A 72,089-nucleotide genomic window follows, 5' to 3' on the forward strand; every position below is an offset into this window, starting at 1 on the left:
CAAATCAGCCTGCTAGACTTGCTGTTTGACATGAAGGTGCAAAATTTAGAAGGTGTGCATTCTTAATAATAATAATAATGGATTGGATTTATATAGAGCTTTTCAAGGCACCCAAAGCGCTTTACAATACCACTATTCATTCACTCTCACATTCACACACTGGTGGAGGCAAGCTACGGTTGTAGCCACAGCTGCCCTGGGGCAGACTGACAGAAGCGAGGCTGCCATATCGCGCCATCGGCCCCTCTGGCCAACACCAGTAGGCAAGTAGGGTAAAGTGTCTTGCCCAAGGACACAACGACCAGGACAGAGAGCCCAGGGATCGAACCGGCAACCTTCCGGTTACAGATACGCTTCCCAACCCCCTGAGCCATGGTCGCCTTCTTAGATCTACTCATCTCTCCCTTTTCTGCTGTAGGTTTGCTGACACATTCATGTGTGTCTCTCCAGCATAAGCCAGCTAACCATAGCAGCTCCCCTTCCTGTCAGGAGCCCTCTTTAATCTGAATTGACATTATGAGACCTTTGCTGAACAAAAAGCTGGACCTCACTTCAAATCTTCGTATAGCTAATCTCACCTTCTGATTTGACCATCTGTCTCTTAAAACTGTTTTAAGGTGATGAAACTGTCAGAAACTGTCACGGCCTGGGGGTTCAGCTGGTCGCTGATCAGCTGTCTCCCCCTCTTTTTCTCTAGTCCTCTCTCTCTCTCTCTTCTCCGCTTTCTCGCCAGGGCTGAACTCATTATGGGTTCACGCCCTTGGCCCACGGCCTCGGAGGAAGAAACACCTGTGCCTTATCAGTGTGGTATTTAAGAGGGGAAGCAATGGCTGTTCTTCGCTGGATCGTTGCGAGAATCGCGTCAGTGAAAGTCGAGCGCCCCAGCAAGTATTTTCCCATGCAGTGTATGTGTTCAGCATTTAACAAGCGTCTCTTTGTGTACAGATTCCCTGGACTGTTCCCCGGGTGTGCGAGTGGATTCGTGTCTGGATTGTGTGGAGTGAGACGAGTGTGTTCCCCTGGATTTTCCCCGGAGCCCTGCCCCCCTCACCTTTTGTACATAGCACTGCCTCATATCTGTGTATATACTCTCTTTGGACATTGTTCTGCAATAAATTTCCTTGTGTGCATCATCCCCGGAGTCCAGCGCGTGAGTCCACCCCGTACGTCGTGACAGAATCACAACAATGGGGAAAAAAGAAATTCAAATTAAATTCAAAGTGCAAAGAGAAAATTTGAAACAGAAAACAAACTCAGTTCTCCTGTGTTTAAGATGTTTTGTCAGCCCGTACATCCACCCCAACCTCCTCCCTAAGCAGACTTTGTGGTTCTATAACCCCTAGTTTTTCCTTCTCCCAGTTTCTATAGGCACTAATAAATCTAACAGTTGGTCCAGTGAACCCAGGATTAATATTATTGAAGGACAAGGTAAGAAGAAAAGGTGGCCAAACTTAAAATTGCCAATGCGGCAGATTTACCAAGCAAAGAAATTGCATAAAATTGCAGCAAAATAGTGTGTTAGCACAATCACCAAATAGTACTTATAGGTTTGCTTAGTTTTACAGGGGATTTACAAAAGTTGTGCTCTTTTCCAAACACAGGTGCAATCAGTTCATTTCAACATCAAGTGCAAAAAATAAGAATTGCTTTTTTTCTGTGGTAAAGATTGGTGCAATCAGCAGCAAACTGCGTGTCGCAAACATTAGTAAATCTTTTTGCGGGCTTCATTTAAATATTCTCCTCCCTGCAGTTTTGTGCTGTCACTTCATTCTCTTTGTAAATACCCACAGTATTTTTTTACACCAAACACCATCGGTGCAACGTGTTGGTAAATCTGTCCCGTAGTCAGTCAAGTAGTCTGCTAACACCTGCTGTGCAGAGATACTGGTAGACTTGACCTGAGGTGTCAGCCATTCTATGTTGGGCCATGAGCTAAATCAAGTATTTGTTCTCTGTGCCACTTGGTGTGTTTCACTGCCTATGTAGTCGATATGTTTGAGTTTGTTGCAGGACCTTGTGTTTTATGCAGTCAGACTTTCTAACCACATACTGTATGGGATAAAAGTTCCAGGCTTTCCATTCTTTTTTTCTGCCAAAAGCTCTGGAAGCTTTAACTTCTCTTAGCATGGTGTAGTCTAATCTCCAGCTTGCAATCTCCTAGCTGGCTGTCATCGAGTAGCGAATAATCATCAGTCTGAATCGTTTAATGTAAACACCAATATTCAATGCTCCATGCATGCAACCTGCAAGAGGGTGAGAGGGGCAGAGAGGGAAAGAGCAGCCACCAGGAATATCAGGACTTAAGGCTGCATGAGTTACAGCTCAGCACGGCTCAGCGAGTGAGTTACTGTTATGCAAGAGCTCAGTCAGCCCAGCTGGAGATCAGGGAGAGAGAGAGAGAGAGAGCAGCAGCAGTCCGAGTGAGAGCACAAGCAAGTAAGCCGAGAGACGGCGAAGAGCAGGCTGGAGAGAAAACAGCAGCAAGTGAGCAGAGAGCAGGCAGATTACAGCTGGATCTACTACACATGCATACACGAACACACTTATATACACGCTGTCACGATCCTTTCTTCTGTCTCATGCCTCTATGCAGAGCAGCAGCATCATGAGAGGACACACAGAGGGAGTTTACCTCTCTTCACCAAGGGAGTAAGGAAAAGAAGAGAGGAGAGGAGAAGACTGAAGAAAGCAAGACAGAGAAAAAAGGAAAGAAAGAAGAAAACTTTCCTCTACAGGATCTTTCCTCCACGTTTTGAGACTTACCATGAGGCTCTGAATTCTCTTCCTCTCTCATAGCTCTTCTTCAGTAGCTGAACCCATGTCTCTAAAAGTGGCAGCCACCAGTAAAAGTGCCAGCACCCACCTCTTGATGCTGCTGTGCCCCCTGCTCTGTGCTCTGGTCCCTGCTGGAGGCTCCACACTGAGCCCCGAGGACTCGCGGAGCACTGCTGCCACGTTGCTGCCAGAGGACTTGACCGGCACAACAATACAACTCCAGCCAGACCTGCAGACTGAAGCCCAGACACCAACAGAGGCACAGACAGAAGCACAGACAGAGGCTCTGACAGATATGCAGACCCAGGGTGTCACCAGCAATTATACAGGTTGGTCTAATGCCTTACTTTTACTTTTACTTTTACTGTTTTCACTGCTTCAATATTTCAGTGTTCATGAGGGGCAAATGGTCATTCTTGCTTATTAGCAAAACATTTTGAGGAGGATGACTGAGTACATTCATACAAATAAGACAAGCAGCAACAACAAACAGTGTATTAAAAAGTCAATTTAGTCTTTTTTTAAAGTCTAACCCTTTACACATAATCCAGGAAAATTGCAAAAACTGTGAAAAAAGGACCACAATAACAACATAACACAGTATGCATAAAAATCCAGGTAAATGGGGTATTTACAAAAACACTACAAAAAAATTTTTGCATATCTACCTCCTCTCCAGTCAACCTCACTATGGTTTTATCTGGTTCCTTACCTGAACTCAACCTAAGCACAAAAACCACAACAACAGCAACAAAAATTCTCTAAGATCATTTTATTTAAGCAACACTGCATTTTATCTACAAAAGTGTCTTTGAAAGTACCTAAAAGTCCAGTGGACTTGTGTTTTATGCAGTGCTTTACTTGTGTTTTATCCTTTGCTTAAAGCTGGTTTGAAATTTTCAGCTTGAGCACCCATAGAAAAAAAGCAACTTACTCGCTCTGAAAGCTTCCACTTTGTCTTTCAGTTCACTCACAAGAAAGATGTAAAAAAACAGAAAGAAACCAAAACAAAATAGAACAGGCATGTTATCACTCTGGCTGTTATAGTGGATGAGTGTGCCTCTCAGTCATTTGGACTGTTTATGAAGGCCTGCCTTTACTTTTGATTTATAGTAAATCCTTCTGTTTGCAGTTAAGTAAGCTTGCAGTTTTGTAATCGTGCGAACATTTGGCAGCACAAGTACATGCAAGGACACACGTGTAAAAGGAGCAAGACCCCCGTACAGAACAGAGCAGGCTTCAGTCACAAGAAATCTGACAATAAGTCAGATAAACAATACATAAGCTGTGAAAGATGCGGCTTGCAGATTTGCAGCAAATGTTGGCAGGATAAAACAGCCTAAACCTCTCATGTCTAAATTATCATCAGTGACAACTGTAACCAATCAGGATAAGTTGTTCTCCCCAGTTAAGAAAATAATCATTGTCACATACATCAAAAACTACTGTTTCTTTCAATGAAAGTCTGTTATTGCTTTCTCCAAAACGTAGAACGGGTTAGGGTTAACAGCTATGATGGCTTAAGTCTCAGAGGATTACCACAGCCACTATGAGATTTGTTAATTGGATGCGTGGTAGTGTACCAGCTGAGCCATTAGCAGTTGTGGGCTGACATTAAGATTGGCAGATCTGCCCGGATTGTTTGGGGTGGACTTTGTGGCCTGCTGCAACTAACAGTGTGCTCAGTTTGATTATTAGCATGAGCTGGTATACAATAAGCAGATAGTACCCTCTTGTTTTGTGCAGGAAGCTGAAACTATTGTGTTTTTAGGGTCTAGTAGGTGCTTCCAAAACACGAGGCGTTTTGAGTGACACAATTTATATATAAGTCATTTAAATGCAATCCAGTTAGCCACGTAAATGGCAGCTCTAACGTTAGCGCTCACATTTACCAAATAAAAGACAGAAAAATGAACCAGCAGTAAAAACCTGACTTTATTAAACCTATGTGTAACAGAGGAAATACAATGTGATTTTGACTTGGCAGACCTAAATATAAAAATGTATAACAGTCATTTTTTTCAACTTGTTAGGCATCCATCACACTATGGAGCAATTTAGAGAGAAAAAACAAACAAGCTCAAACAGCATTAGAAGGAAATAAAAGGCTACAGCAAGAGATGCTGTTGGATTACATCACTGCAGAGCTCATATGAGCAACGTGGAAAGCAAACAGAGGAAAAAAATGGTAGCTTCCATGGGATCCCTGAAATGTTTGGTGTGAAACAACTTTAATATTATCAGTAAACGCAAATCCGTAAATGTAAGCAACAACTCTGTCATGCAAAGAGGAAACAAAGCCATTCAAAAAATAAATGCTGCTGTCTCCTGTCAGCTTTATATACAGTACTACAGTCTTATGAGATAAGTGGAAAAGTTTCATGTCCTGTGATTCTACTTGGAACTCATGGATGCCACAGCTTCTGTGGTAAAAAGGAGGTGAGGTCTAATAGTGCACCGAGCATGAGCAACACACATCTGCGAAGGCACTATCAATGAGTAGCAGACAATATGTTGCCATCCATTTTCAGGAAAAGGCTTGCCTATTTGAGCAAGATAATATCAAACCATAGTATGCACGTATTCCAAAAATATTATTTTAAATAAAAGAAAAAAAACCACAAAATACCAAGTTTCAACATTTCATATACGATGTAGTTGGATTATGATTTGGCAGACAGCTACACTTGCAGCATGTTTAAGTACAAACTGAGGGTTTCCATGTCTGGCTCTCTGATGCCTCTTTGGCAGCGGTCCCCAACCTTTTTTGCGCCACGGACCGGTTTATGCCCGACAATATTTTCTTTAAGGTGTCGCGGATAAATACAGCAAAATAAAACTAGTACCGGTACCCAAAAAAAGAAGATTTATTCATAACACATGTGAAAAGACCCAGGAAAACCGATAAAAACGATAACAAAATAACGCTAAAAACCCTGAAAACCATACATTACACACCCGAGCCTCAACTCTCGCGGCCCGGTACAGAAGTGTAAGTGGGTGCTGTGTGAGGCGGCAGGTGATGCAGTTAAAGAAAGTTCATTATGTCCACGCTGGAGCAGCTCAGCCTGAAGAGAAAGCTGCAGCGCCACTCGCATGATTTCATCTCTACTGGAGCATGAGCTGCCTTTATCTTTTCCTCCTCTCCCACTGCCCATCTAGGCTATTCCTCTTTGCTTTTCTGTCTATAAGTCTCTCCGTTTCACCAATCCCTGTCTCCTCTGTTTCTCAGTTAATTGCTTTTTTTTATCCTCTGTCACTTGGTTTCTTTCTTCATCTCATCTCATTTCCCTTCTTTATTCTATTATCATTTGTATTTTTTCTTTTACTTTTTCCCACTGTCTCTCTCTCTTTTTGGTTTTCCACCATTTATTCTTACGTCCTCGCCCACCCTCCTCTCAGTCACACTGCCCATATCCTCACGTGTACACACAAACAGCCTACAGCAGATGACAAAATGCAAAGCTCACGTGGCTAATACACACATAATTCACTTTCTCTCTCTCTCTCACACACACACACACACACTAGAAATGGACGCACTCAGCCCAAACGACAGCAATCTTCTTAAAGGTTTAGAGAATAAACAACACAGTTGCTCATTTCACAACTGCAGCAATCTGTCTGACCAAGCAGGAATAAGCACTTCATGCTTTAATAACACACACACACACATACAGGTAATCAGCTGGCCTGCCACACTGCACCACATGGAGGGTTTTCACTTGACCAGAGGTTTTATGCAAGAGAGTGCCCAAAAATTTTAAATCCTAAACGTGTGATTAATGTTAACTCTCCTAAAAGCAACATGTGAGTGGTAGCTATGTTTATGACAAAATCAAATCCTAATCAGCTAGCTTTAAGAGATAAAAGCTGCTCTCCAGATTCTGTTTACTTACCCCCATCACTTTAAAGCTGTTTGATTTTTTACTTTAGGACCAGATTACAGCAGCAATGCAGTGTTTATGTTTAGTCATTATAGGTGTTTTAGTTTTGGCTTTGTAAGTATAAAGCCACTGTCAGGTGACAAAAATTAATTCAGTTAAATATAGGAGATGCAGAGCACTTTGATTCAGCAGCCAAATTAAAGGCAATGAACAAAGTCAAATAATAAAGTAAAAAGTAAAAAAAAATGTCTAGCATGATAAAGCATATAGTCGGTTCACCATGTGGATGTCACCCATTTCCTCTCCAAAGCGTGGTAGACAGCATGCAGAAGTTCCAGTACCAGTAGGGGGAGAAAATTTATTTAAAGCCAAAAAGTCATCCTTCTACTCCAGCTAGGCAGCTAACATGTAAAGTCTGTTTAAACACTTTCCCATAATTCTTTTCATGTAGGCTTGAAATGAAATATCTCCCTCTGCTGTTACTGCAACTTATCACACGTGGCCATTCGGCTAATATCACCCATTAGTCCTTGATATTTAGCTAACCATTTGTTCATTGCTTTTAACAAGTAATTCAGCGATCTGTAAATCTATTTCTCTAACCTAATTCTGCAGTTTTTACATTACATTTGGCTAACTAAATGTAACACATTTAGCTAACTCAATTTACTTTTCAGTAAACTGATCTATTTGTCCATTGCTTTTAGCTTGTTTAGGCAAGTGTTTCCCAACCACTGAGGCACGGCACATAGGTGTGCCATGAGAAATTATCAGGTATGCTGTGGAAGATTATCTAACCAACGATCAGCGTAACAGGCAGAACAACATTTTCTTCCACTGAAGGGCAGTACAACTACCTGCCCTAATTAAATGGGTTGCCGACTGCCAGTAAAACAGAAGGAGAGGAAGAACAAATCACATGATGTGAGCCGATGCAGCGTGTATTAGCAATAGATAAATATTTGAAAAGAAAAAGTAGTCAGTCTGACCTGGGTCCTGGAGAAAATTCTGACCCAAATGAAGGCCCTAGCATTAGTAGTGGTCAGAAGAACGCAAAAAAGGTATACTGGGGACAAACTAAGCCAATTCCCCTACGCCTGGTGTGTGGGGGGAAATGGTGAAAATGGTTTTTGTGACATTTCTGTTTGGTGGTGTGCTGTGTGATTTTTCTAAGGTGAAATATGTGCCGTGGCTCCAAACGGTTGGAAAAACTGGTTTGGACCGTTTAACATTCACTTTGAGCAGTTTCATTGAGCCTTTAATGCATTATTTACAGCTGTTTCCACCACTTTTCAATTACTTTTGAGCTGTTACGATCAGCTAACAGCTTTAACCATTCAACACTACATGACTATAAACTAACCAGCCATGTCAGGAACTCTTTTATTTATTTACTGCCTTTAAGCATGTAGACATGTTCAAGTAATCATGCTGAATTTCAAACTGAGTATCAGAATGGAGAAGAAGGTGATTTAAGTGACTTTGAATTGGTGATTGCTGGAGCCAGACGGTGTGAATATTCGAGAAACTGCTGACATACAACCACCTCTAGGGTTTACAGACAACGGTTGAAAACATTTTCCAGTAAGCAGGCAGTTCTCTGGGTGAAAATCCCTCATAACAACCAAGAGCATCTCTGAATGCGTAACCTATCAAAACTGAAGCAGATTAGCAGCAGCAGCAGAAGACCACACTGGGTGTCCATCCTCTAATGACCACAGTGTACCCATCTTCTTATGGCTGCTTCCAGCAGGATGTCCCAAAGATCAAACCACATCAGTTCACTGTACTGTAATAATATGCTTTAAAAAATCTGCATCTATTATAAGCAAGGTCAATTCTTTTATTTATTTATAGCTATTAAAGACAAGATTTAGTGTCTGAAAACACAACTGAGATGTCCTGTTAGCAGAATTCACAGTGTTAATATCGATGAGGCTGGCGAAGCAGGTGTCTTAAAGTTTAGTTCAAAGATCCTTGGAGTGTCGGGTAAAACAGAGCTTTCAGACTGAATCGATAGAAGCTGCGATTCATTATGCAGCTCATCCAGGAATCCTTACCACTGCCTGGAAGTAAATTGATCTCTATTGATCACGTTATCCTCAAGTGATTCTTCTTTTACATCTGACTATGTTTACATTTCTCTTCTTTTTCCTCTCTTCTTGTGAAATGTTTCAAATAATGCACGTTTATTAGTTTTTACTCATACTATTAAATTATCGATGGATTTTTATCTCAGATCGAATCAGATCAGAATCAAAATCAGATCATTATGATTCACAGCCTTCATTTCACCTACCATCCAAAATGTTCCATGCAGTATCTTTCACACAGAACTTACATTGTACATAATGTTCCTTGCATGAAAGGAGACATTTAGTCATAAACTACACAAGATTCATCCTGGAACTGAATGAATGATTAAAATATTAGGATTCATGAAGCGACCAGGAAGGTGCAAATTATGAAGCTAAAACATGCAATATGTGGTTTCCTTGCTGATGCTGAAGGTAAAAAAAAAAAACAATCAAAAAAGGATTAAGACAAATTTTTAGGGGAATAAGATTCATCAAATATTGTATGAGGATTTGAAGCCTAAATGTTAAACTGACCAGTAGACTGACATTGGCAGCTCTACACCCCTTCAGATTAGCATACAGATAGAAACAATAGACCTGAATAAAGTTAGAAACCAGTTGTCTTAGGGTTGGAAATTTTGGAAAGTAGGAACTTGAAACGAACTGAACACTGCACACTTAGATATCAGCATAAAAAGAAATCATTGGTAGAAATACTTTGTTTTGTACGACTTTTCTCAGGTTTATATAGCTTTAAATATGTGGTCAATAGCAGACTGAGCTGGAGATGGAGTGAGAAGCTGCAGCAGTGCATGTTGATGTCCAGATCGACTTCCTGCGGAGGAACTGGCAGACTCCTGATAAGCAGCAGTTATTTCAGCTTTAGAAAAGCTGTAAGCCTCAAAGTTAACATGATAACACAACCTATTAACCGCGACAGAGTGTAAGAGTTAATGTTAATCCCTAAATTAGGCCTATATCTGTTACTTGGCAGACCTTTGGGCTATTTAATCTAAACAAGCCAAAATTGACAGCGAATCCTTTTTAGACTGTCTGGGATATTGCTTATTTTCCCTCTAAAGACATTTCTGTCCAAAAAATCTTTATTAAAAAATCTACAATTGTTTGACTGAATGAGACAACATATCAATGTATGTATATATATCTATATATATATATATAGATAGATAGATAGATAGATAGATAGATAGATAGATAGATAGATAGATAGATAGATAGATAGATAGATAGATAGATAGATAGATAGATAGATAGATAATATTTTTAGTGTGATTTTAATGAAGTTAATCAAGTTAAATACTCTAAAGCGAATCAACTTTGCGAATAAGAACAATAAAGTTCAATTTTAGACACATTGTCTACTTAAGTGTTGCTTGTAAGCTGCTTTTATTCACTCTGAGTTGCTTTAAATAAAAAGGTCAGCCAAAAACGTAAACGTAAAATGTTTTAATGCTTTTAATCTGATTACCTTCTTGGCAGAGCCTATTACCTTTGCCTATTCCAGGTTACATCTAGTGCAAGAAATCCTGTTACTGACACGCTGACACACGCGGATAAAGATGCATTCATTGGTAGCAGATAGAGTCCAGTGTATTTTAACATGAGTTACTTCTGTCCACTTGTATATAAAAAAATTTTCTCCACCAGCTAAAAATAACATACGTTTCTCCCATTAGCACACCATTTTAATCTTCTTCCCTTATGTATAATACTGTTGCATGTTTTTAGTCTTACTAACCACTCAAAGCACATTTTTTCCATACGCCATTTAATTGAATACACTTTACTCAGTTTATCTACCTTTAGCTAGCCCATCTGTGGTTAGTCTAGAATCACTAATCTCATGTTTTTGAGTGGAACTCACACAGGCACAGGAATAACATGCAAGCTCCACACAAAATGGGCCATAAATGGACGTGCTGTGGGGCAACAGCGCTGCCCATCCAATCCAACCTCTAGTATCAGTTACCGCATAATGTTCGCTAATTTCCCTTCAGCGAGAAACACTCAAGAAAGGTGATACACAGAGGAGCGTTTTGGCAAAGATAATGTTGGCAGTTTCTAGATTTCTGCAGTTTGACTGACAGGAATTTATTTGGGGACAAGTATGGTACAAGCCACGACACACACACTTGTTTTCATATCTTAGTGAGGACATCTAACTGACACAATGCTTACCCTAACCCTAACCATCAAAAATGAATGTCTAACCCTAACCATAATGTAATTGTAACCCTGAAAGTAAAACCAAATTTGAGTCTGAAAAATGCCTTCAAACTCGTTCTATGGGCATTTTGTCCCATAAGCGACTGTTGGTCCCCACAAGTATAGTAGCACTCCTACTTTTGGTCCTCACGATGATGTATAAACACACACACGTAGATCCAGGGGTATTTCTGTCAATGACAAACACTGTCGTCACTCCAGAGCTGTCCAGCTCGGTGAGCTTCAGACAAAAAAGACTTGCCTCTGTACCCGGCCTGTCAATCCAATATGGCGTTTGGCAGTGACTCAACTTCATTATTACCTTCCCACAGCTTAAAACTAGCTCAACAAAGTCACTAAGCTGGAGCTGGAAATGAGCCTTCTCTCTTCTTTGATGGGTGAAGCAGAAGGGGAACAACTGCTCTTGCACTCTGTCATTTTTGATTTTCTTTTGTGATATAAGTATACTAATTTATCCTCTCAGTATTTCCATTTCCTAAATTTTTAAAAGGCAAGCATGAGTTTTACTTGACTCTCTGCATTTGAAACAAAGTGACAGGCACTATGGTGGAACATGCACGCGGAGAAAGTGGGAATAGTCCTGTTATATAAATTTGATGAAGCCTTTTTGCTTAAATGTGTGCTTTTTTTTCTTCTTTTTTTCCCCTTTTTATTTTGTGTAGAATGTACTGAATTCATGGAGCTGTCGCCAAGGCTAATAGAAACTCAAAAGACACTATCGATGCTCAAAATTCAGTCCTACTGTCAGATCTCTACCTGGAAAAATTATCCTTGGTCAAATCTGGCAGCTTTCGGCTAACGTCTGTAGTTTTTGCACACTCAATGAATAAAGGAAAACATAAACCAAGAGATAATCCCTCATAAATGTGATGATCATTTCACATGTTAGGAAAAAGGATTAAACATATGCCATAAACACATGCACTAATTCACAGCTGAGGTTTTAAGGGTTTGCACAGGAGCATACGCTGCACAAGCAGAGAGAGCTGCGGGCATTAGGTAATCAGCTGTGATGCAGCGCATCAGCGAGGTGCCACAGAAATAGATCCACTGATGGATAGGACAGGGAAGCACAATGTTTGTTTGAGCTCAGACCATGTAAGAGAGCAGCTGGAGCAAATGGAGCAAAAAAATAAGTGCTCAAGAAGATAGGAACTTGAGGACAAACAAGATGCAGCAAGTCAGCCAGATACCCCATCTCTCATTAATATCAGTTCAGAGTTTTAGCATCTGCGTGACTCAAATGAAGTTTATTTGGAAGCATTGTGTATCCAAGGATAGGTTTTGTGGACACTAGCCATGTTTTTCCTGAACTATCCCCCAACTCTGTGAAATGCTTGTTTTTTTATACATAAGACAAGTATTACAATTGCCTTTTTTAGGTAAGATTATAAATTTGAGTTTCTATAAGTAGCTGAAATTGAAATAAAATGGGTAAAGGGCTCTATAAACCTGCTGTTAATAAAAACACGCATGCATTTTTTATTCACTGCATTTTCATTTGTGCATGCTGTGGGTACAGATAGTGTGTATTGGATGTGTTCCCTCTGCGTGTGAATGTGTTTGAATCTTTAATGTGGAGAACCTAATCTTTATTTAATCACAAACTATTCTGAGTGCTTCCATGACAGAGACGAGTGAGGGAGGTGATAAAGAAGAATACAACCCAGTGGATGTTTGGTTGGACAGTGTGGGGTTGCCTGGTTTGGGGAGTGGGGAGGGGTGGGGGGCAGAGTTGTATTAGTACCCTGTTGGCAGCCAAACTCTTTGATATTTTTTTTCTGAATGGGTCTGAAACAAATCGACTGGGCAAACACAGCACAGAGCTAACACACACACATACCCTCACTGCGCTCATACTGTCTTCTCTCTGGGGAAAACACACAATACCTGAACACCAGCATACCTCACAGAAGCAAACGAAGTCTGTGCTTGGAAGCTGCTGTCAGTCCCCCGCTCACACGTCCCCTGTGAGCATTCATTTCAGTTAAAGTCAGATAAAGAAAAAAGTACACTCCAACACAGCCAACACAGATTCAATCTTTTCAGCATTAATTTTGCTTTTCATTGCTTCTGAGCACCACTGAGGACACTATGCTTGTTTGCTCTACACTGTCTTCATTGTTCCTTTTCTACAGTAAAACCCAGAGGGAAGAAGCTAAGAATCTCAAAAGACATCTCAGAGTCTTAAATAGTGCACCCTGTTTCCTAATGTGTTGCTTAGTAAGTTCACTTTAAACACTGCTGATAAATGGATATCAGTTAATGGGATGACTCTGACTTTGTCAAAGGACTACATAAAGCCACCACGATAAACCTCATTGGATTTTGAAGCTTTTGGCTGGTGGAATCTTAGATTTTTTGAAACTGGATGAATAATTGGCTGGCCAACTAATGGTTAATTATATCTGGTGAAAAACAGGCTTAAAATAAAATAAAAACGACAGTTGACATTCAACAGTACTTTTAAATAGCCACACCCTTTTATGGTCATGAGCTGCAGAATTACATAAAGAGACCATTTTTGCACCAGCAATACACAATTAACATTATGGGCGATCGTGGCTGATGGGCAATCGTGGCTCAAGAGTTGGGAGTTCGCCTTGTAATCGGAAGGTTGCCGGTTCGAGCCCCGGCATGGACAGTCTCGGTCGTTGTGTCCTTGGGCGAGCAGCCTCTCCTCTGTCAGTGCGCCCCAGGGTGGCTGTGGCTACAATGTAGCTTGCCATCACCAGTGGGTGGATGACTGGTTGTGTAAAGCACTTTGGGGTCCTTAGGGACTAGTAAAGCCCTATATAAACACAGGCCAGGCCATTTACCATTATTTCGTGTATAGTGTTTTAACCTCGAGAGCGAATAGGATTACTTTATGTTTATTTATTTCTTATTGTTGAACACTAGTTTTGTCACAATATTACAATTTTCAATACAGCGGGGAAAAATATGACCCAAAATGACTAAGCACAGCAAGAAAGAGGTTAAAACAAAGAGCCATTTTCCGGCAGGTTTAAGGTACTTTATGTTGGCTGTATTTTTTATTTTTTAAATCGAGTTGGTAAAGTGGGCTGCTACTGGGACAGGGCTGGTAATGATGACTGCTAGCCACTACTCACTACCTTAATTGTAACTTAACAGATAGCTAATGCAGCTATCAGGTACTACTAATAGTTAAATGGCTATGGTTAACATGTGTGCCAGCCAGTTTAGCATTTGTGATAACTCTTTAAAATTTAAGTGCTGTTGAAATGGGAGCTTTAAGTTCCTCCTTTTTTAGCGTCGTGAACCACAACTACTGTTCAGGTGTTCAGCTGCTAGTGAGAGGAGGGGCTGTGAGCCTGCCTGTCCGTTCCTTTCAGCTTTACTGAGCATTTTAGCATTAAACCTCAGTGTCTCAATTGTCATCACACCAAGAACCTGTTGTTCATTGTAAACACACTGTAGCTCAAGCCCAGTGTCCACTAGCTGCAGATCACACATAGCCAAAGTTAACTGCTAGCTGTTGAACAGGGTGAACCGTTTAGATGGTACTTGCCAGGAATTGTAATTATGAGTAAGTGACAACCAAGAAAGTTACCTTTGAAAAATGTAATAAAATGAATGCTAATGTTGCTTTAGTCATTAAAGTATTTAAAATTGATCTTGTCTCTCTGAGTACTACAAATCCATCCATACTGTAATAGCCTGCTGATTTAAAACAGAGTGAGTCCATTGCTGAGCAACGATAGTGACATTGTTTTGTTATAGTACACTGTTAATGCATGCTGTGGTTTGTGGTCAGGAAACACTGACCTCCAGTCATTGGCTCTCTGTAAATCTGCAAGTTCCTTTAGAATCCTACTGTAAATAAAGCAGCTAAATGCAAATCCATATGGTTGATAATCTCCACCAGTTGATAATCAATATGACCATGAGGACAGTGAACAATGTGTTGTTTAGTGCGCTGCCTTTTAATAGGTCATAAACTGAGAGCTCCTGGTGCCGTAATAATGTCTGATAAACTCACCAGATGAATCTCTGATGATAATTGCATTCACCTCGTTTTAATTAAAGATCATTTAGCTTTCATTCAAATGCAAATTTATCTCTTTAATATTCTTTCTGTGAGAGGTTTGCCCCACTACAACACAAATGAGCAATTGCTTTTTATTTCCACAGCAGGAATATTGAATGTTGCAAAGGAGCAAAAGAAAAGAGCAAAGTATTGGAAAATAAAAGAAATTTGACTTGAGTCTGATCCACATCACTGATGACATCTTGAGTGTGTAACTTTTCTTGAACAAGGTTAAACATAACGTCTTTTATAAGTTAAAGGTGTGCTGTATTTCATGACTGTAAAGCAGATTGTTTGAATCATTTAAACAGATGATGTCCTTTAATGTCATTTCTTTATCTTAGTGCCGTGTGTGCATGCTCTGCCAATACAGACATCAGGACCTAAAAAATTCAAGCGTTTGTTTTTTTTTTAAGTACACTATAAAGCCCCCTCTACAAAATACATGATGGTCGCCAGATAGATATATACTACATACAAACACAAAGCATGAGTAAAAGGTCTCTTAAGGGAAACAGAAAGGCTTTTAGTCCCCCGTTTAAAAAAGAACAGAGTCAGCTTGTCCTTGTTTCCCTGTACTGTAGCAATCATGCACGTGTCTCGTGTATGCTGTGCTGTGTAACTCTGTGTGTGTGTGTGTGTGTGTGTGTGTGAGGGAGAGGATGCTGTCATCTTCGCATAGGATCACGGGATCCTCTCCCTCACTGTCTCTAACGCAGCAGAAATCCTCCCATCTGTCGCTCCTAATCAGCAGAGAGCAGCTTGTATGTTCATAGGGATGATATCTCTCTCTCTCCCATGCACACACACACACACACACACACACACACACACACACACACACACACACACACACACACAAGATTACACTAATAGTGACACAGCAAAGCATTCCACGGTATCACGCGCTCCTCTGGCCATTACTCATTAAAACACCATAATAGCAAACACTTTCTGTGTTTAATTCTTTAATCCATTTTAAAGCACAAATGATTATTTTTTTTACTAAAAATAGAAAATATTACTATAGATAGAACAAAGGTGTCCAACCCACAAAGAATCAACCTGGTCATCCTCCATTAGCATCTTTCAACTTAGCATTTAGCTTTAATCTCGTGCAGATTAACTGTTCAAGTCTAAGAAATTCATGTTCTAACCTGCTTCCAGTTGCTGTGTTCAGCAAACCTTTCTGGGCTGTTGTGATATACCGATTTGATATTTAAAACATGAAATATTAGGATCATGATGGCACTATACATACCACACATCTAGTGTGAACCTACACTGTATCGTAAAAGTAGATGAGAAAGAGAAAAAAGTTAGCCTATATTCAAGGATGACCCAGGGCTACTTTCCAAAACCGAAATGAAATCACAATAAACTAAAGATAATTTTACCAAAGGAAATTACATATTTTTACATTTTTCCATAGGCATGAAATAATATAATTATAAAATAATTATATTATAATTATTGGGCCAAAAAAAAAAGTGCAGCAAAAATTTGATTGCTAGCATAGCATTTAGCTACTAGACACTATAGAAACCCTAGTAACTGCGTTAGTGCGTTCCAATAGTAAAGTCAGAAAACAGGATTTGTTTTGCATTTTAGAAAGGTCAACACATTCATGCATCACTATCGATACAGCACGATGCTTATTTGCCACCGCTGTAGCATCTTCATGGGTGGATCCTGGTCAGTGCTTTGCGTGGGTTGTTTTTTTTAGCAAATCTCAAATAGCAGTGGCAGTATAGATTAAAAGTTCATATTAAAATTTTACATTGTCTGGCAGTGAAGCAATCAGAATTGTTGTCTGAAGTCCAAACAAAATGCCCAACAGATTAAATTGGGCTGAATCTGATGATTTTCCAGTTGAAAATCCCAACTGGGACTCAAAAATTCCAATTTCCAAGTTAATCTGGACCACATTAAAAGTCAACAATACTCTGAGACTTCAGGTAACGATGGGTGCTATAAACACTGGTGACGCAAAATGGGTGGACCAAGTTCAGCGTCTACGTGGGCAACTGAAGCAACTAGTTGATTAGTGTAGTTAGCTAAAGTATTATATGACAGGATAATTAATCCATTAGAGGGTTACCAGAGCCTGGAATATTGTCTAGTGACCAGCCAACACAATAAACCGATTGGTGACAAGTGTCTTGTTTCCTTTGTGAAAGTTTTCTTCAGTTAATAATTCAAGTGATAATGCAGCTTTCCAATTCCATGATGAGGTCAAAACATATTTCTGTACATTCTGCTGGATATCCGCCATTATTAGTATAAAACTCTGCAGATATAACTCAAATGCAACATTCTGGCAAAAAAATTTTAAAACCCAGAATTTCTGCAGTTCAATTTACACCTGGTGACTGCTGAATCGTCACTACTATCGACTGTATGCACAACCCTGTCAGCCCCTATCGCATGTTCATTTTTCCCCCCAGATATTTTTGTTGAATTTTATGCATCAATTTTACAAAAGACAAATTGCACAGTATGCTGTTTTCTTTTTGAAGAACGTAAAACAATATGAGACATACATTCCCACATCATAATTACAACAGTGCCAGTAGATGTAAAAAAAAAAAATAAATAAAGAGAGAGAGAGAGAGAGAGAGAGATCCAAGCTAATAATACGAATAAAAAACCCTGGAATACAAAGTGGACCCACACCCCTGCACAAACAAACAAACAAACAAACAAACAAAAAAAAGGTCTAAGATTTAAAATAAGTGGTCAGCTTAGTCATCGTAATAAGTCAAATCCGTAAAAAAAAAAAAAAAAAAAAATATATATATATATATATATATATATATATATATATAAATAAATGCAATCATAAAGTGCAGGCTCAATAGAGTGTGTATAATTAAACATAAAATAAATAAAACTAAGTCTGAGCTGGCTAAATGGGAGTGTTGCATCATATGTTCATTTTTTTCTATCATTCTTTGCAGCGATGCAAAAAACAAACAAAAAAATGCTTGCATTGCTTTTCTGTAAGCTGCAGTATAAAAATGTGGCACATTTTGTGCAATCAGTGATGCTGTATGTTTACATGAGATTTTCTGAGAGCTTCAAAAATCCCCACAGCACAAGCTAACAATAGCTGCTGTATCACAAGACCTCTCAGAGGTATTTGTGTATTGTAGCATGAGGAAGATAAAAATAGTGCTGCATGCCTCTGCTTTTCTCCATCTATCGCTCTCTGCTAGTGAAAATGGTAATCTAAATGCCCCACCACAGATTGCAGAAACTTGGGAGCAAGCTGTGGTTATGCCTGAAACGAACATGGATAAAGAAGCGGGAAAAGAGGGGGGGGGGGGCGACATTAACTCTGCTAAAGATGGTCCAGCTATTGGAAAAGACATTAACTCCACAGAAATCAAATGGCACTAATCCATGAAAAGGCATAATGTTGGCTCACACACACTAACTCATGACCTCAGTGAAAAAACCTTTAGAGGGCTCTACTATACTTTTCCTTGCTCGGTCGCATACATATACTGTTATAGGACCTAAAGTTGATATTCCACGTGGATAAAGGTTAAAATGAGGTCTTTGTAATGAGCTCTAAGCATAATTTTTCTATTCTAGGCTCTTGGTGTCTTGATGCCTGCTCTGCGGTGTCCCTGAGAGTAGATATCCCTAACATAGTTATCTCTGGCACACCTCTGGCTGTGAGTGCAGCAGCCCTACTCATCCAGCCTTTTGTTTGCGAGGGGCTTTCAATCAGAATAAAGAAGGCTTAAAGGAAGGTGTACCTTCCTCAACTCACTAAACCTCAGTGCCCCCTTGAGGACTTTTGGAGGGCGCCCTGTCTAACTTAATCCCCTTTTTCTTTAGCACAATGACCATGTGTTTGGTTGATCTAAGCACTTTTGTCCCACATCCCATCAGGTCTGTCCTGTATGCCTGTCCTGCCACCACGTCGGGGTTCCTTCTATGTGGAAGGTGGAACAGGTGTGTCGATCGGGAGTGCTTTGGCCTTTTGGTGCAGAGATGGATACCAGCTGGTTGGCAGCGACAAAATCTACTGCCATGTCAGGAATGGTAAAGCGCAGTGGAGCAACTACCTGCCTGTCTGTGAAGGTGTGTAGATTTAAGTATGGAAAACCGAAAACTTAAATACATTAGCCCAAAGATTTCTCTCCTGCATTTACTTTTTTTTAGTTTTCACCATTCAAACTTCTACTTTTATAAAAGAAAGAAAAAAAAAGACTCATTGACAGTACACAGTTCTTTTGTGTGCTCAGGGAACAAGTCTAACTGTTCCTCTCAACATGCAAGCAATCAAAGCAAAGAGGAAAGAAGAGAGAACCTGAAGAGTCATTTCTGCTCTCCCAACAGCTATCCCCAGGCCGGAGGACCGTGGACTGAGAGTGGCTGTGCTGGCCTCAGTTGTTAGTGGCATTGTCATCCTCGCCATGTCCCTGTCCTTTCTCATCTGCTGTCTGCAGGAGCGATCCAGCCGGGACCGTTCCAAGAAAGATGGACGGATCAGGTAGGAATGGGGATGGCGGTGCGGAGTTATGTTGGTATCCAACTCTCAAAAACTGATAAATCTCTCCTGTGACCTCGTCAGACGCAGAGACAAGCGCTCCGCCCGTCGCAGCGAGTGCTGGCTGGAGAGAGAGGAGGGCGAATGGGAAGCCTTCCCTCCACCTAAGATCTTCCACCTGTCCCAGAGGATGAACCCCCGTCTTGCTCCAGACAGCCCGCTCTACCTGACGGGAGGCCTCAGTGGATACGAGAACAGAGGATACCAAAGGTAACCTGGCAACATTCACAGGAACCAAACACACAGAAAATCTTTTTTAAAAGTCACTAAAAACAAAATAAACTCAACATTTCTCCCAAATTGTGCCGAGACAAATATAGTAAGTAAGAAGGTTTACACCTTAGACCTTTATTTTGGATACATGCGACTGATACAAGTAAATTGAACATGCCTGTATTGTGTTATACATGTAAAAAAAAAAAAAAAAAAGGGAAATGAATCATGATCATTTGGAACCAGACCAAGACCACTTCCTCTTGAGGGTCCTGGTGGGGTTGTTTTGATCTGCACTTGAGAGCAATTACGGTGTGAAAACACTCACTAACGGTTCTGTGTAACAACCATCTGCTGAGTCAAGTTAAACTTGGGTTATTTTATAGTTGTAGCATTTCTATAATTCCTGACATGTTTCAATAAACCAGTTGTTTGTTTCGATCTGTACTTTAATCTAATCTTGAAGTGAAGCCTTAGCCTAACGTGGATACATTTCATATGAGTTCTCTTGTTTGTAATAACAGATGGCTTATTGTGCTTCTGTCTTTCAGGAGTCAGGAGAGTCTGCTGAAGGCCTCCATGCCCGGGCTCTACCGCTCCGAGTCTCAGCTTTACCCACATGTTGTCCTGCAGAGGGTCCCAACGCCGACTGCACCGTCCGCTCCGATTGCTCCCTCGGCTCCTCTCTACCTTCACCTCCCTGACTCCTCTTCTGCCGCTTCCTCTCCCGCCCACACCATCCCCCACAGCCAGCCACACGGCATGCCACAGTACCCCACCCCAACATATCCTCCAAAACCCAATGTAGTGCCAAACTACCACCACCCAACACCGGCGCCCATCTATCCCAACCCCAATCCAACACCACAGAGGCCATGGCAGTAAGCTACGTACTTCCGCTTCCATTTTTTCTGGGCGCTGTGGTGCTCCTACTGAAGAACGGGCATGTTCAGAGACACATGAAGTCTTTTTACTCTTTCTTATCCCAGTTTTCTCCCACAGAGGTCTGCCAGTGCCAATAATCTAAAGCAGACATGTAGAAATGGACATGCAGCCAGCGTAGAAGCTCCCCTTTGTTGTGCATGCTTGATGGACTTCTCAGTTTGGACTGAGCGGGAACCTAACAACTTTTTTCCCCTTGATTCTCACTCAGATGAAGCTATGTTACCAGCAGGGGGAGACTGGTGGAGAAAACCCTGCTTTTGTTTAACAACCACCAGATCGTCATTACTGAAACCCGATGTAGCCTAGCAACAAAGGGACACAAAGAGTTGTTATTTAGATTCCACTAATTTTGTTCATTGAAGGAAGACTTTGTTTAGGCAGTTCTCAGAAATGTACATTTTAATAGCTAACTGTTTAGAAATAATCAGCCATCATCGCACATATAATTCTCTTGAGCTAAATAAATTGACAAATATATATTTTTTGACATATCTTCTTGGAATCATACCCATCTTTTTACCAGAGCCATGTGTGATGTAATGAAAGCAGCTCTTGTTAATACACTGAGGTATTTTCCCACAATGAATGGGTAAAACACAGTAATGAGGGCTTTTATTGGCAGCAAGCGCCGTTGTAGCAACCACTGAGCAAAGCCAGCTTGTGTGGATTTAACAGCACACTGGCTATTGTTAATTCACATATTCTTTCTTTCAACACTGTTAACTACTTTTAACTTTTTCTTCTGTCTGTGTCTGTTTATGTTTCCTTCTTGCAGCTATTTGTGTAGTACAATAAGAAAATTAATAAGAAAAGCTTTAGTGATCAGCACTGTGGCTGGTGAAACATTCCAGCGTGGTTATTCTGGGGACGCTTGTGGGTTATAATTTAAAAAAAAAATCATCACGTTATAATTAATTCTATGACAACATATTTAATTTTATGAAGATCTTTTGTGCAATGTTAGTGAAACATGAGGAAGTCAGGCACACTGAGTCTGCAGTGGGTGGAGATGCTAAACCTTTATTGTTCCTTTGAACTGTTTAAATGCATTTAAATCATAAACTGTGCAAGGCCCATTTACTTTTATTTTTAATAGAACACTAATAAATCTGCACTTTAACCCTTTTTTAAATGGCTAGTCTTTTACTGTAAACTATTTGTATAACAACAGGACTGCCATAAATGCTGAATAAAGAGAGTTTCAATATGTTCAGTATGTGTTTTAAGAGTTTTTCAAAAGGAATGCATGGAGAGATGATTACAGACCCAATTCATCACTGTGTCCGGGCAGCTGAAAATGACAAGCTGGCCTACATTTTCAGCATGTTTTTCACATTCAGCAAATCACAACAGTTTCCTCAAGACACTTTATGTTGTAAGGTTAAGACCTCACAATAATAGAGAGAAAAAACCCAACAATTAAAAAACCCCTATAAGCAACACTCTGTGACAGTGGGAAGAAAATCTCCCCTTTAACAGGAAGAAACCTCCCATAGAACCAGGATCTGGGAGGGGCAGCCACCTGCCACGACTAACGATAACTGGGGATCTCTGATGACATCATGAAATCTGGTACATCGCTCATACCATCTTCCCAACCTTGGGTGTTTTTGGAGGAAAGGAAACCCTGTCTGTCTCAAAGGTAAAGGCAAAGGTAAAAGTTTACATAGCCACAAGTCCACTAACTGGACATTTGATTGCAACTAATGCAAGACCAAGATTATTACACCGCCCGGGCTTTTGTGTCAACACGATGAAGTGTGACTTAGGTTAGGACATCATGTAAAATCCAACCCCAGAATCTACTTCACTACATTCAGATATCTGTAACAGCTTTACAGAGCTGGCACATGGTGCAACGTGGCTCATACTTTCTGAGGTAAAAACAAGGTCTATGACTCAATCACAACCTTAGCACTCACAAACTTAAAGATTTTGAGCTTATTCCATCAACTAAGCTTTAAGCTCACAAGACCCTTAGACCTCAGGGCTGTCCTGCTGTCAAAATGTCCAAGAGCATGGGGACATTTTCCCAGATATTAAGTGCTTTTTATACACTCCTTCCAAAAGTCTGCATTTATATAGACTTTGCACAAGGGAATTACCCACAGCATAGAAGACTGTGATGTTTAACGCAAAGTTGCTATGGAAACCCTTGCATTTAGAAACTAAAAAGAAGTAGCTGTTTCCCTAAAGGCTTTGGCGATGAAGAAAGTTCCAAATCTGCAAAAACACAAAGTATGTTTTGACACTGTTAGAAACTACAGTCACATTGCTACTTATACCGTTTACATTCTACTTATGCACAGCAAAGTTTCAAAGTGTCCTAACAGGTGATATTAATTAGGCCTAAAAGTGTTTTGTCCCTTGGCGCCCTAAAACATACTAAAGTGGGTATGTCATGTAATCCATGTACATCCAGCTAATTTAAGAATACTTACCAGGAGAGAGACATCAAATTTTTCCAAGTGTACCATAAAAAGAAGACTTTAAGAGAGCAAGCAGAGAGAGTTCACCACAAGATCAGCCCATACCAGAGGTTGATCTTATAGAAGATCAACCTATACCTATACCATATGAAAAGAGGAATGTCTGCTGAAAAAATGTAACAACTGCAATCCAGTGTTTTTGTTTAAAGCCTCAATTTAAAGCAGAGTCTTAGCTTTGGTTGTGTTGTGGTTATTATATTTTATATTATATTATCCATCCATCCATTCGCTTATCCTTTTTCAGGGTCGCAGGGGGCGCTGGAGCTTATCCCAGCTGTCATAGGGCGAGAGGCGGGGAACACCCTGGACAGGTCGCCAGTCTGTCGCAGGGCCAACACACAGGGACAGACAACCATTCGCACTCACATTCACTCGCACATTCAAACCTAGTGACAATTTGGATTATCCAATCAACCTATCCCCACAAGCTGCATGTCTTTGGACGGTGGGAGGAAGCCGGAGTACCCGGAGGGAACCCACGCAAACACGGGGAGAACATGCAAACTCCACACAGAAAGACCCCGGCCTGATGGTGGAATTGAACTCAGGACCTTCTTGCTGTGCGGCAACAGTGCTAACCACCGTGCCAAATACATTTTTATATTATATTATATTATATTATATTATATTATATTATATAAATCTATTGCAGAGATGAACATAAAAAATGAACCAAAACTAGCTATATTGTAATCTAAGGTTATCTTGAAGTTTAGGCATTGACAGAAAAAAATAGTTGCCATTTATAAGAATCCCAGTGTTAAAGGAAGCAGGCTTCTTGTGTCCGATGTTCATATTGAACTGAACCAAGGTTGAACATATCTAAATCTGCTCCTGTAAGCCAAAACTGCTCCTAATAGTATAATATTAATGATTATCTGCTTTTGTTCTGAGACAACATCTATATGTCACACAAAAATTTTAAATTTTTTCTAATAGTTCATTTCAATTTGGTGCCAGTTGTCTCCTACACAGCATACGTTAATAATGTTGTTGGTAATTAATATTTTTATAAGTAGTAGTTGACATGTTATATAATTAAATGTTATACATAACTGTAAATTAATGTGTTACATAAAAATTTCTCTATATTAAAAATAAAAGCTGTTCTTAAAAATGGAGCATAATTTTTCATTTTCACGTCCTCTTTTCCTTATTGGTTGTTTTCTTCGTTGTTTGCTTCCTCTTCTTTGTAAAGCAATTATTTTAAATGTCTAATGGAATAACTCTATGGATAACATGACATCATTATCTGTGTTGTTTGTGAGATTTGACTCCTTTTGTAAGTGGTTGTATATTAATATTATTTTAAAAATGAATTAAATAGTTCACTGTCTTCACCATATTGGCAAATTCATGCTTTAAAAACTTTCAAGCATGGATGTAATTACTGTGCGAAAACCATTTTGGCACTGGTATCAAATAAAGACATTAATTTTAAAATGAAAAAAACTGTTGGGACAATTACTTAAAAATGCTCTTTTACTGACAAAGTCTTCCCCCTCGGCTCTGTTACAGCAGATACAATGACAACAGTTATCACATACAAACATCAGACACTTTGTCTTTGATAGCAGGGCATGTTCATCATGCTTCAGTGTCCATTTCACATGGCACAGATGGCAAAAGTATGTGGTGAGTTTTCCTTGTAAAGCCAAAAAGAGCGTCTTACTCATGACTTCCAACTGAACCCCGTCAGATGCGACATGCATTCAAGGCAACAGAGTCACATTATACTTTCAAGATTTGAGGAACCAGTGGTATAACCAGACTCTACATGAGCTATACTGAGGCCAGTCACTGCAAATTAAACTAAAATTCACCTTTACTTTCACTCTTGTAACCTCAGAGTAAGCTCGGTAACGACTGTGGCTACAGCGCTTGCTCAAATCTAAACGTCCGCTTGCATTCTGACCTCTGACAGCTAATGACAGTATATCTGAGCTACCTACAATGTTGAGATTATTCACGAGTGGCTCTACTACACAAATATCACAGCTCATTTCTATGCTGATATTCTGGGGCCAAAACAAAGGAAATCTGTCCTCAGAGTCCTTTGGCTCCTCAAAGGAGTTCATTGTACAAGAGATCACGTTAGCATCATGTTAGAACGTCTCTGTTAACGGGCAAACACTACAGCCTGACTTCAACTTCATCCTTTAGTGTTAATTCATGATAGAAACATAGATTTTACCAGCTTTATGTTACATACTGAATATAAACACCCTTGCATTTTGTTTTCTTTGTGTTCTCTTTTACTTAATCTATGGATTTTTACAAGGAGGCCGTAATCACATTTCTCTAAACTGTAAATACATGACTGTGATTTGTAAAGTCACACTTCCACATGATATTCTTGCCATACAACTTTGTTTTGTGTGGTTAAACTGTTAAATGTGAAGCTGATTTATTACTAGGGTTTAGCTTCTTCCTGTTAAATGAGAAACCAGGTGGTCAGACATATGTAAGAAATTTATAAAGACTACAGAGTCTACCATTCCTACCATTCATTCAGCAATCAGAACTGTAAACAGTATTCAATATTCAAGTATTTATTTTAATAAAAACAGTCCTGAAGTAAAGCGTTCTCCTTGAAACACATTCCCTTCGTAGGTCCTCGTAGCATTAGCGATCCTTGCTAGTAGCCCCATCGCTAGCTAAATGTCAAAGTTGGAATCTGTGTGTTGATTGTGCTAGATAATAACATGAAACCTTTTAACCACATTATTGTTATAATTCTTTGATTGTCTCTAAGTGTAAACCAAGCATCTTTGCTCATGTGGTCCGATTAGGTGACAAAAGTGCTCGGCTAGCTCAGTAGAAGCAAAAATCAGACACACTTCTGGATCATTTGTGTATACAAATGATTAGGAATGAACACAATTTCTTTTAAATAATACAGTACGTGTGATTCAAGCGCTGGGTGTCTTTGGCAATCTCGCAATTCTGATAGTCCATTATCAAATACAGCCCATGATCTGCATGTCCCCAGCAGTGTCTGTTGTCTAGTGTCTAGTTTGTGTTGTTTTCTTCACCCCATTACTGCCACTACAGGTTTGTGAAGTGCGATGGAGAATGAAGAATTCACAAAATACTTAAATAATACTAATTAAGCAGTAGGGGTTTGTTTTATAGAGAAACTACAAGGTGATTAACTTTTTTTCTCCTGCAATTACAATCTTACAAAAATTTGGCATTTGTGAATCACTGCAGAATTTTAGGTAACAGTATTTATATGTGACACAGTGTTTTTAACTCACCCCACACTGCGTGGCTGTGCTGGGCATGTCCAAAATGAAAATTAGCTGAACCAGTAGTGGTTGTTCAAGGACTGAGGTGCCCTGATTTGTACATATTTAGCTGCAGTTTTTAATCAAGGAGCTAAAAAGGACACATTCTTTTTAACCTTCTTCAGCAATTTACTCATCAGTTTTTTCTTTTTTCTTTTTTTTTTTACTTTTACTTAAAATGTGTCTGATGGGAATCTTTAACATACGATAAAAAAATTGAACAATCAGACAATGTATGAAAAACAAGTCATTCCTAAAACTGTACCAAAGGTTCCACAAATGTCAGTGTTTGAGGTTTCTGTAGCAGCACTACTGCACATTACAGGACTTCTATGCTCCTTCAGACCTTGGTGGCCTTGGTGACTAAGGGCAGCAGAGCAAATAGATTTCCCTGCTGTTGAAGGTCTCGTCTCCAACCCCTATTCAGGATGCACAAGTGTTACTAAGGAAGACACTGTATCACCGCAGGCTCCAAGGGATCTTCAACCAGACCTTCTTTCAAGCAAAAACGAAGTACCCGCAGGCTAATCTCAGTCACAACACTTCCTGTACACTTCCTGTTCAGCGGTCCTCAAGTCTGACATGTTGTGACTTTTGGTACAAGTCCTGTAAGTTCAATTGTGCAAGGCCAGTTCAGGTATCAGGCAGATCAGAATTAACTGAACTGCCTAGTTCTCAGCTGTGAGAGAGAGCGAGGCCAAGAGTCTGAGCACCCTCTAGAAAGGCCAGTGTAAATCCTCCAACTCCCCTGATTGACCCATGTTCACGTCCGTCTCCAGCAAGCTCATGATGACCGCCATGGCAGCCTCGTCGCTGCTGAAGCTGCTCAGGCCTGGCACCACCATGCTGTCCAGGTCCAGCTGGGCGGGCTCGCCTGAGTGAAACACGAGCAAAACAAAAAATGAGATCTGAGAAAAAAATAACACCTTTAACAGTGTCCGGTAAGCGGAAAAGAACAGAGTGACGTCAAGTCAAGCAGCCGGAGCCTGAGCTTCAGCAGTGATGGGCTGGAAATGTTCCTACAGTACAACTGCTGTGGGAAACAATATTTGCTGTCTGGACTGGTTTACGCTGCTGTTGTCTTTAAAAATGAAAAAAACAACAACAACAATCTAGCACATGGCTCTGTGTCCAGCTTTTATTTATTTTATGTACTTTTATGTGCCAAAGCATCTCTAAGCAACGCTAACATAATTTAATAAGTGATGTAAGTAACATAATGCATAGCTTTAAAATAATAATAATGAATAATATGTTACTCTTTTTGAATAATGACCAAAAATCTCATCAATAATTTTAGTTTGCTCATTTTTGCTAATTAAAATGCTCATTTTAAAGTAGCATTTTACCATTAGCTTGTGGGAGCTGCTAGGTTAGCTGGTTTCAGTTAGCTTCTTTTGCTTTGGCAAAGTTACAGAAGACACTGGCTTCAGCTTCACTGCTTTAGCATCCTTTTTTATTCTAAGGAAAGACAGAGGCAAAATCATTGGGAAGTGAAGTGATGAAGCTTCAGTTCAGAAACTGTTACATTTTTTAAATGTGTCACTCACTGACTTTACCTCAGTTTTGTGCATGTGTATACAGTATATTCTGCTTTTATGAAGTTTATCCATAAACTGCTGTTGTATTGCCTAAATTTGGATTGCTTGCTTACATCTTTTCTTGGCCTGCAGCTGTGAAATCACGAGTGGGATGCACACCATAAACAGCCGAGGTATTTACTAATACAAAATATAAAGTGGTGCTCAGTTACTCTCGTCCTTCACTGCAGACTGCAGTACAGGAAAAAGAAAAGACAGAAACTGTTAACAGAGTGTATTTGTGATGGTCTTGCTGGCAGTACCTGCGCTTTCAGAAGTTGAGCTGCTCGTCCCTGCTGCTGTCCTTGAGTCAGACTGGGACTGGGACTGTGATGAACTGCCTGCTGCGTCCTCCCTGCAGGATGCCTGCAACAAGCCATTATACATTAAAACAGCGTGCAGGACCCTGCGCTTCACCTTTCTCCACTGAAGTGTGTAATTAAACTCAGGAAAACAAGCTGCTTTCCTCTTTCTCACACACATCTCCTCCTACATTTGAAGCGTTTCTTGTCTACGGGGATGATGATACACCTTGTGAGGATGCTGTGGTGGAAGTACAGTTCAGAGCTTTGCATTATATAAAGTAATGGCATACTGACAAATCTTGATACTTTAGATAATTATAAAAGTGTTATTGTGAATTCAATCACAATATCGGACCTCCCCATGTCACCATCCAGCCATCTATTCATCCATTTTACAAACTGCTTATTGAATTTAGGCCCACTTTAGGCCACTAAGTGGCCAAGCATGCAGGTTTATTTACTCTGAGAGAAATGCTGAAGTTGCCAGAGGAAGCACAGCGAGTACGTCCAAACTCCATACTCAAAGGCCTTAGCCAACCACGAGGTTCAAACCAGGAACCTTCCTGCTGTAAGGTGGCCCCCATTAAAATGGCATGTTTATCCAAATTTCCATAAAATGATCAACCAGAATGAGAAATACTCCTAATGTTTCACCGGAAAACGAATCGCACCATTCCTCCAAATCCAAACAGTAAAGATTCAGGATTTCAAAAAAAAAGTGCCAGAAGTTCAAAAAAGGGCAAAAACTATAAACTAAAGGATGAAATATTATGAATAAATTAACCCCCAGCAGCACACCAAGCAAACTGATTCCAGTTGGTGCTTCATGGTTACTGTTAGTAACAGTGGGGAAGTTGCCTGTCCTATTATTTAGGTCACTCACACTCCTGCTGGTTTGTGGGGACACCAGTGGACATTTCTCCTGGGCTGGGCCAAACGGACTCGAAGCTCCGCTTGATGGAGATGAGTTCACCCTGTCAAAAAAATTATAAAACATTGGGTCTTGATGCATGCTCAATCATCCAGGTAAGTAAAACACTGGATTTATCACAAACGGGGTTTCAGTGTTATTCTGGATGTTTTTGTACCAAATGTTCAGATTTATTGGAGCATCTATCAGAAAATATGACGCCTTTCTACGAAGAAAAGCAACATGATTTTAAATTCATCGAGCCTTGACAAACAGAGAGTTGACAGACTGTACCTGTAGGAGTCGATGAGCTCATTTGCGATTTGGGTCCCTATGCTGCCAGCGTAGATCATTGTGCCGGTGCCACTGGAGAAGCCGGGAATTACTGGTATTTGCTTTATGTCGTCTTTTAAGGCAGGAGGACAAAAAAAAGCTCAGACAAAAAAGACACATGACAGCACGGTGAATACACGGCTCTGTGTGCATCTCTTACCCTGGAGTGCCTTTGAGCTGCCTGCCTCCTCCTCATCTTTTGTGTGACCGGGCCCCCTGTTGGTGCAATGGAGTATTTTAACTGCTTCATCCAGAACAGAGTTGTATTAAAAGCTTTACTACGGCAGCACGGTGCATATGAAAGAGCAACAATAAAGTTGAAACGACAGCAATTGGTACTTACGAAATAACCCTATTTAAAGACACGATAAACTCAACTTCTTTGGTCCATGGATTTGTGAAACTAAACCACTGACTTTGGAGGGAAACGTAGGAGCCGTATTTTGTTTTAAACTTGTAGCACTGTGTCTCAATCTTCTCTTTGCTTCGAAGCACTGCCAAGAGATTTGACACATGTCATCACAAAGCAAAGTGAAAAAAGTCACTACAAGCGCTTTCCTTTTCTTTTCCTTCTGACCTGAAGACAAACTGAGCTACAGTTATTTTAGCATAGATTCAGTTTGGCATCAGTTGTGGCTTTGCTAATTACCTTGCCTGTGCTTTCCTGCAAGGTGCTGCAGGTCATCTTGGTGAAAGTACTCATAGCAGGATGTGCCGAGAACTTCCTGCGGCAAATAACCAATGACGGTTGTGGCTCTGAGGGAAAAAAAGAGAGGAAAAAGATGGAGTTTAGTGATTCTGGTCTTGCTTCTTTCACTGCCTCTCAGGATTGTGCCAATTAAAAATAGTAGAGGGAAATGGAACCAAAGCAAATACAGAATAGATAACACTTCACAAAAAGGGACACGAAAATTTGCTTAGTCACCTGCAAACAAACAAAGAACGAATCAGGAGCAATCTGATCGCTAACAAAGTTGTTCGTTAGGACTAGAGCTTATAGATTGCTCTATTTAATTATTAGCTACTGTATTTTGCAGTCTAGTGGTATCAGCAATATCCGATAAATTAACATTTTAAAAAGGAGAAAAAGGAAAAAAAACAACCTTCAGCTATGATATGAATGTTGGCATTACACAGTTTGTCCACCAGAGGGCACTGTGCCACTTCCCTGTTGCCAAGATGTGTTTCAAATACTACAAATCCAGCGATCAACTGATCGGATCAGAGCTGGACAGAGTGTGGATGAATGATAGGGGAATGTTATGTTTCATACATCTGGGCGGAAAAAAAAAGCAACCTATTAAATTCCTCAATCACCTATAACCAATATAGGCACTGGTCTTAAAAATCCTTTATTGGACAGGCTGTAGTTAATACTTTCCTAATAGCTCCAGATCCAAACCCTGCACAAAACCCCTCCACTAACTATTTATTCATTAGCATGTTCCTCTTTCTGTGCTGCCAAAAAGAGTCATGATTCATAGTTACTGTGGAGGATCTACTGTAACAGCACACAACTTAAACATTACTCAAAAATTACCAACTACTTTTGTATTCCAGGGTAACAATGCAGTTACGCGATGATTGTCTTTACAATTATTGCCTTGTTGAGACTGTAATCATCATATTTAGATACTCATATTCAGTTCACCTGTGCCTAAAATTTAGAGCAAGTAAAAGTAAATTAGAAGATAATAGAAAGAAAAGATACGGTTAGACGGAGGTCAACAAAGCATCAGAATAGAAAAATTAAGCAATATGCCTCGAAAATGGACAACAAAACAAATGAAAAACAGAGTAGAGAAACGAGCGTCTGTGTTAGCGTCACAACTGGAAGAAATGGGCTGAATGACATGTGATTACATCCAGAAAAGCTTAAAAAAATAACTGCAGAAAACTGGGTTACAGTGACGACAGAGACGGGGTGATAGTGGATGAGTGGATGAAGTGGATGTTCAGTGATGAATCACAAATCCACATTAGTGAAGGAGATGATGCTGGAACCTCTGTGTGGTGCTGTTTGTTGGCGATACAGTCCATTTTATCTTACCACAGAGCAAAGACTGTTAAATCCTTTTTTCAGGAAAAACTTAGGGGGCCAATAACCGTCCTGCAAAGCTGATCTGTCACCCACTATCTGAGAAAAGACTAACTGTGATTCTGGTCATGACTTTTCCTTTGCTTCATGTCTAAAAAATGCTATTAATAATGTCATTTAATGTATGTTTCATGAAACCAAAATATTCAGCCATTAAACACAAATGGGTTTATGTCATATTTGTGGATGGTTTATTTGCTACATTGCAAATAAATCTGACTGAAATTGATTGGAATTTTGGATAATATGTAATAAATAAATGGTTACATTTTGATCAGGAAGGCTAATGAAGAAACAGGGAGATTAGCTTCCAGACAGTTATGAACTAATTCATACTTGACACGCCACTGAAATAGCATATGTTCATTTCATTCAAAAACAGTCGCTTTAAGCTCCTTTAAGTACGATTAGGATCCTACGATAATACAGAGAAAACCTCAACAGTCACACAACCCCATATGAGCAAAAACTTGGTGACAGCAGGAAGGAAAAACTCCCTTTTAAGAGGAAGAAACCTCCAGCAGAATCAGGCTCAGGGAGGGGCAGCCATCTGGTTGGGGGTGAGAGGAGGTAGGAAGACAGATCAAAGACACACTGTGGAAGAGAGCCAAGCCAGAGTAATTAATAATAGTAATTAGTAATAACTAATGATTAGATGGTGTATAAACATATACAGTAAAAAGAAGAAGCAGTCAGTGCCTCACAGGCACAGCAGTCTAGGCCTATTGTAACATAACTAAGCAAGGGTCACCTGATCCAGCCTGAACTATAGTTTTAAGTCTAATCTTGAAAGGAGAGACAGTGTCTGTCTTCTGAATCCAAACTAGGAGCTAGTGTCACAGAAGAGAGGCCTGACAGCTGAAAGCTAGGGTACTTTTAAATACTCTAGTAAGTATTCAAGTAAGCCAGCAGTCAGTCAAGGCTCTGCCAGGGTGATATGGTACTTTGAAGTAGATGTTGGCTTGTTTTATAGTAAGTATTCATTAAGGCATTCCTGATTCGTTCTTCGGCAACTAAGAAAGTTTTCACCTCCCTTATCATAAAGTGTTAGCATAGTATAAATAAGCCTCTCATGTAACATTCATCAGTCACACACATGGGTAATTCATTTAATAAAGTGATTCACTATACTTGTGTTGTGAAATTACTTCCCAAAAAATGAGAAGAGATTTTCACGTGATGCCCTCAAGATGCTCAGGTCTTTCTGAGAAACAACGGCAGACACAGAAATGATTATCTCCACTGACAGTCCGACCGACAAATCTCACACTGCTGCGCTCAGAGGCCTCCACACCACGCAACGCCTCTGCCATTCTTTTCTCAGCAGAACTGCGTGCGCACAACAAATCCATGACTCACGGCGGAAAGATACATGGTGCACATGAATGTAGTTAGAAAGGGGAAACTCACTGTTGATCTACAAAAGTGAACTTGCCGTCAATCGCACAGCGAGTGACGAACTCAGTGGGCTTGACGTTGATGTCTTTGGAAGGCTGATGGGACGCGTGAGAGTAGAGGCGGCACATGGTCACCAGGCACGTCAGGGTCGAGCTTTCCTTGTCGGCGTCGGCCTCCAGCGAGTCCAGCTGGCTGCTCGGCCAGCTCCGCATGTACCCGGTGCAGTGCAGTGTGCAGAATCTGTAAGTGTCTGCAGGTAGAAAACAAGTCGTGTGTATGATATAATATCCTTTCTAGTATTGTTAGATTGTGTTTTGGGTGAACTGTGTATATTTAGTGGCACAGAACATAAAATCAGACCTGGTTTCAACAGTCCAGCTTATTTTTCAGGCAACATGAGGAAGCAGCTACTCCTTCAAACGTCACTCCATGTTAGATAAAAACAACATGCTTTAATTCACAGCTGCCGTTACAGCTTACCTGAAGACAAAAATCTACAGGTATTGTTTAAGTTTCAACACGTGGGTTCATATTTGTTTAAGCTTTTTACAGAAAACCAGAAACTGGGTTGGCCAGTTCCTCTGGTTTCAGACAGTAAGCCTGTCAAAGAGAGGTTTGACTTCTGAATTTCTCATGTGGATTCTTTTAAACAAGAAAAAGCAAACATGAGAACAGTGCTTAACAGTGTAACTCACAGTCATGTGAACAAGAAATCCTCCCGTCTCCTTTTCATATCAAAGGTTTTATGTATCAGGATATGATTTAAAAAAATCACCAGATCTCAACCCAACTTAAATGCTGTGGCTGTGCATAAACAAATGCCTGCAAACTTCAGTAAACTAAAGTAATGTTAGAAACAAGAGTGCGCCAGAATTCCTCCACAACAATGTGAGACGTGGATGAAGTCACACAGAAAACCATTGGCTGCTAAAAGTGCTTCTACAAGCTGCTGAATCACAGAGTGTGTTTCCTTTTCCACACACTGCTTCGGCAACCAATAAAGAGCGAATGGGCTTTTTTGCATTATGTGCTGATATATAAAACCACAAAAGTTAAAGAGGGTGTGCTTTCCTCTTCACATGACTGCCTGTGTTTCAGTAATATTGGTACATATTTTATTTTATTTTATTTTTTATTTTTTGGGTTGTATGGAAGCCCCAAACGCAATTTCATTGTTCTTGACAATGACAATAAATAAATAAATACTAAAATACATAAACCAAATCCATGTCACTCAGGAATAAGATACAGCACATCAGAGTTGTATACACTTAAAATAAAGCAGGAGTGAAAGTGAGCCCTGCCTCTCACCTTATGACAGCTGTGATGTGCTTCAGGATCTTCATGATAGTAAATCAGATTGTCAGTTAAGAAAATAGATTGATGGATAAATAATGCTACTAAATAACATTAAAATATTCCTAATTATTTTAGAATGTAAGTGGGAAAATCATACTGAAGCCTACAATGTACTGTAGACTGTAACGCAGCGGTCCCCAACCTTTTTTGCACCACAGACCGATTTATGTCCAAAAATATTTTCACAGACCGGCCTTTAAGGTGTCGCAGATATATACAGATATATACAACAAAACAAAAGAGGCCGGAGGACTGCTGCTGTAACGGACTGTAAGGCAGTTGCTTGGTTTTTCCACTGAGTGGTACCAAAGCTTCATTTTCTGCTGCACAGTTAGCAGAGTTTGACCAGCTACTAATTTGGTGATTACACAATGGCTAGCAGTGACCTACTTACTGTGCAAAACAACATGTTTTAAATTGTGGCATCTAAGACTAGAAAAAAAAAGTCTTTATGCAGTCATGTTTGTTTCTTTATTTAAGTCACTGTTGATGTGAAAACATACAAGTATCTAGAGAATTAGTAGCTTAATAAGCAGCTCCATAGAACAAGAGAAAATGTGAAGAGAAAAGCCACTCTCATCCACTCTCCACCAAATTTTAATAAGATAATTTCTTTAGTTCCCCAACATGCAAACTAGACAGGGCAAAAACACTAAGTTCACTCCATGTGCTTGATTTCCTGCAGCTGCCTAAATTTTGGCCTCATTGCTTACAGACATATATATATATATATATATATATATATATATATATATATATATATAAACATATCATATATTTTAATTCATTTTATTTTAATATATAATGTTTTTGGTAGGCATCTTCAGACCTCTTCCTCATCTCTTTAGCTCTGCAGGACCAGGACTGAACCTGAGCGTTTATACAAAGTGGAACAGTTTCAGTCTATTCAATAAATAACTCACTTGGGCTGTTTCTCGCAGCTGAATCACCTTAAGCGCTCTCATCAGAGCAGCGCAAGATAAACAAGACACTCCAAAGTAGCTCTGTCTGAAGCTATGAATAGAGCCAGTGTGTGTGTGTGTGTGTCTTCACTGAATCTAAATTTGATAAGCAACAATATTAGACTGGTGCAGTTGCTTGAGCCTTCATGTTTCACCAGCATATTCACAGCACGTCGATTATTAATTGATACTTCATATCTACACGTCGTGCCACCTCCAGACTGAACCCACCTTTCTTTTTTGAAGCTGTAGGCAGCGAGTGTTTGTCCTCGTGTTTCTCTGTCAGTCGACTGTGCTTCATGCGGCAGAAGAAGGATCGCCGAGCTCCGGTGGTTAAGTGGGTCGCTCTGACAGGAGCATCCACCTGGACCTGAACCCCAGCTGCACACAGAAGGACCACATTCGTGACTGGGACACGTAGTGCTTATTCTGTTTTTCTAAACATCATCTCATACAGACTACTGTGCAAAACACTCAAGCCACCACTCATTCCTTTACATTTTCCTAAGAAAATAAATAGCAATTAACTGAAATGTGGAAACTTGCATGAAAATAAAGCATATAAGGCAAAAACAAAGGTTGTTCAGTTCCAACAAGCCTGAAAGTCAATATTTGACATGGCCACCTTTATTCTTCAACACAGCATGAACTCTCTTTTGAAGTCAACCGTCTTTAGTCTTCATGAGCACTTCTCCAGGCTTCTTGATGTTCAAAGCTCTCCTTTAGATGTTGGCTTCCTTTTGTTCCTTTTTCTCTTAGGTTGATCCCATACTGCTTCCATAAAGTCCAGGTTCAGGGGAAGGCAATCCATGACTGATAGCATTTTTGGGCTGTGACCCAGGGTTTTGAGTTTATTTTGTATTTTAGTTTTTCTTATGTTAGATTGCATTAATGTTAAGTTCTTGTGTTGTTATTATTAGTCAGGATTTAGTTGAGTTTCAGTCTAGTTTATGTTATCATCCATGTCTCCTTGTTTATGAGTCTTTTTCTGTTTGTCATGTGTTATCATCTCGTCTGTGTAGGTTCCCCTTGTGTGTCTCTCTCTCGCTCCCTCTCTCTGTATTTTGTGTCAAGCTTGCGTGTCCCAGTTCATGTCTCTCCATGTTTCCATGTTTCTTTGAAAGTCTTGTTTCCATGTTCAGTGTGTTAAGTTTTGCTTCCCCTGTGGCATCATGATTATTTGTGTCAGCTGTGTGTATTTAAGTCCTCTGTCTCCCTCTGTTCATTGCTGGTGTGTCTGTTTTCCCTCCTCTGATTCCAGGTACCTCATGATTCTGTTCAGCTTACGTCATGTTTACTAGTTACTAATAAACATGACGTAAGCTGAGTTACTCCCATACTCCTGCTCAGAATCATGTTCATGTCTCGTTTGTCATAGTTTCCACAGCCTAGCTTTTCCCAGTTTAGGTTTTAATTTAAATTTTGGCCCTGCTCATTTTTGCCTTGTTTTGTAATCATGTTTTTTGGCCAAATAAACATTTTTTGTTAAGATTCAGTACCGTCTCCTTCCATGTCTGCACTTGGGACCACGTCACAAACACACCGGCTGCCCCGCTGTTTCAGTTTTATTGTATGTTTTTCTGTTCAGGTATGCTTTTACTGCACTGACGCCTTTACCATGCTAAACAAAATATAGCAAATTTTAGAAACTGAACCAATCAGATTTTCCTAATCAGACAAAAATCTGGCCTATTCTGTCTTTTTTTTTTATGATTCTTGTCTATATTCATAATTTGATCAGTTATGTCAAGATCTTGTGATCACTTTCTTTATGACATGACAATTAGATACTGTTCATCTGCTGTAGATAGTTTTTTTTGGGCTGGCACTCCTTTATATTGCTTCATATTGTCCACTTGTTTAGTTTTTCTCAGTTTTCTTTTAAGGCACACTGCACACCATGACAGGATATGTGAAATTATGTCAGAGACGCCTAATAATAGCTCTTGGTTGGTGCAAACATACTATTTGATGACTGTTAAATTGTGTTATCATTGCTATTTTTCATAAATTAAAAAAAAAACCAACTGAATTTGTGGTTTTTCCTACCCTGTTACTGGCATCAGGGTGCTAGTAACAAAGTGGCTAAAAATACAATTTCCAACTTGACTGATAAGTTGTCTGCATACACACTGTCACTCTGTGTACACCTCACCTAAGCACACTGAGTTCCTTGTTTTGCTTCAACTCAATTTTATTTATATAGTGCAGAATCATAAGAAAAGTCACCTCACTGTGTTTTATATTGTAAGATTAAGACCCTACAAAACTCTAGGTGAGACTCAAACAATGAAGCAACCCCCTATGAACAATCACTTGGTGACAGTGGGAGGAAAAACTCCCTTTTAACTGGAAGAAACCTCCGGCAGAAGCAGGTTTAGGGAACAGCAGCCATGTGCTGCAATCAGTTATAATTGAAGGGAAAACAAAAAAAAGAAACAGAGGAGAAAAGAGACCCAGTGCAAAGGGAGAAAGAAGACAAAAATATAATAACATGCTGCAGTATTGTATAAACAGTGGACACTGAAAAGAGGCGAGTGGTGAAGAAGTGCACAGTGCCTATGGGAGCATTTCCAAGGGATGGTTCAGGGTCACCTGACCCAGCTCAAACTATCAGCTTTAGCAAAAAAGAGAGGAACTGCTGCTCAAGACCATGTTGAAAAGAAATCACAAGAAAGACTGTCTCCTTGGAAGAAATAAGGAAATGAGGTGTGGCTCAAGACATTTGCACAATACTGGAGCTCCGGTGGACTTACTTGCTGCATCAAGAAGACGCTGACGAGGGTACATCTCTGACGAAGACAGCTGTTCCTTCACTTTGTTGATGTCTTTGTGGTGGATGAAATCAAACAAGCTCTGCCCAGTCAGTTCCAACTGTGAATACAAATGTTGTACATCTATTTACTCAGCTTTTTAATGTTTAGTAAATTCAATTTCATTTAATTTTTTACAAAGCACTAAGTCACAACTACAGCGCCTCAAGGCACTTTAGTTGCACTAAGGTAAAGGCCCTACGATAATACAGAAAAAAAAACAAAAATCAGACAAGTTCCTTTGAGCAAGCACTTGGCAACAGTGGGAAAGAAAAACTCCCTTTTAACAGGAAGAAACCTCCAGTTGAACCAGGATCAGGGCGGGGCAGCCATCTGCTGTGACCACTTAGAGGTGATTGGAAAAGAAGAGCGAAATATAAAGTTTTAGTCTTAAATGCACTTTTTTCCACTGCTCTGTATGGTCTAAGTAAGGGCTGATATCATTGGTACACAGCCTTGGCTGTGAGCACAGAATCCCCACCCAACTGCTATTCTAATGTTTTTGTTTGGAAGTGACAGCCAACCATTATACACTGTATATTAGCAGCTAAATCATGCTGTGCCTTTTTTTCACTTTCAGTGATGTTATCTCCTTGTACATAATCCACTGCCATGCAGACATGGACTCGTTTCTTAGAAGCTTTTCTTTGCTATCCCTCCTAATCACCATTCCTCTCTGCTTGCACACAGTGAGTCTTAAAGTTGAAACTGTAGAGCAAAGCATGCACTACAGAGATACTTTCAAAAATGTATCAAAGCTTAGAGATTAATAGCTGTGCAGAAACATCAGGGCATTGCCTTGATTATTAACTTTTACTTGCAGTGCTGAGTCTTCATCAGAGCATCAATAAAATGCTTCATACTGAACAACAATTTATGTGAACACTGAGTTGTAAAGATTTAGTTCAGCCACAAAGGACTGTGGATAGTGTGGAACATTTACAAATGAATTTATTCTAAAAATAATAATAATAATAATAATAATAATAAAAATATAAAACTTCTACTCTGAGCGTCCAAAAGGTTAAAAAAAAAGTTTTCATATTGTTTCCTTGATTTAACAAAAGCCAAGAGGTTGGTTACTAACACTTACTGCAAACAGGAAGCAACATTAGCCTTTATCTGGTGATGAATGCAGATCCACTTCAATCCACTTTTGTTCTGTTTTTGGGCTCCACCATCCCCTGAGGGAAATGTCTGGCTCTTCATCTTCTAAATGTTACTATACCTGTCATTTGATGCTGGGCAACTGCACAACTAAAAACTACATCTTTTTAAATTTAAGGTCATTTAATGACCTGTTTTTAAAAAGCAATTCCTGACAGTACATGTGAATATAAATGGTCACCATGAAGGTGTTGTCATATACAACTAACTGCATTGGCAATAGCCAACACTGACTGTACTGACAACTAAAGAGTGAAATATTAATATTCTATCAATAATATAATATTGATAGATTAATATTGATATTAGTGTAAAATTGTTACGGCTCCAGACTCTCTTCACTTGCCTCACATATTCAGTGTAGATTATATACCAGAGGCCGTTCCTGATTCAAGGAATTTATGTTTCCAAATCATCGATCCTTAATGTTAGGAAAATAACTACTGTGGAGCCACAACAATCACGTAGTGAAAATCTAATATCATAATAGCCTTGGTTATAACGCAGGTAACTTTGGAGATAACATCAGTCCATGAAAACAATGAAACATTGCATTCTATATAAACCTTTTGCCAGCCTCTTTTTTCAGTGATATATATATATATATATATATATATATATATATATATATAAACACCCAGCACGCCCCTGCGGGCGGTTTCTCCTTCAAGCTCGGGTCCTCTACCAGAGGCCTGGGAGCTTGAGGGTCCTGCGCAGTATCTTAGCTGTTCCCAGGACTGCGCTCTTCTGGACAGAGATCTCCGATGTTATTCCCGGGATCTGCTGGAGCCACTCGCCTAGCTTGGGAGTCACCGCACCTAGTGCTCCGATTACCACGGGGACCACCGTTACCTTCACCCTCCACATCCTCTCGAGCTCTTCTCTGAGCCCTTGGTATTTCTCCAGCTTCTCGTGTTCCTTCTTCCTGATATTGCTATCATTCGGAACCGCTACATCGATCACTACGGCCGTCTTCTTCTGTTTGTCTACCACCACCATATATATAATATAGGACCTAATTATATATATATATATATATATATATATATATATATATATATATATATATATATATATATACACAGTGGGGCAAAAAAGTATTTAGTCAGCCACCGATTGTGCAAGTTCCCCCACTTAAAATGATGACAGAGGTCAGTAATTTGCACCAGAGCTACACTTCAACTGTGAGAGACAGAATGTGAAAAAAAAATCCATGAATTCACATGGTAGGATTTGTAAAGAATTTATTCGTAAATTAGGGTGGAAAATAAGTATTTGGTCACCTCAAACAAGGAAAATCTCTGGCTCTCACAGACCTGTAACGTCTTCTGTAAGAAGCTTTTCTGTCCCCCACTCGTTACCTGTATGAATGGCACCTGTTTGAACTCATCATCTGTATAAAAGACACCTGTCCACAGCCTCAAACAGTCAGACTCCAAACTCCGCCATGGCCAAGACCAAAGAGCTTTCGAAGGACACCAGGAAAAGTATTGTAGACCTGCACCAGACTGGGAAGAGTGAATCTACAATAGGCAAGCAGCTTGGTGTGAAAAAATCAACTGTGGGAGCAATCATCAGAAAATGGAAGACATACAAGACCACTGATAATCTCCCTCGATCTGGGGCTCCACGCAAGATCTCATCCCGTGGGGTCAAAATGATCATGAGAACGGTGAGCAAAGATCCCAGAACCACACGGGGGGACCTGGTGAATGACCTGCAGAGAGCTGGGACCAAAGTAACAAAGGTCACCATCAGTAACACACTACAACGGCAGGGAATCAAATCCCGCAGTGCCAGACGTGTTCCGCTGCTGAAGCCAGTGCATGTCCAGGCCCGTCTGAAGTTTGCCAGAGAGCACATGGATGATACAGCAGAGGATTGGGAGAATGTCATGTGGTCAGATGAAACCAAAGTAGAACTTTTTGGTATAAACTCAACTTGTCGTGTTTGGAGGAAGAAGAATACTGAGTTGCATCCCAAGAACACCATACCTACTGTGAAGCATGGGGGTGGAAACATCATGCTATGGGGCTGTTTTTCTGCCAAGGGGACAGGACGACTGATCCGTGTTAAGGACAGAATGAATGGGGCCATGTATCGTGAGATTCTGAGCCAAAACCTCCTTCCATCAGTGAGAACTTTGAAGATGAAACGAGGCTGGGTCTTCCAACATGACAATGATCCAAAACACACCGCCCGGGCAACAAAGGAGTGGCTCCGTAAGAAGCATTTGAAAGTCCTGGAGTGGCCTAGCCAGTCTCCAGACCTCAACCCCATAGAAAATCTGTGGCGGGAGTTGAAAGTCCGTGTTGCTCGGCGACAGCCCCAAAACATCACTGCTCTCGAGAAGATCTGCATGGAGGAATGGGCCAAAATACCAGCTACTGTGTGTGCAAACCTGGTAAAGACCTATAGTAAACGTTTGACCTCTGTTATTGCCAACAAAGGTTATGTTACAAAGTATTGAGTTGTATTTTTGTTATTGACCAAATACTTATTTTCCACCCTGATTTACGAATAAATTCTTTACAAATCCTACCATGTGGATTCATGGATTTTTTTTTCACATTTTGTCTTTCACAGTTGAAGTGTACCTCTGGTGCAAATTACTGACCTCTGTCATCATTTTAGGTGGGGGAACTTGCACAATCGGTGGCTGACTAAATACTTTTTTGCCCCACTGTATGTATATATATATATATATATATATATATATATATATATATATATATATATATATATATATATATATATATATATATATATATATATATATATATATATATATATATATAAAATTAGGTCCTATATATATAATATAGGACCTAGCTATTTTACAAATTTAGTGAGGTACTTTGTTCAGTTTTACCGATCTGTACTTTTACATCTTCATTTTGCTAACATTCAGAAAAAGAGAGAGCTGCAACCAGTAAATGAATATTGCAAGTCGTGTGGTGGGAGGGTAACACACCCGGCTAAAGTTGAGGATCTTGGAGACGGATTCGGAGATGAACAGGATTTTCGCCCGGTCACAACTTACGACTAAAAGGAAACCATCGGCAGCCTGGCAGATACACAGAAAGACGTGTTAATAAAAGCATAAAAGCGTGAATGAAACAGACGTACGAGGACATACCCTCAGCAGAAGGTGTCTGAGGTCATCGTGAGGCAGGATGGAAGGCTTGCAGGTGGTTTCTGAAAAGGCGCTGCCCATCCCAGCTGAAAGCAGGGGAGCTTTTAGAGTGACAAAAATCAACATCACTGACCACTTAAATCACCACGTGGGTTAAGAAGTACCTTTGAGGGCTTTCAAGTGCTGCACAGCCTTCCGCAGCACAGTGAGTTTGTCGAGCTTTCGAGCCATGGGCTGACAGGCAGGGATCATGGCAGCCAGCTCATCAATCAGATTGTTCATTTTGTCTCTCCGCCGCTTCTCAATTTGACGGTGAGGCTCCCTGTAGGCACATTCAGCCATCAGACAGTCTGTATCTTAGAACTTGAAAGGGGAATGCATAGCTACATTACTACCTGCTGTGTCTTTTCTGGGGGGGAAAATAATTACCTGGAAATTGTAATGGAGCTATTTTAAGACTGTCTAAGTCATTAGGGTTTTAAATAGCTGACATCTTAAACTAAATGAGACCAAGGAAAGCTACATGAGACTTTTTTTAAAGCCACAGACGGCGCAGTCGTTTGATATAAAAATAGAATCACCTGAAGCATTTCATTTTGACTTGCTGATCCTCCCCTTCAGATCTGCAAATGAAAGCATCAAAAATCAAATTCTTTTTTCAGCACGGTCTAACTCAATGCAGATACAGCGGACAACTCAACGTACCTGCTGAGGTCATCGTCCATTTGGATGTCAAGGCTTTGCCTGTGAGATCGGTTGGACAAACGGTGCGTCATTTAGTTTGTGTACATTGTACCATATAATTTTAGCTACAGGCATAAACAAGAGTGAAATGTCTCAGAGTTTGTTTTTTCTTCTTAGACAACATAACACTGCTCTTACTGTACATGCGCATCTGACCTCTCCTCCACATCTCCCTTTCGTTTCCTTGGCAGCTCGACAGCTGGCAGCAAGGAGCCTGCTTGGCTTGGCCCTTCATCCTCTGGAGCAGGATCTGATACATGAAAACAATCACCACAGTGATGTGAGAAGCTACAAATGAACACAGTACAACAACCTTGATCTTTCTAATAACGCTTGCTCTGTTTACACTATGAATGAATGAATGGAGGCTGGGGTTTCTGATTTTAATGAGTTGACTTTATATCAAATGAAAATACCATTAAAGATCTTAAAAAACACGTTGAGATTATTCTGACAGTCAAAAATCATCACCCAGGTATCTGGTATATCAGTGGTATGTGACTAAAAGGAGGAGACTTTATTTAGTAGGCTAAAGACTTTTTTCATCTACATGTATGAGTGAATAAATAATGCTTAATTTGAGTTTTGAAGGTTAACAAACTCAACTGTTTTACTGTGTTTTGCTGTTTACAAATTATATTTTTGAACATACACAAATTGTTTGTCTTTTTGAAAACGAGCACCATCAGAATGACTCATATAATTTTTTCTGCATTAACAGGCGGAAAGTATTTTTGAAGGCTGAAATCTCAGCCAGGAATGCTCACTTTAAAGGCTGACCCAAAAACAATTTTATAGCTGGACAGCTCATTTATTTTTCCCATTTTGCCCTGTTTTCTTGCCAATTTTCATACACACATTCTGTTTCTAGGCAAACTTTTGATGCACTGGCTAAAAGTTGCCGTTACATGGCGCCAAACCCCCATGCTATGCACTCCTGCAGTTTAAATAGGGTTTGGCCCATTGTATTCACTAATGCTTATATAATACTGTAACACTGACCTACTTCTTACTCGGGGATCCCATTCTATAAAGTATGACATCTATTTGTGAGGAAAAATGTTTTGATAAAGTGACAGACACGTATCTAGGTGAAGAAAAGCAAATAGCACAATACTCAAACTGAACAAAAAACCCATTTTATGTTTGAATCTTTAAAGTACAATAATATATATTGTAAATAAAAGTTTATTTTTAACAGAAAACCCAGAGGTTGTCACAGTGACCCTTTTCTCACGTACATGTGTCCCACTAACAAGCACAGCAAGCTTTCACTATCAACAAAAACTCTTACTATGAGATCAGGGCCCGACTGAACTTTAATGATATTGACATCATTTTCTTTAATCCCTCCAGAGGAGTTTAGTGGGTCATCACTGACGCAAAAGTGAAATGTGGGAGTGACACTTGCAGGCTCTCACTTCCACCCACCATGGCTTTTCACTGCTAGTTGCTGCACCACACACTTTTTTTCCCCGTTTCTTTGTTAGTCAAGAAATGTGTTCTCCTGCCACCTGCACCAGCACTGCCAAGTCATATTTAAAGCAATGCCCCTTGCTTTTATCGGTGCAAAGTGCACATCTAGACGGTCAACACTGAGTCACGCCCAAGCTGAGAGCACCAGTCGTGACTAGAGTACTGATGAGAGGCCAAGCCAGCCTGCAGGGTAGCAGATGACATACCATATTACAGAAACGCAGGAACACAGGCCACCACCTGTGGTGGAAATGCACAGGAGTGTAACTCAGTATGAAACAGAGTCAGCATGTTATGACCTACATGTACTTCTCCACCTTTAAGTGTACCACTTGAATCACTTCAAGGTATTTGGAGGTGGGGATGTTTTGGGGTCTTTTGTGAGCTCACAGTTTCTTTTTGTGGGTGTGATTTATGTTTGAGTTCTTTGTTATTATTTTTGTATGCTCTGGCTCTACACCACCCACACCAAAGGATCACTTTTTCTCAAAGTCTTCATTTGGGTCTTACCTGCGGTTGAGGGAAAAAGTTTGTATATGGCCTGATTTAGTTTGTTGATACCCTAAAAAAACTATAATACACCACTTAAAGTAGCACAGTTACTCTAATTTAATACATTATAAACCAACACGTAGCCATTTTCTTGATAAGCTAAAAACGATGACTCTCCCACATAAGACAAATAAACAAAAAATAAATGTAGCCCTAATTGTGTGGACAGCAGGGGCTTGCAGATAACTAGCTACTGGAAGGCTTTTAAGTTGTGATGACACCATTACCTAAACATACTGACACCAAACACTAACTGGGATTTTGCACTTAAGCTCAGAATATGCGGCTTTCAACAACACAATTATAGATATGATACAAATTATCTTACCAACTAGTAATGACAGGTTTTCCATACCATGCTGGCACAAAAACATAGAGGTGCTTTCAGAAAATGTCCACAAGTGTGACGTACAGGGGCTGTCACACCAGAGGTCAAAAACATCACACAAGAGGACGTGATATCTTTAAAACAAATAAATCAAACACGTTTGAACACTTTTTATTCCTTTTTGGCCACTTTCAAATTCAGCAGTTCCTGAAATTAAAATATTTGCTGCTATGTGTGTGTGTGTGGGGGGGTGGGGGGGGGGGGGGGGGTGGGGGGTGGGGGGTGGGGGTAAATTGCTAATGTTATGTCATTAGAATAAGGATCTAAGCGTGACGAGTTTGGAACTTTAATCTTTTTAGAGTGTAGAAAATATGAATGGGAGAGGCAGGACAAAAAGGTACACACAGAAAATGAACAGAGATCCACACAGAAAGGAGGCAATCCTAACAGGACAGCCAAAGGAAAACAAAATTTACTTAAAAATATCACTTCTCGCATATCTTGATCAATTTAGTTTCATACCAAGTGACTGAATGACTGCCTGTTATTAAGAACAAAGAAAGGAACTGTTGTTGCTTTGGTTACCTTAAAATATTTGACACTATTTGAACTTGTAAATAGTTGATGACATTTCATTCACAATAGACTGATTCCATTCAAATTTGAACTTGACATTTCACAAATTTAATGAGAATTACCACAAAGACACAGCTACTAAAAGGGAAACAAAATAACTACAAAGAAATGTAAAATAAGTAGAAAGAAACACAAGTTAAGTAGAGATAGACACTAAACAACTACACAATGACACAGGACTTCAAAATGATTAATTTAATTACAAAGAGTTAATTACAAAGAGATATACAATGAGAAGGAACAAGCAGAAATAACTATAAAGAGTAACCAAATGACTGCTAAGAGACACAACACTACGACAAGAAACAAAAGACACAGAATAACTCCAGTTAAACGTTAACTACAAAGAGTACTAAAATACACAAAACTAATAAAAAGAGGTAGAAAAACACAACAAAAATACATGCAGTGAGACTTAAAATGACCAGAAAGACACAAAAAACATGGAAAATGATGACAAGTGGGGAAAAAAGCACCACCTTCTATCTCAGCTGAATACTGAAGGTTAACTTCAGTATTTTCAACCAGCAGCAGGACATGAATGTATCAGTCGTGGTCTTTTGAACCTGTAAAGAAGGGTGTGTTCTGTGGCTCAATGCCTCGTAATTTTTCCATTGCTATAAACTATCTGGTTTACACAACAAAGAGCAAGGTGATTGGTTTAAATTGGTTATTAGGCACTCATTTATTACACTGCACAGATAAATACGACCTTTTGTGTATCTTTACACAATTTTACTCATTTGAGAAATTAAACCCATTTGATTTAATAGTGCCCCAGTTGTTTTTTAGTTAACCCTGTTAAAACCATGTTTAGATGTTATACAGTTCAGTACACAATAACCACCCATTACATTCATTTAGATGACAAAAGCTGAAAATGTAGAAGCTTTATTGAATCAGAATTGATAGCAGAGGTGTTTTACTGGACTGCATTTCATTTCATAATGTGCATAATAAAGTAAATGTCACATTATTCCAAGGCTCAGTGTCTCTGCGTACTTCTGGTAACATAACATAATAGCAGGGTTGTAGTTTTGGATGGATGCAGAAAGGTCAAGCCCTAAATCCTACAGTTACAGTGCAATATGTTCTGGGTTATTTCTGGTCAACTGACCTACAATTTCCTACAACCGCTAAAACCAGTACATGCTATTGCTAAGGATGTTTTGCAATAAGAGAATATTCTTTTACAAGTGGCACAGGGGCTATTCTGTTACAAAGCATGCGTTTTTTAACCTATACTGAGGTCAATGTACAGTTTACCAAAAAAATGTTCACAACAAAATAATATCTGAGTCTATGATTCTTTAATTGAGGTATTTATAGAGCAAATCACACAGTATTAAAGTATTTTGAACATGTATTTTAAGAACTGCATTTACCCCATTTAAACATACTTACTTAATTAACTGCCTAACAGTAACAATCAGTTTGAAGATGAAATCTTGTATTTAAAAGTTTGGTAACAGTTGTGTGTAGTTAAACATTTTAGGGGCTAGATTGTGTGGGATTAGGGTAGAGAGTTAATGTGATGGTTTCAACATTTACAGTAAATGATTACAGTGCTAACAGCTGTACTTTAAAATACTGACAGGACCATTTGAAATATATGGATTTACAGAGGAAAATTGGGTTATGTATGGCTTAAGAGGGCTTTATATTTTCATGCATGTTGTCATTGTGATAGCCTTTTAGCACAGAGCTAATAGTTTTACTACCATGAAATAAGTTTATCCACACTATTTACATGGTGATGTTACATTTGCAACCCAAATGGCTGTACTTAAGATTAGCTTTTGTAAAACAACAAAGGGCCAAATGCATATTCATGAGCACGAAAGACAAAAGGAGGGAAAGGCAGCTTTGAAGGAAAATGCTTTAGAAAATACCCAACTGGAAATTCTGGGTGCTAAAGTTTCATTGTTGAAAAGTGAAAATTTTAGTTTTCACATATACATAATGCACCTTACTCACAGTGGCTAGTTTGAGAGAAAATAACAAGTGAACACAGGTGTTACTAATCCATTTAACCAGGGCTTTGACCCAAACAGAATATCACTAATGTCATTAGTAACACCTGTGTTACCTACTGTTCCTGTCAAAATATCATACTGGGGAAAAGCGATACATTCACAGACCTGCCATTTAATCTAAACAAGAGGCTACTTTTTGTTCGTTTTCAGGAGTTGTACTTTTAATGTGGTATTTGACAATAGCTTTCATATTCTCGTCATAATTTTAGATTGTATTTTGAATTAAATAACGTAAGGGGTTTACATCAAGTGTCTTTGCACATTTTATATAAACTGTATGATTTCTTTTCAATACCTAGATTTGAACTAATCTTCCATGAATGTAGCTAGCACTGAAACATATTTTTCAGACGTATTTACGCCCTGTAATGATTTACTCCTGTGCATTGTACTGTGTTTACCAGAATGTTAGCACTTAGACCACCGTGGTTCAACTTTTTTTTAAAAAGTTCCGGTGATGGTTTAACCCCTTTGTGTTTTAATATCCCGCCGTTAGTCTGCATTATTTGAACTGAAGGGTTTGGTAGCTGACATTCCTCTGTGCTTCTTGGTACGGCTCGGAAACGGCAGGGAGCGACTGCTTCCCTCTGCTGCACACCGAAGGCAGAGCTGCTCTACTAGTGATGGGTCGTTCGCGAACGAAATGGCTCTTAGAGCCGGCTCTTTGACGTGAACGACGCGAGCCGGCTCCTTATCGCGAGCCGTCACGTGGGGTTTTTCTTTTCTTTTCTTTCTCTCAGCCTCTCTCTCGCACCTTTTTTCCGCTTCACTCTGCACGCGAGCCTTGTGCTTTACGCTGGGCAGAGGGGGGAGGGGCGGTAGTTACACTCAGTAGCACAGGAACAGAGCCAGAGAGAGAGAAAGAGAGGCAGGGACAACAACATTAGAAAGGTATAGTAATCATCCACAACTATTTTCGGTTGCAGATGATAAAGGATTCAGAAAGTTTATTCATGCAGGTCCATATGACAGAGAATGTGCATCTTCTGTTTGTTTTCATATTATAATTTATATTTAATTGTGTTGTGGTTTGCAGTGTTTTGTGTTCTTTTCACTTTAAATTTGTAACAGGAAAAAGCTGAAAATTTAAATAGTTAAAACTTGAAATGTGAATAGTTGATTTTTGTATTATATGATTTATTTATTACATTTTATGTGGAGTGAATAAATAAAAGTATATTTACGGTGGCCCCTAGAGACAAAGCACATACAAACTTCAAATCACGTACGAACTCTGAAGCATGTACAAACTCCAAAACACGTAAAAACACGTAAAAACTCCAAAACACGTAAAAACTCCAAAGCACGTAAAAACACGTACAAACTCAGAAGCACATAAAAACTCAAAACACGTACAAAAGACAACAGAAGTGCTCCAGGATGCTGGGCGCAGTGTTGAGCCTTTGTTATCTTGTGGCTACACAAGCCAGCAAGTACCAACGACTGGATTTGGTGTGTGGTAGTAACAGGTAAATGAACTTTTTTTTTTAAATTATTTGAATATATATGAGTGCCTATGTATAAATACACAAACAATACACACATGCTTTCAATTGTGTAATTTAAGTGATCTAGTAGCTCTGCTTTGGAAGTTCAGTTCATGCTAGAAATGTGTTTTGGAGTTTGTACGTGTTTTGTCTCTAGGGGCCACCGCATATGTTTATATTTAAACATATATAAATAAAACCACTTTTTTTTTACGTTAGTAATTCCTTTTGTGCATAATTTTATATTATTGTTAATAATAAATTAATTAAAGCAACAAAACAACCCGAAGAGCCGGTTCGGAGCCGAAAGAGCCGGCTCTTTTTAGTGAGCCGAACCGAAAGAGCCGGGTCTCTAAAAAGAGCCGGAAATCCCATCACTATGCTCTACTGCTCTACTGACCCAGTTTCTGAAAGAAGCTGAACGAGAAAGAATGTTGGGGGGGCAAATCTCGAGGAACCACGTGACAATATAAGCTCCTCGAGGCCAGTTTGGTGAAGGTTAGGCAAATATTAATATCAGCACCAGGCTTAGAGAAGACGCCGGGTTTTCGCAAAGGAACCGCTTGTTAGCAAAGTGTAAAAGTATTTCTGGGCTTTTGGGATGAAGTCGTCGTCATGGTTACAGTGACGTGTTTTTATCGTGAGTGTGAAGTTCGCCGACAAAACTCCCCCCTCCGCTCGCGTCCCCCTCCCTGGAATGAATGGAGAGGGTGTCACGCGCGTTGCCAGCCGACGCGTTCGGTTTTAGGAGGCAGGTGCCAGCTGCTCGAGACACCGGTGCGACGCACTGTAGCGGCTGGTCCAGCAAGGCTACTGCGACTGCTGCCACTCGGTTAAGTGTTATCGTTACTGCCGCTGTGAGGTCGTCTGCTCTCAATGTCCTCAATGTCTCTGTAAAGTTCTTTTTTAAGTAACCTTCACTCAATATAACCTAACTTGCCGTTAAAGAAAAAACACGTCAAGGGACGAAAGAAGTTCAGAACTAATTCGTGGAAGAAGGCATACCACTAGTGCTTAATTTATTTTTTCAGCTAATTGAAGGAAAAAAGTAGTTGCCCCAAAGAATATATTAAAAAGAAGCAAAGCTAAGCTACCCACAATAACCACAACGTCGTCAAGCCGGAGCCCCTACCTGCTGGCCTCTCCGCCGTCCCGTCAGAGCCCCCAGCCGACATGCCTACGGACTGCAGCCGGTGTGCCCGGTGAAGGCTTCGCAGCGCCGCGGCGCATGAGGAGCCACCAGCTGTAGTAGTAGCAGAAGGAGAGGAGGGAGGTTAGGAGAGCCGGGGTGTCGTATAATTGACTTCATTTTTCCCTCTCACCCGACTCCTCCTCCCCCCTATCTGTTTTTTTACAAGGGGGGGGAGTAGAAACGTGAGGGATGGGTGAGAGTGGAACACCCAGGTCCTTTAGGAAACAAGGGAAGAGTTCACACTTGTCTCGTCCTTAATCGCCTGCTCGCTTCATTCACAGCCGTGTTCACTCGACGGTGTTATAAGCTGCTGAGTCCATTCATATCAGCGCGACTAGAAGTCATGAATCAGCGTCACGTTAGTCGGAATGGAGAAAAAAATCTGTCAAAAATAACCTATTCGCTGCGTGACGATAACATTCGTAGGAAATCGGTTATTTGAATGTACTGCTGTTTTGAAAACGCACTTAAAAATGTCAGCTTTTACTGTAAAGGGGTTTATCTTCGTTTTAAACCGTTGTTTTGGCATTTGGATGCTGGGAATAATAGTGGCACAGACTTGAATTTCCATTGGCACACCTTGGATATGTTAAAAGTCTGTCAGGAAGTGGATGGTCTGCCAGGAAACGTGGGATGACGCCGTGACGGCGCTAATAAACGAGCTCTCATTCATACAGCCGGCCTTGGCTTGACAGGACCGGTGAGGGATTGGTTTACCCGATGCAGCGCACGTTTTGGTGACCTGAAAAAGTACCAAGTGCGCGTCACCGATCTGACTTTGCTACTCTCTCGCGTTCCTCCAAACAGAGCTGCCACGCGACAGATGTCTCACTCTGAACTTATTTCCTGGAACCAACACGATCGCGTTCATGGGCTAACATTGAAGGAGTATATGGGATTAAACCAAGGTGGTCCTGCTAGACTGAGATTTTGAAAACTACAAAGTCGTTTCCTCTTTCATCAGAAGAAACCGAAAACCGTTATGTCCAAGCATGAACGTGTACACACAATAAACACATGTACATACATCAGCAACAACTTCAAAAAAACAAACATACCCATTATATCACGGATGTTAAAATCATGGCCCCCTGGGCCTTAAGTCTGACACCCATGTAATATTTGATTCCCTTCTGCCCTGCTGCTGGACACGGGGGTTGGGGTATCTGTGGACCAGGCTTATCCCAGCACATCTTATGGATGCTTGATGGGATTGTTTGGGGAGATGTTTTGGGGTGATGTGGAAGCAAACACATCACCCCACCGCTGTCGGGTAGTGTCCTTTCAATGGAGTAGGGGTCTCTGTTCACGTCACCCACCTGTGATCTTAATGCTAGAATATGTGCAAACATTAAGCTAAGGTAGAAAGTTGGCTAAGACTGGGTGAAAATGTCTGTAATTTGGGGGTTTCCTCATATCCTTGTTTTATAAGAATACTTTAAATAAATCTATTTTTGTTTATTTAAACAAAGACAGAGGCAAAGGTGTTAAATATAAAAGTCTAATTATTCTAACACCAAAATTCCCCAAAATTTGAGATAAAAAAAAGATTTCAGTAATTCTTTATCGCAGATATCGACGATCTTTGGCTCTCACCTACATAGTGTAATTCGAGACTTTTGCACGAGACTTTACGTAAGGGGGAAGGCTGCACGTGCGAGCGAGAAACGTGTTGACCTATATATTATATAACTGGACAGTCACGTGGCGCTTGGCTCGTTAACCCATTTAAAGCCCGTCGGCAGGGAAAGTAGTCCCGTGCACTTTAGACACCCGGAAACATCGCAAGTGGACAGGAAACACCTTAAGACGCCGAGACACACGACATTATACGCGCTTAGGCAGGGATAGTGACGGTTATATGACGTTAAAGTGGAAAGCTATCAAAAATGCACAGCTTCGAAAATGACTTTTTATGGCCCAGTTTGTAATGAGAGGTTCTGTTGGATATCGCTGCAAGCAGGCAGGTGTGCTTTTCAGTTGTTTATTTGTATCGTATTCACTCCTGTCACACATGGAAACCTATATGAGTCCTGGCGGTCTGTTTTCGGCCCTGGATGTGTATGTTTTCGGGGCGCAGTGACTTGTACTCCAGGTTTAATTTATTAATAACAGGCTATTTTGTTGGCTCTGTTGGCTCTTGGCTTGCTATCCTGCTTGTGACCCCCTCTGTGTTATAATCATAAAGACAAAAAAACATCTTTCTCACCATGGTGCCATGTTCCACCAGTAATGTGGTGTGAATTTTACCCTCACGCAGCAGTAAAACAACCTTATCAGCCCACATGCAGATACACTGCTTCGGTAAGGGCTCTTTAACCTCTAATTCAGGATGTGTTTCCAAGGTTTTGCCATCCTACTTTGCTTAACATGCTTAATAATCAGCATAAATAATTTAAAATACAAATGTCTTAAACTTTAAACTTCAAATTCTATTTATTTAAAAAAAGAAAAAATATAAAGCAGCTACTTAACGGGTAGACAACTATGGATGCACGATAATAACTGGGTTGTGACATGGCAATATCATCCCTGCATCAGGTGCACTTACGAGAACTTACATAACCTAGTTGTTGTGAGCTCTCTGCAGTAACCTGATTTCTTCATGGACACCAGGAACCCGGTTTCTTAATCGGGGTAAGGGATTATAGAAAAACCCGGTTAACACAACTGTGTTTTTGCAGGGAGGAGGAAAAAAAGGTGAATTCTTGGCTTATCTTATTCTAGGCCTGGCTCGTGTTCAGGAGTCAATAGGGAAAGCACTGTGGTGGGATGGCAGGAGAGATCTGCATCACTGGTTGTAAAACATAAAATGTACAGTGAAGCAAATACAAATGTTATTTTTAGTCCCCATACAGTTAAGTAAGCAATAATCATTATGTTTTAAGCTGTTCGTGAATAATATACCTGCAAAATAATCTAAATAGACCAGATTTAGAAAGATTGCTTTTAAATGTGCAATCAAAAAGCTGTTCAATACATCCCTAAAGTTAACTTTAAGGTGGCAAATATCTAAATATCCAAACACATGGCAGCAACTCTGTGCATTTAGGCATGTAGACATGGTCACAACGACCTGCTGAAGTTTAAAGCGAGTATCAGAACGAGGAAAAAGGGGATTATGAACGTGGCGTGGTTGTTGGTGCCAGACGTCTGAGTATTTCAGAAACTGCTGTTCTGCTGGGAATTTTCCCACATAGCCATCTGTAAGGTTTACAGAGAATGGGCTGAAAGAGAGAAAATGTCTAGTGAGCAGCATTTCTCATTGTAAAGTGTCTTCTTGATATCAGAGGTCAGATGAGAATGGCTAGACTGCTTCAAGCTGATAGGAAGGCAATAATAACTCAACCACTCGCTACAACTGAGGTGTGTAGGCGAGCATATTTGAATCTATTGCACATCAAACTGTAAAGCAGATGGGCTTCAGCAGAAGACCACACTGGGTGTCACTCCTCCACCGACAAACTTTGGGTACCTCAGAACCAACTGAGCACAATGCAACACATCAGCAGCTCAGAACATCTCAAAGTGGTTTATTGGTGATAAAAGGGAGCTTACTATACCCTTAAGGTGTCCAGAGTCACCAGATCTAAATCCAATAGAGCACCTTTTGAATATGGTGGAACAGAGTGCCCATTGAGTGTAAACAGCTATCTATACAGTGTATACAACATGTAGCTTCAGTAGCTAGCTAGCTAAACCACAACATCCATTCATAAGATTTTGATCAGCAGTAAAGCTGCAACAAGAGCTCCCTCTAGTAGCGGCAATAATCATAGCAGGAAGACAATGGATTGACACTGCTTGTGCCTCTATATCAGGGGTAGGCAACTCCAGGCCTCAAGGGCTGGTGTCCTGCAGATTTTAGATGTGTCCTGGATCCAACACAACTTATTTAAATGGTTAAAATACCTCCTCACTATGTCTTGAAGTTGACCCAGGGTGACATATAAAACCTGCAGGACACCAGCAGGACACCAGCACTTGAGGCCTCAAGGCCTCAAGTTGCCTACGCCTGCTCTCTATATTATAAGAGTTTGATGGAAATGTCTTTTTGAAGTTCAAGTTTTGAAAGTTCTGATTATCCATTGTGCAGTGACCCGCTCAGTGTTGTAACTTAAAACGATGACCCAGGTCAGCGCTGCAAAAGTTATAGTCCTCGCAGTCACGGACAGTAGCACACCTTATGTTCTTCAAGAGTCATTTTGCAGCCTTCTCCACAGGCGGCACACAGGAAGCCCTGCTGGTTTAGCCTTAGGTGTTTAAATAAACACTAACAATCCATTTTTATCAATGTGTGATCACACTTTAGTCTGATTAGAGTTCAAGCATTCATTTATCATCCAGTATGAACCCCCCCCCCAAACATTGAAGAAATCTTAAGACATGAAGTGTTTAATTTTATTATTTTAAGCATTTTATCAACATAAAAACTCAATGATGTGAATGAATATATTAATGAGCATTTCCTCTTCAACTCCACACAGTTGCCTTCAAGTGTCTACAACAATATGTACACATCATTACACAAAATATCGCACGACACAGTATTGGCCTGTGGAGGGTGGTTTGAGAACCTTAATTTGCCTCATCAAAGGGAAAATTTCAAATTATTTGCCAAATCACTCGGAAGCTTTCTTAGTCAATGTTAAATATATTTCTTGAAACATTGGGCAACAATGACGTGTCTGACACCAAGGCTGAGTCGTCTAGGCTGGTTTGGTCCATCAGAAGTAAATTGTCTGGCTTAATGAACGATAAAAGTGAAACATTTCATGAACTCGACCTCGTGAAAAAGCCACAATAATTCTATTCCCTTTAGATAAAGTGACACAGTAATGGATTTCAAGTCAGTATGTATATATAAGAATTGTATGGATACCAATAGAAGATTTACCCTCAGTTTTCATGAAGAAAAAAAAAATCTATCACAAAACAGAGTTAGGACACTGAACACCAGAAAGTATCTACTTAACAAAAACTGCATTTTTAATCACTCGTGCAGTTGCACACACACTCACAGACTAGCTTACCATGAACAACCTCTACTGTTTGGCTGTGAAACAGGAAGCTCTGAATACAGCACTCGGGCGCTGATACCCAGGTTGTGTCAGAGCATTCCAGTGATTAGACAGAACCTTGAATGTGCAGCGGTAGCCATCAGCAAACACAATCCGCTTCTAATGTATGGGTCCTGCTCCTGACCTGTTGTACCCAGGTCTTAGCCCCATCCGTGTCAATTAAAAACAGTCCATAGGGTTGACTGTGTGATATGATGCAGATTGTTTTGGCTTGTGTTTCAAGGGCATCACCAATTTTCATAGGGAGTATTAGCCTCCCTTTATGGACAGGAGTATAGTGTAGTCTGGTGTTTTTCTAGAGGGAGAAGTCTGAAAACTTTACTCTGATGATGTCACAGTGATGTCACCAGACTATGAACTTTAAAAACAGGCGGTACAGAGTTTGGAAGACACAAGCTTTGGGAGATAGAAAAACACCACATCATATGTTGCATTATAGAATATGTCAGGTTTACAGTATATCCTGGCATCAAGTTTAATACCCCTTTACATTTGAGGTCAAACAACATTTAAAAAAAAAATTTAAAAAAAATCCTTTTTTCAGTATACTGAACATTCCCAATGAATCCAATTCATCAGCATTTTAATGAAAAACAAGGAAATAATAAATAACAGAAAAAATATTCACGCATCTGCCCTCAAAATCCTTCATTAGTCATCATATGTGTCATCACATTTTCAGCAGGACTAGCTTGAAGGGGAAGGGGAAAAATATAAATGAAATCAATCAGTTGTAGATGCACTGTCTCCGTCATCCCTCAGAAATAAGGAACACTTTCAGTTTCATAAAGGATTCATTCCTGTGATGGCTACGGCTGAACTGCGGTAAAGTCCTCAGTAGATTTCCCTTCCCTGCGGGTGAACCTATAGATATCCTAATTGAGAAACATCAATCTCCCGCACATTCATTTTCTCACATGTGTACAAATAGAAATGGCAATTTATTCCATAACCAAGTTTAGCTCTCCTGGAACCCTTTTTTTCCCTTCTTTGCAGGTAGTTTTAAGTTAAGTGCAGCAAGCGACAGCTACATGTGAATTTGTGAGGGTCAGAGTTCTTTGGTAAGCATTTTTTAGCACTGTGCCTTGTCCCAACTCTGAGCACACATGAAGCTTAAATGTCTTGTTGAGAAAGTGAGAAAACAGCCTCAGATCTGCTGTTCATGGTAAAAGGTATCCTTTTCTAGACATTTAAAAAAAAAAAATGCAGGAACTTGAATACACAAAGATCCACTGTGTTAATCTACAACTTTCATCCTTACTTGTCAAACAAAGACAAACTGTTCATTGTGTTTTCCTTGACACATATTTTATGAGTCTCCCGTTTATTACCTAACCTATAAGCCACCTGCTTTTCTGTAGTCCTGTTGTTTCTTACTGCTTTATCACCACAGATATGCCTTATCACTCTGCAGACACATCAAATCGAAACATCAGTGCTTTCGCTTACTCCTTTCCACTTTGAGTCAAAACAGTTGGTTATAATGAATGCCGTCTTATTGGTCTCACCTATATATCTGGTTAAATATTTATCAGCTCTATGAAAAGGCACTTTGCATGTTTTGTCGACCTAAGAAAAAAAGAAGCGATTGGCCCGTGCACTGATCAGAATTTCAAATAAATCAGAGGAAATAACAAGTACTTTAGCACTGATCTGACCAAACCTCAGATCAGAAGGGGCACGCTCAGCAGTTTGTTTGGCAATGCAAATAGGGCAACACGCTGCAGAAACTGATGTCCAGCACAGGGTAAACTGCATTTCATTGTTTCCTGGCAACAAGCTGTTCTTATGCGAGAAAAGCAACTGTGCTGAGACAACACTGCAGGCTGGGTTCCCCTCGCTGAGCTGCCACAAACTCACACGGTTTCACTAGCACAAGGGTTAGAGGATGGTTCCAGCATGATTTGAGTTTTTTGCTCATTTCTTTTAGATTTTCTATCCTTTTGATGCTACTGATTTTGAACCAGGCTAACAGCTAAATGCTAATAGCTAGATTGTGAATGCAAAGTCACTTTTTATATATAGAGAGAATTTTTTTGTTACACTTTAAGTGTAAAGAATGCTCTACAGTGGTGTTACATGCTAACATCAGAGTGGCAATGCTAAAATGTTTAACGTGTTCACCACAGTGGTTTAGTGTATTAGCATGCTAACATTTGCTAATTAGCATAAGACAGCAAAGCTGAGACTGTGAGAATGCTGCAGCTATCGCTAACTTTAGAGGCCTCTGTCGCATAAACTTTGACCCGATGATGACACTAGACGATGTTACACCTGTCCAATCATTGTTGGACCAACTATACCTTGAGCCAGCAGCACCGTTTAGCTAGCATTATCCAAACTACAACTATCCAAACACATAGCTTGTGCTGTTAACCTAAGCCGTTTTACAGTTTTGATACCAACTGACCTTTAATTGGGATCCATTACAACTTTGTGAGCTAATATTTTAGTTCTAAAAAAACTTTTTTTTTGTTTGACCACTAGACAGTTGGCTCCTATATTCTTCAGTTGGGGTTAACTCTTAATTACACTTTGGAAAGTCAGCAAAAAAAACACTGGAAATCATGCTGGAACTTGATAACAGAGTATTGGATACAATAAGTGAGGGGTTCCTGATTTTACCAATCATCCAGAGTTTGACTACAGTGTATAGAGCTCATTTTCAATATCAGAAATGCAGTTTGCATCTGACTAGCCACCAGTGTAAAAACTTATGTTAAAAAGTTTGAGCAGTCATTTGAATTCAAGCCTTGTTCTCGTGTATGTATGTATGTATGTATATATATATATAAAATTAAAAAAAAAACAACTTCTCCAGAAGCAGTATGCCGCTGAACATGCAGATATGCTGATTTAGTGTCCTAGTTAGTGAGCTGGCCTGAGTGCTATGGCTAAAGACGGCACGTGTATACAATATCAACAACCGAGGTAATGCGGTAATGCTCTTTAATTTCCGAGTTCTTGGCTTTCTTGCCGCGGCTGAGCAGACCTAAATAACTTATGATGAAGGTTAAATTTAGACTGAGAGGCTGACAGCGCAGCCTTCAGCACCAGCGGGGCTCCGGGGCCCGACCCTGTGTCCGTAAACGTCTATTTTTCTCCACCACACCGTCCACCCGTTTGAGTGCGTCAAGCCTTCCCTGCCTTCATGTATGTGGGGATGGTCCCTCGCTGAGTCAGGCCCTCAAAGCGTTTGTAGGTGTAGTTGAGGAACACCCAGTCCTTTGATTTGAAGTCTGGCTCCGTTGCGTTAGCTGTTTCACAAAGACAAACAACAAAAGCAATTTACCACTTGGGGGCACCACAGACTATGCAATGATATCCCCCCTCATATATTTTAACACATTACAATATAAAATATGACTTATTTAGACTGAGCCCCTCAGTCTGTATCTGAAACAAGCCATTTTAGCTCTTCTTCCTTTTAATCCAGCTGTGTTCTGACTGGTTGCCCTTTGCAAACATAAGGTCTGACCAGCAGGTGGGTGAAGCTGCTGACCATTTTAGAGATATTCACTCTGAATGACATACCTTCAAGCCTAAGCTTTTGGCTCATAAAAACTGTATAAAATATAAATAAAAACAGAATGCAATTATTTGCAAATATCAAAAAACCCACATTTTACTCACATTAGAACATATGAAACGTAAAATGTTTAAACTGAGATGTTTTAGTGTTTCATGAAAAATATTAATGCATTTTAAATTTGATGGCAGCAACATTACTCAAAATATTTGGGATGGGGCAACAAACATAAATGGCACTGAAAGGAAACAGTTGGAGGAACACTTTGCAAGTAATCAGAGTAAATTGGCTACAGGTCAGTAAAACGGTGAAGACTTTGAATATCTAACTTACAGTACATGATATTACCACAAGATTCAGAGAATCTGGAGAAATGTCTGTGTGCACGGGGCTAACAATCAACAGTGGATGCACATGGCCCGCAGGGAGCTCTGCATTAAAATCAGAAATTACTGTGTCATGGAAATCACTGCACGGGCTCAGGAACACTTCCAGAAATCATCTTCTCTGAACACAGTTCACTATGCCATCCACAAATACAGGTTAAAGCTCTATCTCTCAAAGAAGAAGCTATAGGTGAGCAAGATCCTGGAACTTCTCCCTGAGCCAACACACATTTAAAGTGCAAAGCTGTTGTGGTCAGCCCATTGAAATTTGAAATTGTTTAGAATGAACACCTAGTCCTTTGATCCATGTCCTTTTCCAAACACATGAATGCACTGAGAGGAATGGTTCTGTATTTCCAAACCAGCTCCTACTACACTCTGAGATTTTCATCACCATCAGTGGCAACTAACCATGACTAACCGTGCCCACTCTTCCAACTTCTCAGTAGTATGTCGATTGTAAAACACACGACAATAAAACTGGACTGTCTGTGTATCAACACAAACTCATAAAAAAAAAAAAAAAAAAAAAAAAAAAAAAAAAAGACTGCCTGGTCCTCACTATGTAGATCAGCCCACAAGCTGGTCCTGTTAACACCTCAGTGTGTCCCTGCAGTTCAAAGACTCCTTGTTGTCACCAAGTCTGTGGGGCGGTGGAGTCAACAAGCTACCGAGGTGAGGCCGTGCATGGCTGCTTTGACACTACAGACTGACACGTGCACTGAGATCCACATGGGGATGACATCAATGGCATCAACTATTTAAACTTCTGATTCCAACATCCCAACCAGGACTGTGTCGTTTTCCTAACGAGCAGGATTGACAAACTTAGCCAAGCCAGCACCATCATTGGCCAAAATCTGGAGGCATTTAAGTCAGTGAGGGGACTGAACAAACTGCTCTAATCATGGACAATCCATCACATTCACTCCGTGTTATAGGATCAATAAAGTAAATGTAAAAAATTACTGCATTGTGTCTTTATTTTTGCTTCAGACAGTATCGCAACATTTTTGTAGCTTGGGTGCTTTATGACAGGAAATACAGAAAGGTGGAAGATAGATATAACACAGTTGTTTCTTAGAGCTTACAGAAATGATGAAATGTTAAATTGGACTACAACTTCTGCTTTTGTTGAGAACTGCAATGACTCATCTGTGGTTTGTCATGCGATGTCTGAATCTGATGAAAGGCTAGTTAGTGTTCCTAATCAGGATTTTCCTCTAGCGGCGACAGAAAAGCTTTCGGAAAACAAACCTGGCTGAAGGATGTCCGATTCAGGGAAGTCATCAAAGTTAGAGGTGTCGTCAATACTTTTGATTTCTATGGAGATGGCGGCTGGCCGCTCCCTGTAGAGAATCATCAATAGAAATAAGATGCGTTGCGTTTTTCACTTTCCCGAGGGGACTGCATTCATAAGCAGCAGATATGCTCTTTTGTACCTGATGTGCTCCCAATCCACCGACTCAAAAAACTGGTGGCTCTTGATCTCGTCCACGCTCACAGCTCCGATCCGGTTCTCTGCATCTGTGCAAAACCTAAAACACAGCAGAGGTTTTCTTGGCATAACTTCACCTGCTTCCAAGCTTCACGAGGAAGAGATCTGAAGAGGTTACATCCCCAGTAGTACTTGTAGAATAAGGAACAATGTAACTGCTTAACCCACACATGTTGGCTTGTAGCTTCCATCAGAGTCATCATCACGAGAACCAAAGTTGTTCTTTGTGCTGCAAGTTTGTGTAAGATTTAAATTTTTTTCTGAATATCTAAAACACACAGGCAGGAAAATGACCCCAAAAAAGTGTTGAAGCTTCAATGACAGAAATTTGTTAGCTTCTAATTATCATCACAGTTAGCCAGATCGACTACAGTGAAATGAAGGGAAAGAAAAGCAGCTCAAGCTGCAGTTTCTCCTCTGAGAATAAAGGCTCAGTCTAGCCAAACATACAGTTTATACCTTAATATCAAGTCTTTGGCTCTCTCTGAGATGGGAACTTCAGGTGGGAAGACAAGTGTTTCCTTCCAGTTCATAACCTTCCTGTACGTCTCCTGTGGTGTCTCTGAGCAGAAGGGCGGATAACCTGATAGAGAACCAACAAGTATGTTATAACATCTGTGGCAGAGCAGTTGATATTACTGACTCTTCTGACAGGATAATCCAGCCGAGTTAATGATTTTCTGTCAAGAACCTGTGGGTACTTCAGTTTTTCTTTCATTTACATCCATTTAAAAGCTGCAAAGCATGAAAGAGTCTTTGAAATATTAACCCAACAGTGGCTATTTTTCACAGCAGGAACTTTTTCAAGGAACCAGAAACTTATGAGAATCACTACATTTCCATCACAGGGACCTGGATCTAAATAAAGTTCCAGGGAAATTATTTTTTCTTCCACAAAAAGTCCCTGCTCAGGTTCCAGTACTTTCTGTAAGTTCAGGAAATCCTGCTCACAAAGTTCCATATACTGCATTTTTGCCATTGACAGCAGATGTTTGATAATAACATTGTAAGCTATCAGTTGTATTTGTGTAAATGCAATTCTTCAAATCGTCCTATATTGGTGCCCTCTGTGTGTGTCATGCTTACCGATGAGCATCTCATACATGATCACACCCAGAGACCACCAGTCGCACAGTTTGTTGTACCCCGTCTGCATGAACACTTCAGGAGCGATGTAGTCTGGCGTTCCCACAGTGGAATAAGCCTGAAAGTCACACCAGATGAGAGGTGAAGGTTTTTACCTTGAAACGTAGAAACAATAACATCAAGTTTACTGTAACAGGGAGATGCTTTCTTTATTATTCTGCTGTCTGTAGTACACCTACTCTTTTCTTTGAAAGCTTCTCATTTACAGTCATGTGAAAAAAAATGTTTTCACATCCCTGTGATTCAACAGCCAACTTTAGCTCCAATAAGTTGAAGTACTCATTTTCAGTATGACTTCATCAGTCTCTCACATTGTTGTAGGGGAATTTTGTCTGACTCTTTATAACATTGCTTCAGTTCATTTATGTGCAGCTCTATTTAGATCCCATCACAGCATTTCAATCAGGCTGAGGTCTGGACTTTGACTGAGCCACTGCAACACCTTGATTCTTTTCCTTTGGGATCATCATCCTGTTATATGACCCAGTTAGCTCAAACTTGGACTCCATTCTGGTATACAGAGGAGTTCAAGTCCCACTCATTGACTGCAAGGTGTGCAGGTACTGTGGCTGCACATCACACCTCCTTTAACATTCATGACAGTTAGCGTGTGGTGTTTGTGCTGATATGCTGTGCCTGGTTTTCACCATTCTACAGGCAAACAAGCTGCCAAAACTTCTGCTTTTATAGAATTTTTAATAATAATACAATTTTTGAAAAGTTACTTCTGTCACTGACACAATCAGTCAATTTTCTGACTTCAATTCAGGAGTGCCATTCCTCTCTCCTATAATTTGTCTAGTAAAATGCCAAAATTATACCAGCTGTCTCCGGTTCTTCTTCCAGGTCTCTGCTTTCCTCTTGGAGTTCATATTTTGAAAGGCTGAAAAATAAAGAAAAACAACCATTAAAAAAAATTACATGAAAAGTTTTGTTTCTAATAGTTTTGCCAGAATTATTGTTATGTTATTTTGTTGAGGATGTCATGTTCGTGACTCACAGAAATCACTGGGCGGGTTGTGTGTCAGGTTCCTGTAAAATTCTGTGCGATGAGCTTTCTTCAGCCCAGTACACAGGCCAAAATCTGACAGTTTCACATGTCCCTGTGAGCAAATGAACATTTAATTAAGGAGTCTGCATCTTACAGATTATGATATCGGAAATATGGAAACGTCTCTGTGAATCTGCATGTGCTTTTGTGTTTCTGTTCTCACTCTGGAGTCCAGCAGCAGGTTGTCCGGTTTGATGTCTCTGTGGATGAATCCCAGCTGGTGGATGGAGTCAATGGCCAGTACTGTCTCTGCGATGTAGAACTGAGTGGCCTCTTCAGAGAGAGTGTCCTTCTTCATCAGCAGTGTCATCATGTCACCTGGCAAAAAGGTCAGACCTTTTAGATCTGAGATCCTAACATCAGGTGACCTGAGATGGTCTGTGGATTTTGCCAGTACTAACCTCCAGGCAGGAACTCCATAATGAGGTAGAGGTTTCTCTTGTCCTGGAAGCTGTAGAACATCTTGACCACCCAGGCACCATCTGCCTCAACCAGAATATCCCTCTCTGCCCGGATGTGAGCGACCTACGGGGAGAGCGCAGATACAGGATCCTGAATGCAGCAGAACAAGTATGGCTTATTATCCTGGAGAACTGTGACGCAGGCAAACGCATTACCTGTTCTTTCTCCAGCATGTCTGCTTTCCTCAAAATCTTCATGGCATAAATGTGGCCTGTGTCTTTCTTCTGTACCAAACGCACCTGAGGGACACAGCATCAGTCAAAATCACAAAGAGACACCTTTTTGATTACAGTCCCACAATCCTGGAGGCTCGAGTTTTGTTTTAGTTTTTTGTTTAAATGTACCTCTCCAAAAGCACCTCGTCCAATGACCTTTAGGGACTCAAAGTCATCCAAACCGAGTCGTGTCCTCTTCAGTCGTAAAAACTCTGTCTCCTTTCGGGCATGCTGAGAGCGCCGCATTACTTTCTGTAAAGAAAACAGATTTGTGAATAAGTCTAAGAACGAAAAGAGAAAAGTAGGAATTATGTAACTAAAGTACAAAGCGTACTGTACCTCCTCATCTGGTAAACCTTCCTCTTCCATGGCCTTCTCCAGTTTTTTCTGCCTATGAATAAAAACAATAGATTCCTTTAAAAAAAAAAAAAAATGCAAATAACACACAAGCTTCCTCATGATACACAAATTAGAGCGGAGAGGAAAAATGAAAAAAGGGGGGAAAAAACAAAACAAAAACAGGAAGAGATTCGATGACCTCGGACGTGTCAAATCTTGAAAATGAATCCCCCCCTGTTTATGGAGGGGTGTAAACAGGGACCCAGCCTTCTTTTACAGGAGCCACTGAACTGTGACGCCTGGACAAAAGATCGACTCTCAGGTAACGTGAGAACAGAAGCGGTCAGATTCCCTGTGTTGTGTTCACACCTAGGATGAAACGTGTCTGCATTGTTAGCTTTTCCAGTGGTTAGTCGGAGGGACACTTGATGCGTGCATAACCTAAGCATTTAAATGGTATGATGCTCAGTTAGTAAAGGAATAAAAAGTTCTATGCAGTACCTCATCTCACGCTCTTCGTGCTGGGTGAGCAGAGTGCTGTAGAAATTTTCCAGTGTCAGCTTGGCCACTGTCACCCTCTCTCGGGTGTGGTTGCTCATGGGAAGGGCAGCTGCAGTCCCTCCCGTCATGGCCATACTATCCTGCAAGACAACAGAAACAATAAAAGAACAAAGATCAGATTGTGCACATCGGTCCGCTGATGTGCAGGAAGTATCTGTACTATCCACTCCACACTAACGTTTCCAAAGATATAGACAGACATGTGCAAACTCCATAATCAGAGCACCGCGAAAGTTTTCTCCCCACTGCCAGGTAGGAGCTCGACTGACAGCAGGTAACCTCAGGGAAGGTTTAAAATATCACCAGGATACAGGCCACACCCAGAAATTCTTTGTCTGTGTTTTATTTTCCTTTCAATTTTAACATAAATCAATAAACTATAACAGATAACAGAAACAAAGGAGTTCAAAGGAATTTCCTTTGAAACTGTCACTCTGACTGCTTTCTAAACTAATTTTATGCTTCCACACAGTCAAACACAACAATATAATATGCTCCGTTTATTATCTTACGTCTGTTGATTCGGTCCTCTGCTAAAATTTGACCTTGCAAGTCTTCACTCCATGCATTCAGCTTGTGAAGTAACTCTCATAGAAACAGAATATAAGCAGATTATAAAAGCTACACTCTGCCCGTCCTGTTTGCAAACTGTGCTGTATTCTGCGCGGCCATGACAGTGTTTCCACCACAAATACTGCAGCCCTCAGGTAACGACGAGGGCGTGGACACACCTGTATCTGAGGTACGATTACACATACTCTATGAACTGGAAAGGGATTGCACACCACCATGACTGTCACGGCAGACTTACCATAAAAGTACTACACTACATAAATACATGTAGAAGGATGACAGTAACATTATTCCTGGCGTGCCAAGTGTCTGCTTTAGAGCAAACAAAAAAGGTCTAATGTCAAAATAGAGCCAGATCGTTCCATCAGTCAGCCAGTACTTTTAGTTTATTTTTACTATCCACATAAGTGTTATCACATATGCGCCAAAATAAACAGCCCTGCCTGTGCACAGCAGCTCCAACTCACTGGTTTACTACAGCCTCATCCCTGTCTGCAGCACCGCAGCTGACTGGATGATGTTTCTGAGTCAGGTGTTGTCGCCATGATTGGTAACTAAGCAGATTGTTCAATACTGTATTTTAATGTGTAACCAATGGCAGGGTGTATCAAAGAGGCGTTTTCAAAAGGCTGTGCTTTTTTAAAGTAATGGACATGGAAGCTTGTGGCAAATACATGGCCAATACATTTCTTGAATTTAAAGTTTTACACACAAACATGTTCACAAGTGCTCAATGTGCTCCAGATAGTAAACTGGACCCATACTTTTGCAAGCATGTATTGAGCCACTGCAGCCACTGCTGTTGCTCCCTACCAGCAACTACGTGAAACTCACGAAAGTGTTTACAGTCGTTGCCGGGCTAACAGCTGCAGAACCACATGATTCTGTTTGATACAGCCTGTGCTGTTTGCACATGTTAGTGATGCCTCAGGCTGCTTTTTCATATCTAATACTGTGACAGTGAGTATCTACCAAGCTTTCCCAACTCATATCATCTGCTAATATGCTGCCTGTGACAGAGTTACCTTTATGGCATGTTGCTCAAACTTTAAAATTTAAGAATGCAGGAAGGATTTCTCAACATCAAATCTAGTATTGTTTAGCCACTACTTCAAAGAGGATATATTATTTAAACCTCCGAAACTCTGACTCCATACCCATCCACTGGTCTGGATTGGAGTCAGAGAGGTTTAAATAACACATAAATAACATATATTCATATAAAATGTGAAGGTGGACATAAGTTTTGTACGTTTAACTGTATTTTTTAGTTTTACAGCTTTTCCTGCTGATAAAGACCTCTCCCATGGCCATTCATACTACACCAGAGTAATTAAGTAATAGACAAAAAAAAGTTTTTCATTATAGAAACTGGGAAACACTATTTAAATTTTACTTCTTTTTCTTAAATTATGATGTCTCAGGGATTACATGTGTAGTTTACACTGACAGAAAGTAGAGTGTGGTCCAGCCCATTTAAAATCAAAGAAGGCTGTACGTGGCCCACAAACTAAAAAGAGTTTGACATCCTTGAATTAAGTCATTTCAGCCATTCTTGCCATGTGTCATGTGCCATAGATACCAGTGTAATATTACTGGTAATTACCGTAGCTCATATTGTCCACTTTATCAGCCAAAGCAGTTTATTAGTGTAACTGCAGCAACAGCACACTTTATAGAAAAAGCAGGCGTTACCAACACTGGCTTTACTGTTTCAAACCCTTGCGTGTTGTAAAAGTGACAATGTACATTCATGCCAAGGGTTCAGCTCTGGAACAGATCCCAAGCAGTGTAGCCTTAAGTCCAGATGAAAGAGCTTGAAAACGTTCAACTACTTGGGAAGAGTTTTCTCTACAAAGCCCTCATGTGGGTGGAATGAAAAGCTCAGGCAGCAAAAGAAACATACATGCACGTGAGGCTGAGGCCACTAGTAGTTTAAACATAATCAGAGACAAATGATCATGCTAAAGAGCACAAGAAAGGAAAAAAGAAGAAGGAAGTTTGATTTTCCCCCAGCGAAATTCATAGAATATAAAAAAAACAAACACAAAAACAACAGACTGTGAACATATTATGTAACAAAGGAAGTAAGGAAGGAAGAAGAAGAAGGGGGGTCGTGTATATCATCAAAACATTTCAGCAGTTCGCTATCAGAAAAGGTATGAATGGGCTTGATTAGCTCACAAGGAGATAAAACAGCCCTGCAGGCAAAAGATAGGACCCGTGTTTTGTCTAGTCACTGGTCTTTTTCCCGTTATGGCCCCGCGATCCCACAACAACAAGACATTTCCTGACTTCTGAGAAAAGTCCTGAATCACTGCTGCAAACTGGGAGGAAAACTGGATCAGTAGCAAACAATGGCTTCTGCGTTAGCGAGGTCTGTGCTGATGTACCTGCACCACAGCACACGCTGGGAGCTCAGCAACTCTGAACAAGCACACTTACACTTGTGCATTCACGTGGGCAAGATGTGGTGCAACTTTTTTAAGGTTTCCATCAGCTATGACTGGACCTCTGTGTACTCTACCTGCAAGCACACTTTTCTTCATAAAGAAGTGGATACCACACCACCTCAGCAACTACTACAAACTACTACATTAGAGGTCACTCACTCTGGGACAAGTTTATTTCTCTGTGACTGCAGCTAATATTTCAGTTACTGACTAGATTTATGATTTTGACTGCTGATTAGGCACCGGCTAATGGCTGGGCCTTACTTAATAAGACTGGACTTAAAAGAAAGTGCATGAATTATAGACATATACCTCCCTATCCCCACCATTAGACGACTTTATTGACACGATAAGAGCACTCTGGAGAAAAAGGATACCGTATTAGCTAACCCAAAGTGTAGGTTATCACGGAGCTATCGTTTAAATGCATAAACAGGAAGGGGGTCACATCCTCTGCATGTAGTCAAAATGTCCATCCAAATATTGTGAAATAAAAAATAAAAAAAATTGCTATACTACAACTATGCACCACTGCCTTAAATAATCAACAGATTTATAACCATAAGTATTAAGTAAACAAATGACCAGTAATATTATGAGCTGGTGTAGTATTTCATATCTGCAGGTGGTTTGTTCAAGTGGTGTTGCAATAACCCAGCAGAAGCTGTTGCTCATTTGCTGTGGGCTTGTATGTATACCACTGTCTACTATGCAGTCTCTCCATTTCATTATTTTGAAATATAGAAGAGTTTGCCCCCACCCCTCCTCCAAAGTTATGTGGCCTTGAGTTGTGTATTTTATATAAATTATATGTTTGCATATTTTTTTAAAGGAGACAACATGGGTCATGACTACTGCCATGCAGACATCTATCCTGAGTCTCCCATAAAGTTTTCACAGGATAAGTATTTAGGGCTCAATGAAATACAGAGCCATATACAGAGCTTCAATATGCACAGCTAATGGTCACTCTTAACCAGCTAGCTTGGGTCATTCCCATCTCATTCCCATTTCCATTCTGCAATCAGACAGACATCAGTGACGGCAGTCCTTGTTCAGCCTGAGAGAACCGATTTGAGCTGGAGCATCACTCTAACCAGAACCTGAAGCAGGCGGAGAGCTGATTCGTTTGCCAGCAGACCAAGTTCACTGCTGAGAGAAGAGAGCAGACCGAGGACCGCTGCTTGCTGCGGTTCAGAAAGTGAAGGTGCAGCTCACCTATGACGCGCTCAGTTGAAAGACAGCTGACTATTTCTTTAGTGCTCATTGTCACAAAGTAACATAGTATTATTTTATGTATTTTAGACAGTTGCTTTTGCACACATAAACACCAGTGTGTACGAGGAGCAGGAGTTTCACTGCATGTTCGACTAAAGTCATTAGAGAGGGACATGAACTTACAGTAAATTGGCTTCTACACATACGTTACCATGCAGACTAAGATAAATGGGTTATACAAAAGAGCTTGTTTGCTATCCATCTATAATAATAATAATAATAATGATGATAATAATAATAATAATAATTATTATTATTATCATTATCATCATCATTATTATCATCATCATCATCATCATCATCATCATCATCATTATTATTATTATTATTATTATTATTATTATTATTATGCTTAAAATAAAGATTGTGCATTCTTAATTTGTTCTTGGCTGGGAATATCATGGTTTCATGACTAATGTGCTGACAGAAAAAGCACCAATATTAGTTAGAGCCTGCATGCTATTGGAATAGAGCAGAACTAATCCAGGATGACATGGTGTTAGGTTTAAATTATCTTGATGACAGTCAAATAGTATATTCAGTTCTTTCATTTAGTTTGATTGCGCTGTTATTTTTTTATCCATCTTAGAAGAAGAAATGTTCACAACCTAAACTGGATAACCTGGATTATCCACATAGAAAGGAAATGAGTGGAATGATGTGCTTTTCGTAATATGTGAAAAGAGACTCAGAATTTCCCCTCATGGAGTTTTTTTTTCCTGGTTTTCCAAACAAGGTGGAAAAAGAGGCATCATTTAAACTGTTACATCATAACTGAGCCAGCCAGGCCTTAGCTCTGCCTAAAGGGGATTCAGTTGGCTTGAAGATAACCAGATCCACCCCACAGCTAAACAAACACGGCTGCGCAACTCAGGCACTTATAAGGAAGGCATTACCAACTCGGGCTTGCTATTTAGAAACTTAAGAATGCAGCCTAAAACAGCCCACTAGAACTGAAATACACCAGTGGCTCCAGTAAAGCATTTGGTCCCAATGAAAGCGTCCAACCATAGGAACATTATTTTTAGCCAGTTCTAATGAGGATTTCCAGTCTATCAAGCAGCCATAATTATCAGAAAATAATGAAGATTTCTGTCAAACAAGCTAACACAGACTCATTTCCTTTACGGTTCACAGGCTGTTCTTGGGTCACCAGCAATGGCAACATCTATTCATTTTACACAAATCAAGTAATACATAATATATACATAGCTTCTTACACTTAAAATAAAGTGTTACTGGCAGCTGCCAGATTGTTTGACCACACTTTCAAGTACTAAAAACCTCCAACAGAACAACATGAATGATTTTTAGTTAGTAAGAAATGATTTCTCAATGGAATTCTGAGATCTGTGGATCAGTTTGAGACTATCTGCACGAGAAGAAGCCAGTGTCATACAAGCAGGCAAGCTATAACCCCGGATGCACCACTGAACTTTAAAATCCAGCCTGCTGCAGGTGTTTCTGGAGAAATACTTTACTTTGAATAGAAAGAAGAATCAGGACAGATGAAGCTCAGTGTACCCGTTAACCACTGATTTCTCAGTTTTGTGTGAAAAATTCTTCAGTTTCACACACTCCACCCTTAAAGCACTCGGAGTGAGTGGACAGGAAACCCTTTCCCTCCTGAATGAAAGGACTCAGTCATGAATCAACACACAAATGTGTGCTTACGCACAGAGAAACTGTGAAAGCATATGTTCCCCTGAACAGTTAGTTTATTTTAAGCTAAACAGCCAAGTGTGTGTTAAAAACTCAATAAATGATTCCTGAAGTATATTAACAACTTAACAAAAGGACATTTATCTCAAATACATTCTGAAATCCAATCCACCAGAGAGAGCAGTCAGTTCATATTAGAAGTGAACAAAATATATGGCAAAAAAATGGCAATTTTTTAAGGCACAGCTGTTAAGCTTTTCACCCTTTATATGTGGCGATTGACCAGTTACCGGTATGTACACATGCACATGTTTGCCTTAGCTAATGTTTCCCGGCTCACCTACACTGACGCCACCCTGTCGGACCTCAGCTACCATAGGTCCGCCACTGCTGCATGCCTCACACTAGGGAGAATATTCACCGCTTCTTTCTTGTAGTTAGCTTGTTTGACGCTATACTGTGCGAGCTACCTATTTGCTACATTCCCTTTGCGTGTCTGTGTGGCAGGTTCAACTATATTAATAAATTCAATTCGGACAGGATAAAAAATGGACAGCATTTTTTTAAATAAATCTTTTTCACTTACCTCCGTGTCCTGCTCCAGAGTCAATTATTGGCGTGCCGCCAGGCCACGACCCAAATGAAGAAATGAAATGTCTTATATCGTTTCTGCCTAATTTTTTAGGCAGTTGGAAGCTAGAGGCTCTGGTTATAGGCTACCCCTTAGAGGAACCTTAGAGGCTGCACAGTAAACATCACCGCTATTGACCCCAAATCATAACAAAAGACCTCTGACGGCAAAAA

At 40.1% G+C, this 72,089-nt stretch overlaps 3 protein-coding genes across 3 annotated transcripts in view; 1 reads left to right on the top strand and 2 right to left on the bottom strand.

Moving 5' to 3' along the window:
- The first annotated feature begins 2,818 nt into the window (after window positions 1-2,818).
- LOC146614533 (uncharacterized) lies at window positions 2,819-20,700 on the top strand. The gene is made up of 5 exons (XM_085376550.1): window positions 2,819-3,104; window positions 18,942-19,133; window positions 19,392-19,545; window positions 19,627-19,812; window positions 20,367-20,700. Exons 1-5 carry the CDS (start codon window positions 2,819-2,821, stop codon window positions 20,698-20,700), a joined length of 1,152 nt encoding a protein of 383 aa, XP_085232676.1.
- A 6,525-nt stretch (window positions 20,701-27,225) lies between these two features.
- Window positions 27,226-51,112, bottom strand: LOC146614534 (basic helix-loop-helix ARNT-like protein 2). The gene is made up of 17 exons (XM_085376880.1): window positions 50,992-51,112; window positions 43,483-43,594; window positions 43,306-43,344; window positions 43,182-43,223; window positions 42,765-42,922; window positions 42,604-42,686; window positions 42,439-42,531; window positions 38,241-38,358; window positions 35,716-35,865; window positions 33,176-33,413; window positions 30,317-30,423; window positions 30,011-30,161; window positions 29,828-29,883; window positions 29,629-29,740; window positions 29,308-29,398; window positions 28,383-28,485; window positions 27,226-27,413 (listed from the first exon to the last, which is right to left on the bottom strand). The coding sequence occupies exons 1-17, from the start codon at window positions 51,032-51,034 to the stop codon at window positions 27,256-27,258; spliced, it is 1,854 nt and encodes a 617-aa protein (XP_085233006.1). The 5' UTR covers window positions 51,035-51,112; the 3' UTR covers window positions 27,226-27,255.
- A 7,509-nt stretch (window positions 51,113-58,621) lies between these two features.
- LOC146614535 (serine/threonine-protein kinase 38-like) overlaps window positions 58,622-72,089 on the bottom strand; it is a 13,595-nt gene continuing 127 nt past the window's right edge. Inside the window, exons 1-14 of the mRNA XM_085375442.1 lie at window positions 71,872-72,089; window positions 65,260-65,399; window positions 64,759-64,810; window positions 64,549-64,671; window positions 64,360-64,443; window positions 64,144-64,267; window positions 63,906-64,060; window positions 63,692-63,794; window positions 63,513-63,574; window positions 62,632-62,749; window positions 62,005-62,128; window positions 61,490-61,585; window positions 61,305-61,396; window positions 58,622-59,389 (exon numbers count right to left, since the gene is read on the bottom strand). The exon at window positions 71,872-72,089 is cut by the window's right edge and continues 127 nt beyond it. Of these exons, the coding sequence (XP_085231568.1) occupies window positions 59,265-59,389; window positions 61,305-61,396; window positions 61,490-61,585; window positions 62,005-62,128; window positions 62,632-62,749; window positions 63,513-63,574; window positions 63,692-63,794; window positions 63,906-64,060; window positions 64,144-64,267; window positions 64,360-64,443; window positions 64,549-64,671; window positions 64,759-64,810; window positions 65,260-65,393 (1,392 nt within the window). The 5' untranslated portion in view covers window positions 65,394-65,399; window positions 71,872-72,089 and the 3' untranslated portion in view covers window positions 58,622-59,264. The remainder of the gene's footprint in view (window positions 59,390-61,304; window positions 61,397-61,489; window positions 61,586-62,004; window positions 62,129-62,631; window positions 62,750-63,512; window positions 63,575-63,691; window positions 63,795-63,905; window positions 64,061-64,143; window positions 64,268-64,359; window positions 64,444-64,548; window positions 64,672-64,758; window positions 64,811-65,259; window positions 65,400-71,871) is intronic.

This window comes from Diplotaxodon limnothrissa, linkage group LG17, assembly GCF_057381915.1.
Source record: "Diplotaxodon limnothrissa isolate DT_005_m linkage group LG17, D_limnothrissa_male_GT1.1, whole genome shotgun sequence".
Classification (NCBI taxonomy): Eukaryota; Metazoa; Chordata; class Actinopteri; order Cichliformes; family Cichlidae; genus Diplotaxodon; species Diplotaxodon limnothrissa.

Coding starts and splice junctions, on each gene's coding strand:
- LOC146614534 (XM_085376880.1), bottom strand. CDS start 51,034: ATGTCGGCTGGGGGCTCTGACGGGACGGCGGAGAGGCCAGCAG. Junction 42,923..43,181: donor GTCAAAATGAAATGCTTCAG/GTGATTCTATTT, acceptor ATGTGCCTACAG/GGAGCCTCACCGTCAAATTG. Junction 38,359..42,438: donor AGATCCTCAACTTTAGCCGG/GTGTGTTACCCT, acceptor TTGTATTCACAG/TTGGAACTGACTGGGCAGAG.
- LOC146614533 (XM_085376550.1), top strand. CDS start 2,819: ATGTCTCTAAAAGTGGCAGCCACCAGTAAAAGTGCCAGCACCCACCTC. Junction 19,546..19,626: donor AAGAAAGATGGACGGATCAG/GTAGGAATGGGG, acceptor TGACCTCGTCAG/ACGCAGAGACAAGCGCTCCG. Junction 19,813..20,366: donor GAGAACAGAGGATACCAAAG/GTAACCTGGCAA, acceptor TCTGTCTTTCAG/GAGTCAGGAGAGTCTGCTGA.